Raw genomic sequence first — 72,089 nt, 5'->3', positions numbered from 1 at the left:
ACGAGCAAGGTAATAATAGCTATCTGTTTTCATCTCTATGTAGTCATTACCCTTCTGTCTAGGTTTTATCCTGGTCAGCATTGAATAGGGGGAAAATTATGAAAACACTGGAACAGATGATGCCCTTGTAATGTATTCCCAATGACCCTCAAGTAACAGTTCAGACTTTGGTCTAGAACAAAGCAATACCTCTCCCGAGTCTATGAGCTTCCCCAGAGAGCCTGAGTGTTTTAATAAGAAGAGGTCGTCCCAAATAGAGATGCTAAATGTATGATGACTGTTTAGGGTGTATCTGTTCTGTTCAGATATTTCCTCCATCCTGTCATCATCATCCAGGCTCTCCGGGCCAGACCTCCCTGTGCCTTGACCCCCTGGCTCTCTCCCACGGGTTTTAAATCTGGCTCAATCTTGCTCTCTGACTGGAGGGAGCAATGGGATTCTCCATTATGTATTCAAGACTCAACATCTGGCTTTTCTTCCATGTTTCTCTAATCAAGTTATTGAAAGCCAGCTTTTAGTGGCAAACTACTCTCAGAGAGAGTACTGATATTTCTCTATGTCTTTTTGTCATGCACTGAGCATTATCCTTTAAGAAAGAGGAGTTAAGATGAAAATCATTTCTCTTAAAAGATTCTGTACTTTTACATACAGATGTGAGCCTGAAGTATAGTGAAGCTTCATTTTCACCTCATGCCCTCTTCCAAGAACATGGTGTGTGTACACGTGTTCATTATGGACACAACTTCCTTTCTTCTTTGTACCAATAGACCCAAATTACTTTAATTTGGTCAACATCTGAATAACCCATTTTATTTAAAGCAGTAAATGTCGTGAACAAAATTGGCTATATCAGACAGAGAGGTGTAACAGGTAAAACAATAAACTAAAGGGTTTGTTTTATTTCTTTCTTTTTCTTACCTACTTCTTAAGATTGGTACTTGATCCAAATAGTCATGTGTGATTCTAGTGTGCACTTTAATGACACTATGAGCACAGCAGAGAAAGTACCCATGCTTCAGACATTGACAAAAGACACAGAGTTTCTGCCTTGGCCAGTTTTTCTGCCTATGTAGAGATTCAGTGAGTTTATAAAACAGGTTGATAAAATCAGTTGTCCTTGTGCCTTGTTAAAATTATTTTTGACTGCTTTTTATTCCTCTTATAGCCTCCATACAGCACCTAAAAAAACAGGTCCAAACAACTACAGTGGCCTTTAGTCTGACTCATGGGCCACACAGACAAGTACTAAAGAATTTATATCTCCAGAGTAACTGTAGTTTCCCAGGACGGAGGATTCCTACTCCTTAGGGAAGTATTATAGAATAACCGAAAGTGTTCAGAGAGACTTGGATTAAAAGTGTGCCTCCACCCCTTACTAGCCCTGTGATCTGCAGCAAGTTCTAGCCACTTCTCTGAGCCTCCATTTTCATCCTTGACGAATACTGATCAGAATATCTGCATCTTGACGTCCTAATGATTCAGCGAGACAAGGTGTATAAGGAGTTTGACCAACACATGTAGACCAAACTTCTCAGCATTGGAGGACTAATTTTGAATCCCTTTGCTTAGTACTTTATTCTCTTCCCATATGAAGCAGAGAGCTTGTGGAAGGTATAAAGTTTCTATTCTTGCAGAATTGGTTTGATCTGCCTAATTTCACCAGGTACCAAAGACTGTTTAGGGCAATGTTTGTAGGTCTTGTTTGCCTTGATAGTGAAAGAAACTAGCATCTTTGGGTTTCTACTTCCTTACAGAATTTGAAAACTTGCTCAAGAGACAGGAATGGGCAAAACAGTCACAAATGTTCAGTTCCATCTTGCAAATATATAACTGTACTCTCGATGGATAAAAAAAAATTACTTGATCTAAATATGTGCACTTCAAGGTATGATAGTAATAGAACTACCATACCTTGAAGTGCATATAACCAGACTGGTAGCTTGTCATAGTGTCTAAAATAGGGAAATGCAATTCCCGATATATTACACAGTCAATGAATTATTGTTTCCCCATAAAATCATTCCGATCCAAATCAAAAGGCTTTTGGGAACTTAAATCAGTCAGAATGCATTGAACCCAAAGCCACGTTTCTCCTTCCACTTCAATCAGCCCTATTTGAGTAAATGGAGAAGGGTAACAAAAACACTCATCCAATTCTACATTACATACCCAGAGACATTATTGATACCACATCTTCATTTTTCTTTGACCAGTATTATCAAAAAATGGGGCCAGAAATAGGAGATTTCAGGAAATAAGGTAAACAAAAAGATCATATGGTATTTATTTGCTAAAATCTCATAAAGCAAACTCAAAGCAAGAACATAGCATCAAACACACACCACCCTGCAAGAAAAAAAAAAAAAGGACAATTTTCAATCATAATCTTTGAAAAGTTATGAATGAGGAAAGAAAAGACAGATAACCAGTTTGGGAAATTTGGTGTACCTCCTAACTCTGATCCTCAGAATCAGTCCAGGGAAAAGAAGTGGAGACTCCAGGATAAAATTTCACAAATATCCCCCAACCGAGGGAGATTTAGACAAAAAGGAGTATGTGGGTCTTGGGCAGGAGGTGAAGAGGAACAAGGAAGACTCTGAAATCAGAAGCACCTCTTCAACAACTCGTAAACAACATGCTGGGCGAGACTTCTCCCTAGAGAATTAGAGTCACCTTGAGCTGTAATCTCCAAGGATAAAGAGGCTCTTAACTGGATGGAAGACAGAAGAGAAGAAACAAAAACTCTGGGAGTGAGTCCTGAGGGAGCAACTAGTCCCACGTAGGAAAGGCAAACAGAGCAGCTCAGTTAAAGAATTGTTTCTTCTACTTCTCAACTAGAAGCCGTGGCCCACGGCTATGGATTTTACTCATTTGCCCCTGATTTGCTGGGAGGAGAAGGGGACACTTGCTGGGAGCTGTGGGTGGAGCTGGGGAAGGTAACACTGGGAGCAGGTTATAGAACACTCTGGGGATCTGTTCTGAATAGGCATGGGGAGAAGAATTTCTATACCTGGAGGTACCCGAAATAGGATGGAGAGATGCCCTGGGCCAGGTGAGGTGAACGCAAGCACACTCTAGCACACACGCCTTACCCAGATTGTTGAAGGCAGCAATCAGGCCCCCTAAGCACATTGGTTTATTAAGGTAGAAATGTGCAGCCTCCCTTACTCCCCAACTCTTGGGGAAGAAAGAAAAGTACAAGAAAACACACACTATCCTGACTCCAAACTGAAGTTCTAAGGAGAAAGGCAAGTTGACAGCATCTAGGAGAATTTATCTGAACATGATCAGAATAAAGATCTAATATCCTTTATAAACTTGTTCAAAACAAATGTGATAAAAAGAAATAGCACGGTAACTAGTTACATGGTATCAATATTATGGTAACTAGGATTGTGCTGGTAAATATATAACAAGTTGGGGAGGGAGGCAACAATTTATTACATGTGCTAATTGCCAGAAGGGAAATACTCCCACCACAGCCAGTTTCAACCTATCAAAGTGACATCAGTGAATGTGAAGTCAGAAGAGATGTAAACATTTGGCACTCATGAGTCTGCTCCAGCACACCACTGGATGGCAACTATGCAAAAACTCCACTGCAGTAAGTATGCAAGGAAGGAAGAGCATGCATAAGACAGATAATGCTTACATTCTGTAAGATGATATAAACCAGGAAATGGAAGGAAATTCCTTGCAATATGTTTTTCTTTCTAGAACTTAAACTGATCAAAAAAGTTTAAATGAAAGACATCCAGAACAGCACATTAAAACAATAGAACACATTTGCAAAGCTAAGGAAACAATTAAGGATCCAAATAAAACAATTACAGAATTAAACTAAATAAATTAGAAATATCAAGAACTAAACTGACACCACTGAAAATTAGTAACCAAGAAAAGTCTTTATATCAATGAAAGAATACAGAAAAAATAAGATTAAAACAATTTTAGAAATCAATGAGTATATAAAGATGATTGATATATTTGAAACGAAGAGTCAACAAATGGTAGAAAAAATATACTCAATGGATCGATCTCATAACTATGAGTTCAAGGATCTTAAAAACAGTAGCAAATGAAATTCAGCAGCACCTTCAGAGAAATATACAATGTAATCTAATAGGTTTTTCTCAAGAATGTGAAGATGGTCCATTATTAATAAAGCATATAATTCATCATATAAATAGATTAAAAGGTAAAGGCATACTTACTTCAAATATACCAAAACATAATTTAATAAAATTCAACATCCATTATTCATTTATGTATTTTTTCTTCCATGGCTAATTAAAAAAAAAAAAGAAGCACTAACATAGACTTCAGTGGGATACTTCTTTTTTTTTTCTTAATTTTTTTTTTTAACGTTTATTTAGTTTTGAGACAGAGAGAGACAGAGCATGAACAGGGGAGGGGCAGAGAGAGAGGGAGACACAGAATCTGAAACAGGATCCAGGCTCTGAGCTGTCAGCACAGAGCCTGATGCGGGGCTCGAACCCACGGACTGTGAGATCATGACCTGAGCCGAAGTTGGACGCTTAACCGACCAAGCCACCCAGGCGCCCCTTCAGTGGGATACTTCTATGACATTTTGTGTTATGTATACATGTATGTGTATATGTATATGTGTAAATATATGCAATGAAAAGCCCTTACCATGTTAATGATGAAACACTAGAAGCATTCTCATTAAGGATCAAGAGAGAGATGCCCTCTGTAACTGCTATATTTATTCTTGCTCTGTAAAAACTAGACAATGCAATTAAGGAACACCTATAAAGCAGGTATAATTGTAACAGAGGCAAAAATTATCATTATTTGCATACTATATTATCAAATACCTAGACAACTCAAGAGAGTCAATTAAAATTATTAGAATGATGGCATTTAATAAGAAGCTACTTACAAAATTAAAATAAAAAAATCAATAGCTTTCCTATGTGCAAACACTATCCAATTAAAAAATAGATTGGAAGATCATGTTTCCTTAAAAATAGGAATTCTATATACTTTAATGTAAATTATGTATATATAAAGGGCTTCAAAGAAAACTTAAATGTTAAACTATATCATGTCTTAGATGGAGACACTAAATTTTGAAAAAAATCCATTCATTTATTCATTCACTCACTCCAAAAATATTGATTGAAGGCCTATTATATATCAAGCTCTGTTCTATGCTTTGGGAAGACATTAGTGAACAAAATAGACAAAAGTCCCTGATCATGAAGGGGATCTAGGGAGGGAGACAGACAATTTACCGTGTGATATAATGAGCTAAAAAGTTGGATAAATGTGTGCTCTTTCAAACAGCAAAGCTGGAGGGGGCGCCTGGGAGGCTCAGTTGGTTGAGCATCCAACTTTAGCTCAGGTCATGATCTTGCGGTTGATGAGTTCGAGCCCTACATTGGGCTCTGTGCTGACAGCTCAGAGCCTGGTGCCTGCTTTGTATTCTGTGTGTGTGTGTGTGTGTGTGTGTGTGTCTCTGCCCCTCCCTTGCTCAAGCTCTGTCTCTCTCTGTCTCAAAAATAAATAAAAAACAAACAGCAGAGCTGGAGAAGTGGTCAGAGAAGACTTCATTGTCAGGTGACATTTAGAGCTGTGTGACCTTAGGAAGTGTGGATGCAAGCCATGTGCAAAGTCCTCCAAGTGGGAGACGATTCAGGTATTTAAGAATAGCAGGCAGACCATGTGGTTGGTGTGAAGGAAGAGATATAGTAATAGGAGATGGGTGTAGAGAGAATGCCAGAACATTGGGTCCATTGGCCATTGTAGGACTTTTGATTGCATTATGAATGAATAAGATGGGAGCCCTTGAAGGTTTTGAGAAAGAGACATGCTCTGACTAGATATTTTGTTAATCAATAAGTTTGTTCATAAGTGTACAAATATGGGCATTACTGGAAACCCAAAGCAGCATCAGAAATAGAAAACATTGCAATCAAGGGGTAGTCGTATACAAAGGAAAAATAACAGAGCAGGCTATGAAATATTCATAGGACATAAACATAGCAAGTTTCTTATGCTATTCAATCACTGGAAAGACTTTTTTTCTGCTTTATTTTATAGGATTAACTTATAATAATGTTAATACTCAAACTATCCAATTTGATTTCTTTAAATGAGTCAACTGTTTGATGTGTGTTTTTTTTCCTAAGGAAAATTAAAAAAAAAAAATGATACTACATTTCATCTGGAAAAAACCGATGTGCAAGAGTGGTCACCAAAATTTTGCAGGAAAAGAGAAAAAAGGTAATTCAGTCAAAACACACATTAAGCATATCACGAAGCTTTCATAATTAATACATTTTGAAACTGGAGTAGATTATGTAAAAATGTGGGTTTCATAGTTTGATAATTCTGGAATTCTCAGTATTCAAAAGATAAAATGCTCAATAAATAATGTTGAGAACAGGATAGACATTTAAAATATTAACAAAATATTTGTGAAGAAGACTTGTGAGATCTTATGTAAAAGCAAATTTCAGTTCTTTAAAAATATGTATACATAAAAATAAATTCACAAAAGAGCTAGAAGATAGTATGAGAGAGATGTGCCTACATGTGTGTATGTGTGTATATTAGGATGCAAATAATCTTTGCAAGTAGGAATCTAAATCATGACCCTATCCAAGAAACAAAAAAACTATTATATAATAAAGATATAAAAAATAATTCAAAAGGTAAAATTTTAAAAATATTGGGGCACTTGTGTGGCTCAGTTGGTTGAACATCCGACTTCGGTTCAGGTCACGATCTCATGGTTCATGGGTTCAAGCCTGCGTTGGGCTCTGTGCTGACAGTTCAGAGCTTTGAGCCTGCTTTGGAAATTGTGTCTCCCTCTCTCTCTCTATCCCTCCCCTTTCATAATCTGTCTCTCTCTCTCAAAAATAAATAAACATTTAAAAAATATTAAAACACACATTATTGACTAGAAATTTACTTGAAATAGAACATTTTAAACTAAATACAAAAAATACTAACAATATGATAGAAATCAAGACACAAATGGTAAAGGAATATGTGAAAATTAGTTCAACTCTACTTTTGAATTAAAATATTAAAATAAAAAAGCCAAGATAATATTTTAAAACTAGTAGACTGACAAAAATAATTTAAAATAATCGATAATAACCAGCTGGGTGTGTGTGGGAAAATGAGAGTTACACATCAATCCATCACTTCCATAAGATACACTGGCATAATCTATAAAAATTATCACTATGTTTATCATTTGATTAAAATGGCATACAAGAATAACAATATAGATCATTGAAACAGAATAAAGATTTAAAAAGATCCAGAATATACTATATAACAAATAGGCTTTCAATTCAGTGAGGAAAGGAAGGTTTTATTTAATAAATAGAATTTGAAAACTGGTCATCAATCTGGAAGAAAACAAGATTGGATCCCTACCTCACAGCTTATCAAAAATGAATTCCAAATAGATGAAAATTTCAAATAACTAAAAATGAAAAGTGACTTAAAAATGTATTTATTCTTTGACCCAATGATCCTACTGCTAGAGATTTACACTGAGATGAGATACATTAACAAAAATTTTCCCAGCATTGTAATAAAAAAAAAAAAAACTGGAACCCCTCCCCAAATGCCAGTCAATAGAAGTCTACTTAAGTTTGTAAAAGTATAGTATGTATGTAAATAGTATGCTAAATAGTTTGTAAAGTATAGTATAGTATGTAAATAGTATGCTAATAATACATAATTATTAAAAAAAGAATTAGACCTGTGTTTACATGGAAGGATCTTATAGTTATTTCATTTGATGAAAAAATAAAGCAAAAGTTAAAAATACCATCTTTAGTATGTGTAGATTTCTTAAAAGGAGTTCCATATAAATGATAATTATTTTAATAATAATAATAAAACCTATCATTTATTTAATGATGACTCTGTTCCAGGTACTATTTTAAGCACTTTATACACTTAAACAACTGTGTAAGATAGAAATTATTAGGCCTCTGTGAGTCAGAAAGCCAAGGGGAATTGCCCGTGGTCCTATTAAATGGTGGAGCCAGGATTCAAAACCAGGCAGGGTGACTCCAAATCTTGCACTGTTAACTGTTAATCACTGTGCTGTGGAGACATACACACCATTAGTATTTACAGCCAAAGTATTAGTTGTAGTTACCAGGAATAGATAAATAAAAGTTGGTTGCTGGAATATGAGAAACCAACAATCATTTGGTAACCTTCTGTACCTGTTTGAGATTTAAAAAAAAAAAAAAAAAAATATATATATATATATATATATATACACACACACACACACATATATATACACACACATATGTACTGAAACACATATATATATACACATATATACACATATGTGTCTATATAGGTGTGTGTCTATATGTGTGTGTGTGTCTACATATGTGTGTGTATATATACGTGTGTCTATATATGTATATGTGTGTGTGTGTATTTTTTTTCTTTTTAATTTTTCCGGACTAAACTACTAAGAAAACTTAACAAAGGGGGGAAAAAAGAGGCAGGGATGCCGAGCATCCTCAGGAACTCTAGAGAAAAACGAGCCCAGCTGGCACAGAGCGGTGAAACTTGAAGTCACCGAACTTGAGAACAGCTGGCTTTGCTTTTGCGCGCCCTTTGCTGAGCTGCTGTATGGGCCTGACTTGCTGGAGCAGAACATGGGCGCCACTGTGTTGCATTCCCTATCAGCAAAGAGATCAGAGAAGGATGCTGCTCTATCATGTCTCTCCTATCAATTGATCGAATTCTCTCCTTTTCTGTGTGCCTGACACTGTGATACCCAGGAGCTCGGAGAGCGCTGCTTTGACCCCAAACAAACAACAATGCCAGGGGGTGCTCACTTATCATCCCATGGGAAGGGGGGCCTGAGAGCCAGCACCGGTTGGCTAAGTCCCTGGCACACGGGCTTGGTTTCTTTGGCAGGGAAGAAGTCACCATATGTCTCCAGGCACCAGCTAGTTGGCCATCTCCAAAAGAAGAGTTACTGTATCCATCACTGGAGGACTCGGGTGTCAAGTATGCTGGCAAGCTCCTGGCTGCTACCTGAAACCTCCAGAACGCTGCATTGTTCTTTTCCAGGTTCTGGGAGGGAGGGGATCAGAGGCAACTGGGCTATTATTGTTGGGCCACAGAGAAATAAAATCAGCCTTTCTGCAAGTCCACAGTTGGTGTGAACTGATAAAGTGTCTGGTGCAAATGGCAAACATAAAAGGACTTTGTGGTGCTCCAAATATCTCCTCCTCTGTGTGTTGCTCAGTTGAGGTTTCCCTGAATCTTGCCTTATTTTCTCCAGTGATACAAGGAGTGAATGCAAAACTAAGTGAGCAGAAAAGTTACAAGTAGAGAATACAAATTATGTCTATAAGGGTGTGCATGTGACCCTGGATATGAATAGAAGAAAATTTACCACACTTTCTTCTGATAGTAACAGAGTGAAGGTATATTGTTTACAAGCATGGGGTTTAGGAAGGAAAATGCAAAGGCAGTTTACAAGGGCTCACAAAGTATTGGCAGCAGGTAGGGGGGTTGCTGCAGAAGGACAGGAGGAGTTTTTCAGATATCGTTGTTCTGGCTGCTGCACAAACAGGATTTCTTTTAAAAAACAAAGCTAATTAGACTCATATCAGGTTTCCTTTACAAGAAATTATGTACATTGGTCTAGATCAGTGGTGCTCAAATTCTTTGGTCTCAGTACCACTTTGCACTCTTAAAAATTAGTAAAGACCCCAAAGAGCTTTTGTTTATGTGAATTGTATCTGTCTATATTTATCATATTAAAAATTAAAACTGAGAATTAAAAAACATGTTTAATAATTTATTAAAATAACAAGCATTATCACATGCTAACATACATAATATAAACTTATGAAAATAACTACACTTTCTAAAACAGCAATAAAATTATTGAGGAATGGCACTGTTTTACATTTTTCCAAATCTCTTTCATGTCTGCCTTAATAGAACATAGCTGGATTCTCATATGTGCTTCTACATTCAATCTATTGCTCCACTGGTGTTATTGTAGCTTCTAGAAAACTCCACTGTATACTATATGCTTAAGAAAACGATAATTTAAAAGGACAAATAATGCCTTATGATTATCATGAAAAATAGTTTTGACTGCAAAGACCTTCTAAAGAGTTGCAGAGACCCACAGGTATCTCCAGGCCAGACTCAGAGAACCACCAGTCAGATTAACAAGCAGGTAATTAAATAATAGAGGTGATGCATGGGAAAGTCACTGGGCTGGTTGGACTGTGTTGCTAGCACTATTATTTCCACTGCTAAAAAGCTATACACTGGACGATGAGCGCTCTGGGTTTGAAGAAGACCAATTATGATTTTGAAAATCAAGCCATGTGAGGTTGCATTTTGAGAAAAGCATATAGGAGAAACGCATATCTACTTACACAATAACAATAACAATCCAGCTACCCTCATGCCAAGGCCATGGTTTCACGACTGTGCAGTTTGACACTTTCAATGACTTCCATAATTGAGAGTTTGGGAACTGTTAGAAATTAGAAACCCAGTGGCTTTTTTTTTCTTAAAGTAAGTGTTGCATTTGAAGTTCTGTGCCAAGGTCATTTTGCATAAATGGCACCACAGCTGTAATTCAACCACAGGTTAAAATGCACAGGGCAGGTCTTTGTCTTTTGGTTGGAAGTTCCTATTTATCTCTCAGATTTGTGGGGGAGATGATGAGGAAATAGATGGAAAAACCTACCGAGAAGTTAGCACAATAAACTATAAGACTTATTTGTTTGTGTCTATGTTTGTTTGATTTTTGGAAGGGTCTACATGGGATAGCTGCCATGTTAATGTCTAAAATCTGGCCTTCAGGGAATATATGGACCACACAGAAATCTGACCATCAGGGAATATATGCACCACACAGATAGTTAAAAATGGGAACACACAGTAAGAAGTTTAATACATTCAAATTCAACAATAATTACTCACAAGGTCATGAATCCTGAAAAACACAAACTGGTTTATGGCAAATAGACCCAAATAAGCTTTCTGACATATTGGATTATTTGCAAAAGCAATTTCTTTCCTCAGTAACTAGAGAGATTAATATAGATGAGGGGACCTGTGGGTTTTCAGCACAGGGATCCAAAGAAGAAGAATGCACATGTGCACATCAGTACACATCCACATTAAAGGATCCTAGGTTTAGGTGTCCCTTTTTTGTGGGTTTGTGAAACTCCAACCTTGCTTCTAGATTCAGAATCCTGAGATAACATCATAGAGATTTCTGATCTTTGCTAATAGGCCAGCTGTAAAACCTTTGGCAAATTACTTAAACTATTAATAGATCCATTTTATCATAACATAGGTATAATAATATATTATTTATAGAATTGTAAGGATTCAATGAGATATAATATGCATAGAGCCCAGCTCATTGCCTGGTAGTTAGAAAATACTCAGAAAACTCACTCTATCCGGCTCCACCCCCGCGTAGTTCAAAAGGGCAATCCACAATTTTAAGGACCTCGGAAGTTGGTATTTTAGCCTGCTAAAAAAATAACTTGTTAGAACTATGAAGCTGTCATGTAGTTCAGGGGTGGGAAGAGTGCTGCGACTGTACACAGGCATTTGTAATTGGTGTGAAAATTTAAGGTTAACTGTGTGAAAGCAAATCAGACTAAATTTATTATTGTGTGTCCAGTTAAGCAAAAATCTGCTTTTCTGGGTCTTAATAACCTGCAAAGAGGAGTAAGCTTGGAAAACACAAACACACAAATGAATCAGGTGAATAGAGTCTTTGTCCACAGATGAGAGACCAGATCCAGTCGCCCTGCCCACAGTAGGATGGAATCCTAGGGCTGAGCAGGCCCTGTTTGAGGGGTAGGCCAGGCAGCATGGAGTCTGACAGGGGACTTGAACCTAATGACTGCGAGATCATGACCTGAGCTGAAGTCGGATGCTTAACTGACTGTGCCACCCAGGCTCTCCCTGCCTTGTCTTTCTCACTGTCTAGTTTTTCTTTTTCTCTAGTGTTTTTCTTTTCCTATTAATATATAGGTCTTTTCTCCATATTTTCATCTTTTTGTGTTTTTCCTTTGTTCTCCTCCTTTCCCCTTATCTTCTTTATTTTTTGTATAAACTCATCATAGCATGAACAGGTATTTGAAGTAGTTCCATCATAATGTCTCAAATCTGGCATTCTCCCTCAGTTTACTTTTATATCAGTATGTTTGAATACACCCCTGTATAGCCTGCGTACTTCCCAGATTGCATAGGTTTCTCTTCTTCGAACATTCAGTGCCTCTTCACATATTTGAATATTTTGCTAGAAATTTCCTTTTTGACATCTCTGACTACTGACATATTACCAATATTTCAAGCCTCAGTTCACTGTCATTTTCTACATGAAGCCTTTTACAATCCTCTTACATACTCTTTTTTAGATGGTCTTCATATTTTCTCATTTGGTGATCTAATCCAATCTCATAACTCCATTTACTCCTTTTGATGTGAACAGCACTCTAATCTACCATTTTAGATCTAACTTTAATCCTGATAAGTCTATCAACTAAATATTAAATTTCTCCTTGTGGGTGACCAGTTTATCCTAGAGGACAATACGTTTCTAATAATGTATCAGTAGTTTCTAAATTCACATTCATGCATGCATATGTACATACATACATGTGCATGTGTGTGCGCGCATGCACACACACACAGACACACACACACACACAGACACACACACACACAGACACACACACACACACACACACACACACCAGGATGTTCATGGACACATTTTCCCATCCCATCTTCCAAAGCAGTTTGGGTGATCTAGTGTGTCAATTATTTCAAAAAAAATTCTGTTTTTTTTTTTTCAAAAAAAACTGCTGTTTTCTGAGCTTTTCCTCATTCATTGCTTTACCCTCTTACTAAGACACATTGGATTCTTGGTGTTATTGTGTGACTAATCTCTGAGGTCCCTGCCTGTTCCAGGCTCTAAGGAACCTCTCGTGGATGTTCATGAGAGCCCAGAGCCTTACATCTGTTGAAGGATATAGGCTTTGGTAAGGGAGCATGAAGTATGGGATGCTCTGGGATTCTTCTGACACTCTAATATTGTCTGGAATGTTTAAAAACATTCTTTATAAGCCAAACTTATAAGTATTACAGCCACAACACAGATGGGTATGTGCTCTAAGCCCAACTATGTAGGAGGCTACAGGAAGAGGTCAGATTGACACATATTGCTAGCACCTTCCAGATACAGCAGAGAAAATGGGGTCTGTTTGCTGGAAATTTCCACGGTCATTTCCACAAAGAGGGTTTGTGCCTTCATATATTGTCTATCAACATGGGTACTTATGTTTTAAGAGTAGGACTTGCAAGCCAAAGGAAGCTAAAACAGTCTATTATGTCATTTCTTGTCAAAAAGATTAAACTATAAATGGATTACTTATTGACTCTTTAAAAAAGGCATTACTTATGTAATTAAACCTGAAGCATTAATAGACAATTTAAATTTTCTCTATTGTGTCTATGCCCTGTAAATTTAAAGTTAACTATGTGGATGTATTTCCTTCAGTTATGTTAAAATCAAACAAACACACACATCCTGGGTGCACAGATTAAAAAAAAAAAGCAAAAAAAAGCAATTATTTATAGATTTTGCAATTTGACCAGTGGGTCTCAACCTTGTAACACAACAACTTTGGAAGGGAGATATTAAAAAAAATAGCCCGTGATAGATTTGTATTATTAAAATATGTGGGGGAAACAACATCAGGAAAGTTCAGGATGAGAAGTTTGTTTCATCAATGCACATCACATCTCCTCAAGCTACTTCTTGTATTTCTGAAAGATTCATCTCTTTCTTTCACAAACTCCCCCCATATACTGGACCCTGACTGAGACACACTAGGTATAACAGATTATTCATCCAAATGAAAAGCTTAAAGTCTTTGGTTTATGTAAAAATTTATAGTTGCATAAGAAAATAATGATTTTGTTCTCAGTTTCTTTTCTGCTATAGAGTAGGGAAGCCAATTTTATGAATAACTCCTAGTAATGCCCAAGTTAAAATCTTTTGGTGTGTTGGAAGCTAAAACCACTGATGAATCATCATATTGATGAATGGCCACACAAATTCAGACCACACAAGATTTCAAACCAGGCCTAGAGTAAGTCAAAAAATTGTCAAGCATTTCAATTTCCTTTTGAAAAACCTGATTGTTGAATTAATATTATAAATTTATAACCTGGAAGAATTGACATGACTTAAATGTCACTTCATGGTCTTTTTCTGCTCTTTGACTCAATTAATAGTTGGATTCAGTTAATTGACAGATAATAATTACTACAGAGATTTTTTAAAAGTAAATTGTTATTTAAATTAATTCAACTTTTTCCTTTCCTCAAAGTTTGTTTAAAAATGTTGTTTGAGGGGCACCTGGGTGGTTCAGTCAGTTAAGCATCTGACTTCAGCTCAGGTCACGATCTCATAGTTCGTGGGTTCGAGCCCCGTGTCAGGCTCTGTGCTGACAGCTCAGAACCTGGAGCCTGCTTCGGATTCTGTGTCTCCCTCCCTCTCTTCCCCTCCCCTGCTCACACACACACACTCCCTTTCTCAAAAATAAATAAGCATAAAAAGATTAAAAAAATACAAATGTTGTTTGACTTTTATATTTCTTATATTTCATTTTTCACTAAAATGATTTACAGACTTTTAAAATCCCAAAAGCAAGCTATACACTAAAAGTATACATAATATTGTAACATATAAGAAGGATTTTAAAAATGAGTGACCAAGCTACTGAGACCCAAATTGTCATTTCTGGAGTTATGGAAGGGCTATTATTATTACTCTACCAACTGTAGTTTGGATCATACTATTTGTAAACTGGAAAACAATTTTTAAACTGTATTCTAAAATGTTTGACTATAATTTTTGTTTTAGTGATGTGTTCATGAGTCAGATTATTGATTCCAATAAGTCGCAGTTAGACCTCCTTTGTCATTTATAGTTAGTTGTACACAGCCCGATCACTATTTGTTAACTGCTGTCGGTTATTGCTTTTATCCCATGGCACCTTTCTCTAGTAAGCTTGATCCTAAAATTCACCATAGGGCAAGTGAGCACTTCCTAGGCTTCAAGGAACGGGTTGGGGTGGGGGGCACTGAATCTTGTTTCTCCTGACAATGTAAATCACATATAACTTTTCAAACAGATTTTAATTTTTAGAGAAATTTTAGTTTCCAGCAAAACTGAACAGAAGTTAACAGATTTCCCATATACTTCCTGCCCTGACATATGCACCGCTTTCCCCACTAACAATACCCCACACCAGATGATACACTGTAGGGTGTATGGGTACATCTAGACCAGAGTGGTACATCTGTACAACTGATGAGCCTATGTTGATACATCATCATTACTCAAAGTCCATAATTTACATCAGGATTCCCACATAGTGGCATACATACTGTGGGTTTCAACGAATGTATAAGGACATCGATACATCATTACAGTGTCCTACAGAATAGTTTTACCACACTAGATAGCCTTATGCTCTATTTATTCCTCCCTCCTCCCTAACCCCTGAAAACCACTGATCCTTTTACTGTTCCCATAGTTTTGCCTTTTACAGAATGTTATATGGCTGTCATACAGAAATGTCATATCAGAATCATGTGGTATGTAGTTTTTCATATTAGCTTCTTCACCAAGCAATATACATTTAAAGTTCTTCCAGGTCTTTTCATGGCTTGATAGCTAATTTCTTTTTAGTGCTGAATAATAAATATTCCATTATCTGGATGTACCTTACTAACGCATTGACATGTGAAAGGACATCTCGGTTGCTTCCAAGTTTTGGCAATTATGAATAAAGCTGCTATAAACATTCATGTGCAGGGTTTTGTGTGGATATAAGTTTTCACCTTGTTTGCATAAATACCAACGAGCATGATTGCTAAATCATATGGTAAGAGTATGTTTACTTTTGTAAGAAAGTGCCAAACTATCTTCAGAAGTGGCTGTGCCATTTTGAATTCCTAATAGCAGTGAATTAGAGTTCCTGTTCCTCTATATCCTTGCCAGCCTTTGGCATTTCTAGGGTTTAAAATTGTGCCATTCTAACAAGTGTGTAGTAGGATCTCACTGTTTTAATTTGTAATACCCTAATGAGATGAATTTTAATATGTTACCATACATTTATATTCCATCTGTATGTTCTTCAATGAAGTGTCTATTCTTATCTTTTGCCCATTTTAATTTGGTTGCTCATTTTCTTTTCTTTTCTTTTTGTTTATTTATTTATTTTTGAGAGAGACGGAGACAGTGTGAGCAGGGGAGGGGCAGAAAGAGAGGGAGAGAGAGAGAATCCCAAGCAAATTCTGCACTGTCAGCACAGAGCCTGATGCAAGGCTCAAACTCACGAAACCATGAGATTATGGCCTGAGCCAAAATCAAGAGTCAGATGCTTTACTGACTGAGCTACCCAGGTGCCCCTTTGTTCATTTTCTTATGTTGAATTATAAGAGGTTTTTAAAATTTTTGGATATTAGCCCTTTATCAGATATGTCTTTTGCATATATTTCTCCCAGTCTGTGGCATGTCTTCTTATTCTTTTCACAGTATATTTCACAAAGCATGTTTTTAATTTAAATGAATTACACCTCATCAGTTATTTCTTGTATGGATTGTGACTTTGATGTTGTATTTAAAAGTTATCACCATACTCATGGTTATCTAAATTTTCTCCTAGTTTATCTTCTAGGAGTTTTATAATTTTGTGTTTTACATTTAGGTCTATGATTCACTTTGAGTAAATTTTGGGGAGGGGTATAATATCTATGTCTAGGTTAACTGTGTGTGGGGGGGTTCTGTTTTTTTTCTCCCCACATGTGGATGTCCAGTTGTTCCAGCATGATTTGCTGAAAAGACTCTTTTCTCTATTGTATTGCCTTTGATTCTTTGTCAAAAGTAAGTTAACTATATTTATTTGTGTATATTTATGAACTATTTACTCTGTTCTATTAATCTACTTGTCTATTCTTTTGTGAATACCACACTGTCTTTTTTTTTTCAACGTTTTTTTTTTTTTTTATTTATTTTTGGGACAGAGAGAGACAGAGCATGAACGGGGGAGGGGCAGAGAGAGAGGGAGACACAGAATCGGAAACAGGCTCCAGGCTCCGAGCCATCAGCCCAGAGCCTGACGCGGGGCTCGAGCTCACAGACCGCGAGATCGTGACCTGGCTGAAGTCGGATGCTTAACCGACTGCGCCACCCAGGCGCCCCAATACCACACTATCTTAATGATAGTAGTTTTACAATAAATCTTAGTCAGGAGTACAGTCCTCCAATTTTATTCTTTTTCTTTCATATTGTGTTGGCTATTCTGGGTCTTCTGCTTCTTATAAACTTTATAATCAGTTTGTCAAGGTCAATGCTGGGATTTTGACTGGGATTTAATCAAAATTTGTAGATTTAAGATTCTTAATTTATAGGTTAAGAAGAACTGGCATCTTGAAAATGTTGAGTTTTCCTATCTATGAATATAAAATATCTCTCCATTTATTTAGTTCTTTGATTTCTTTCATCAGAGTTTTGTCGTTTTCTTCATATAGATCTTATACTTATTTCATTAGATTTATACCTAAGTATTTCATTCTGGGGGATGTTAATATAAATGGCATTGCATTTTAATTCCAAATTCTACCTGTTTGTTACTGACATACTGGAAAGCAACTGAATTTTATATATTAACTTTGTATTCTATAACCTTAATATAATGTCTTACTAGTTCTAGAAGTTTTCTTCAATTCTTTCAGATTTTCTATACAGAGGATCACGTCATCTGTGAACAGAGCTTTATTTCTTTTTTTCCCAATTTCTATACTTTTTATTTCTTTTTCTTATTGCATTAGCTAGATCTTCTGGTACCATGTTGAAAAGGAGCATGAGAGAGGAAATCCTTGCTTTGTTCTTTAACTTAATGGGAAAGTTTCCAGTTTCTCAACCATTAAGTATGATATTAGTCCTAAGTTTTTTTGTAGATTTTTTATCAAGTTGAAGAAGTCCTCCACTATTCCTAGTTTACTGAGAGTTTTTTCAAGGAATGGGTGTTGGGTTTTCTCAAATGCTTTTTCTGCATCTATTATCATGTTGTTTTTCTTGTGTAGCCTGTTTTGATATGTTGGGTTATAGCAACTGATTTTTGAATGTTGAACCAGGGATAAGTATCATTTGGTTTTGTTGTATAATTATATTTATACATTGTTGGATTTGATTCACTAATATTCTGTTGAGGATTTTTGCATCTATGTTCACGAGAGATATCAGCCTCTAAATTTCTTGTAATTTCTTTGTCTGATTTTGGTATTAGGGTAATGGTGTCCTCATTGAGTTATGAATCATTCCTCTGTTTCTATCTTCTGGAAGAGATTGTAGAGAATCGGTATAATATCTTCCTTAATTGTTTGGTAGAATTCACCAGTAAACCTACCTGGGCCTGGTACTTTCTGTTTTTGAAGGTAATTAAATTCAATTATTATTTCAATTTCTTTAATAGATATAGACCTATTCAAATTTTCTATTTCTTTTTGTGTGAGTTTTAGCAGTTTGTATCTTTCATGGAATTTGTGCATTTCATCTAAATTATCATATTTGTGGGCAACGATTTGTTCATACTATTCATTTATTATTTTAGTGTGTAAGGGATCTGTAGTGATGTCTCTTTTTTTTATTTCTGATGTTAGCAATTTAAGTCTTCCCTCTCACCCCGTCCCTGCCCCAGTTAGCCTGGCTAGATGCTTATCAATTATTGATCTTCTCAAAGAACCAGATTTTGGTTTTGTTGATTTTCTCTACTAATTTCCTATTTCCAATATCATTGATGTTTGTTCTATTTTTATTTATTTTCTTCTGTTTACTTTGGATTTAATTTGCTCTTCTTTTTCTATTTCCCTAAGGTAGATGCTTAGATTATTGATTTTAAATTTTTCTTCTTCTGAAATATATGTATTCAGCTTTTTAAACTTCTCTCTAAACACTTTTGCTGCATCCCACAATATTTGATAGGTTATATTTTCATATATTTCAAAATATTTTAAAATTACTCTCGGGGTGCCTGGGTGGCTCAGTCAGTTAAGCTGCCGACCTTGGCTCAGGTCATGATCTTGTGATTCATGAGTTTGAGCCCCATGTCAGGCTCTGTGCTGATAGTTCAGAGCCTGGAGCCTGCTTTGGATTCTGTGTCTCCCTGTCTCTCTGCCCCTCCCCCTTCCACCCACTCATGCTCTCTCTCTCTTTCTCTCAAAAATAAAAAAAAAACACATTAAAAAATAGTAAAATTACTCTTGAGATTTATTTTTGGCTCATGTGTTATTTAGAAGTACATTGTTTAATCTCCATGTATTTGCGGGTTTCCCAGTTATCTTTCTGTTACTGATTTCTAGTTTAATTCTACTATGATACGAGAGCAGACATTATATTATTTCTATTCTTTTAAATTTATTAAGGTGTATTTTAGGGGCAGAATGCTGTCTATCTTAGTGAATGTTCCATGTGAGCTGGAAAAGAGTATCTATCCTGCTGTTGTTGAATGAAGTAGTTAACAGACACCAATTATAGTCAGTTGATTGATGTTACTGTTGAATTAAACTATGTCCTTACTGATTTTCTGCCTTCTGTATCTATTTCTGATAGAAAGGTCTTGAGGCTTCCAGTCATAACAGTGGATTTATCTACTTCTCCTTGCAGTTCTATCAGTTTTTGCCTTATGTATTTTGATCTTCTGTTGCTAGGTGTGTTCATATTAAGGATTATAATATCGTCCTGGAGAATTATCGTTATGTGAAACCAACATTTATCCCTGATAACCTTCCCTCCTCTAAAGTCTGCTCTTTCTGAAATTAATATAACTATGCCACCATTCTTTTCTTTTGATTAGTTTAGCATGGTCTATCTTTCTCTATTTACTTTTTATCTATGGGTACCTTTATATTTAAAGTGGTTTTCTTGTAGACAACCTATAGTTGGGTCTTGTTTTTTGATCTACACTCTAACCATCTCTGTCTTTTAATCAGTATGTTTATACCACTAAGTTTAAAATGATTGTTGATATAGTTGGATTCATAGCTACCATATTTGGTACTGTTTTCTATTTGTTGCCCTTGTTCTTTGTTCCTAATTTTATCTTTGACTTCTTTTCTGCCTTTTGTTGTTTTAATTAAGCATTTATTTTTTTACTTTATTAAGTTTTGAATTTTAACTCCAGTATAGTTAACATACAGTGTTATATTAGTTTCAGGTGTACAATATAGTAATTTAACTATATACATGCATGATGCATAGATTTAATAATATAACTAATTCCTCCTAAATCAAATCAATAATCTGTGCCTCTCATGTGCCTCTAGAGATTTAACTTGTATTAAATAGCTCTGCTTTGGTTTGCCCAAGTATCTCATGTTCAAAATATCATAAATTGTATCATAAGCAATATCACACTTCCTTTTCCCAAACTTCTCCTGTGTTCTCTTTGATTAGTTTTACTACCTTGTCATCTAAGTTAGAAAAATGTTTTCTTTCATTCCTCTAGCCTCCTAATGCCATCTACCTAATTAGTAAACAAGTCCTGTTAATTTTACCTTGTAAGTGTCTCTCGATTCCTGATATCCATATCTGTTCTCACTGCCACAGCCATAATCCAAGCTCTCAACATCATTTTCTTTGAGTATCTCAATAGCTATTTTGAGACCTCATTCTCTCTATTCTGCTTCTAGATTATGTGTCTGCGTTAAATTCTTAATAGGTCTCTGTAGCCTATTCGAATGTTTTTCCAAGTGCTACATTAGTGAATCTTAAAGTCCATTTAGTGGGTGCATGCACAAACACATTCATAAATACTGAAAGAAAATTTTGTGAAATAACACTAGCCATACTATATGCACTGCACTCTGAATATTACATAATTTTGCATTCTATTTCATTTTTTGAGTGGTAGTAATGACCCACTGATAGGTAATCTAAAATGTGGGATCTGGACAAAATGTCTGAATAATACTATACTATAACAACAGCAACAACACACATCACATTCCATCCTCTGTCCATATTGCATATATCCAGCTTCATTGCACTTCTGATCCTTTTATTTATGATTTTCATTTTTCTGTGATGTTTTGCCTAATGCTCCCTATTTCCTTTATCTTCTCTCTGAAAATCTCTCAATTCATTTTTTAAGATCCCATGCAAATGTTTCTTTCTCTAGATACTCTTAAAGTAAAACTAATCATTCCTTATTTTGTGTCTTTTTATGACTTAAAAAAAGTAACTTCATGTAATGTGTATATCTGTACATCTATATTCCTCAACATGAAATTTCTTGAGACCAAGACTTCAATTTACTTTTATATCCTCAGTATTTAGCACACTGCCAGACAATTAGTAAGTGATTAATAAATTATTGTTAGCTGATTATTGATTGAATAACTGAAATGGTATTCAATAACCCACAGCAGCAAGGATTTTGAAGGAATGGTTGCAGCACTTACTACCCAGAGGAAGGCTTGTGCCTGGCAAAAACCACCTCAAGGAATTAACTTTCCAAATTATTAGTCTAATTCTTTCGTGCTCATTAACACCAATAGGTAGGTGTAGGTTTAACTTTTTAAGAAATTACTGAATGTTTTTTCTAAAGTGTTTGTACCATTTTATACTCCCACCAGCAATGTATTGTTGTTCTAATTGCTTCACATCCTCAGAAGAACTTGGTAAGATCAGGCTTTTTAATTTTAACCATTCCAGTAGGTGTATAGTAGAATTTCATTGTGGTTTCAATTTACATTTCTATAATGACTAATGATGTTAAGCATCTTTTCATGTGTTTATTTGCCATCTATATATATTCTCTAGAGAAGTGTCTGTTTAAATCTTTTGCCCATATTTTACTGGGTTATCTTTTTATTATTGAGTTGTTAGAGTTCTTTACATATTCTAGACACAAACCTTTGTGGGATGTATGTTTTGAAAATATTTTCTCCTACTCTGTGGCTTATCTTTTCATTTTTTGTGTCTTTTGAAGAAAAGTTTTTAATTCTGATGAAGTTTTATATATTAATTTTTAAAAAATAATTTGTACTTCTTGTGTTATATTCAATAAATCTTTGCCAAAACCAAGGTCAATAAGGCTTCTGCTGTCATTCTTCCAGAAATTTCATAGTTTTAGGACTTACATTTAGGCATACAATCTATCTTGAATTAATTTTATTTTTATTTTTTTTAAATGTTTTTATTTATTTTTGAGACAGAGAGAGACAGAGCATGAGCAAGGGAGGGGCAGAGAGAGAGGGAGACATAGAATCCGAAGCAGGCTCCAGGCTCTGAGCTGTCAGCGCAGAGCCTGATGCGGGGCTCAAACTCATGGACTGTAAGATCATGACCTGAGCTGAAGTCAGGCGCTTAACTGACTGAGCCACCCAGGCGCCCCTATCTTGAGTTAATTTTTATACATGATAAGGCATATAAGTTAATTTTTTTTTTTTTTGGCAAATATCAGTCAATTGTTACAGTATCATTTATTCTTTCATGGTTAAATTGCCTTGTACTTTTACTGAAAGGCAACTGAAAATATATGATTGGGTCTACTTCTGATCTCTGTATTTTGTTTTATTAATCTATTTGTCTATCTTTATGCCTATACCCTGCTATCTTGATTCCTGTAGCTTTCAGTGAGACTTTAAATCAGGAGTGTACTCTTCTAACTTTGTTCTTTTTTGCCAATTTTGTTTTACCTCTTTTTGGTCCTTAGCTTATCCATATGAACTTTAAATTGGTTTGTCAATTTGTACAAACGCCTGCTTGGATTTTGATTGGGACTGTGTTGTATTCATGGATCATTTTGTTAGGAACTGACACCTTGATAATTTTGGAGTCTCCTATTCTGTGATATATACTTATTTCTCCATTTGATGATTTTTTTTTTAATCAAAAAGTTTCTCTCATGAGTGTTTTAAATTTAGTGTCTATATCTTTTAGGCAGAAAATAGTTGGGCCTTGCTTTGTTTTTAGTCCAATCTGATCATCTTTTTTAGTAGAATGTAAGATGATTAATGAGGTGGTTTAGTTTAAATAGACAATCCTGCAGTTCCTATTTTTATATTTGTCATATTTCTTTTTTTTGTGCTTTCTCTTGTACTCATTGAGGAATTTTCTGATTCTATTTTATCCTCTCTATTAGTTATAATTAATAAACTAATTACTAAAAGTAATTAGTGGTTACTTTAGTGGTTATAATATATATCTTTAACTTAGCACAGTATACAAGTAATTTTATGGCACTTTACGAATAACATAAGAAACTTACTTAATAATATACTTCCATTTCTTCACTTCTGGCCTTTGTGCTATTGTTGTTATATATTTTATTTCTACACATGTCATAAACATCATAATTCATTGTTATTACTTTTGTTTTAAATAATTACCTTCTAAATAGATTTTTACAATAGAAAAAAAAGCTTTTATATTACATCAAAAGGAATACATTATCTAGGGATAATTTAATGAAAAATGGTAAAAAATCTGTACACTCAAGCTTACAAGACACTGATTGAAGAAATTGAAGAAGATACAAATAAACTGAGAGATATCCCATGCTCATGAATCAGAAGAATTAATACTGTTAAAATGTCCATACTACCCAAAGCAATATTTAGATTCCATGAAATCTTTATCAAAATTCCAATGGTATTTATCACAGAAAAATGAAACAGAAAAAACAATCCTACAATTTGTGTAGAACCTTAAAAGACCTCAAATAATCAAAGCAATTTTGAGAAAGAATAACAAAGGTAGAGGCATCACACTTCATGATTTCAAACTATGTTACAAAGTAATAGTAATCAAAACAGTATGTTATTGGCATAGAAACAGACACACAGATCAATGGAACAACATAGTAAGCTCAGAAATAAACCCATGCGTATACAGTGGACTAATTTATGACAAAGGCTCCAACAACATGGGGAAAGGAAAGTCTCTTCAATAAATGGCGTTGGGAAAACTGGACAGGCACATACAAAAGAAAGAAACTGGACCACGATCTTCCACCACACATAAAAATCAAGTCAAAGTAGATTAAACATTCAAATGAAACCATAGAACTCCTAGAAGAAAACATGGAGGATTAGCTCCTTGATATTGCTTAGCAGTATCATCTTAGCAATGACTTTTTTTTTTTCCTTTGAAACCAAAAGCAAAGGCAACAAAAGCAAAAAAATAAAAAATAAAAAAATAAACGAGTGGGACTATATGAAACCAAAAAGCTTCTGCACAGCAAAGGAAACCATCAACAAAATGAAAAGACAATGTATGAAATGGGAAAGAATATTTGTGACTTACATTATCTAATGAGGGATTGATATCTAAAATATATAAGGAATTCACACAATTCAATAGCAACAAACAAAAAACAAGCAAGCAAACAAACAAAAAACTAACAATCTGATTTTAAAATGGGCAGAGGACCTGAACAGACATTTTTTTTTTTTCAAAGAAGACACACAAATGGCCAACAGGTACATGAAAGGTGCTTGATATCACCAACACCAGGGAAATAGAAATCAAAACCAATTTGGTCATTTTAAGACTGGATTTTAAGATTTAGAGGTGGGACTAGTGCAGTCTAGTGCTATTTTTTTCCTTGGGCTAAGGAATCACATTATAATTATCTAGTGTCATTTCAGTTTTCCCATATGAGTTTTCTACTCTAGATGTATGATTTCCAGGGATAGTTTTCTCTGCTTCTTTCATTCGCTTCTTCCCTTGGCCTTGTTAATTTTTTTCACATGTGTGCTCTGAGCAGTACTCAATTGAAAAGTTGAGAGGGGAACTTGGCAGATCTCTGGAGCTTTCTCTCTATGAGCTCTCTCCTTTTTGGTATGGTGCTCTATAAATTCTAGCTGCCTTAGTTTCCTCTGACTCCAGGTTCAGAGATGACAAGTCTCTTCCTGGGTGTCCTCTTCCCAAGCTGTTGCCTAAAAATTCTCCAGGTGACAAGCTGTGACAATCACACAACTTGTTTGGATCCCTTCTCTCAGGCACCACTGTCCTGTGCATCCAGATACCTAACATATGAAAACCACTATTCATATAGTTGTCTGTTTTGTTTTAGCTGTTTCAGGTGAGAAATAACCGTTACTGTATCCTGGACACGAGTAGAATTGTTTTACTTTTTAAAGAAACTTATGGGGCACATGGGTGGCTCAGTTAAGCATCCAACTTCAGGTCAGGTCATGATCTTGCAGTTTGTGAGCTCGAGCCCTGTGTCAAGCTCTGTGCTGACAGCTCACAGCCTGATGCCTGCTTTGTATTCTGTGGCTCCCTCTTTCTCTGCTCCTACCCCACTCTTGCTCTGTCAGTCTCTCTCTCTCAAAAATGAATACACATTAAAAAATTTAAAAAAATAAAGAAACATATTATGACCTCAAATAATAGCTTATGATTATGTAAGAAAAAGTTATTTCATAATTATTTTAAAATGTTATATGTAAAAATTTGCAAAACTACTATTTAGTTCCGCTAAAAATAAGAAAGATCATTGTATAATGTATTTCAAAATTAAGGAGTGAAACAGAGCTATACTTAGTGATTAATGGATTGACTGATTGATTTGTTCATTCATTTATTCTTCCAATAAGTACTTACTGAGTTCCAGGCACTGGAGACACAGGGAAAACAAGTTGGACAGGGTGTTTAGATTCTAATTGGTGAGACAGACACTAAAATAAATAAACAAATTCAAGATTATAATAAGTGCTAAGAGGAAGAATAGAAGAATAGGACATCACTGAACATCCTCTGAGAAGATATGAGTTAAGACCCAAAATACGAAAATAACCCATTCATAGGAAGAACTATGGGAAACAGTATTCTTAGGCAGGGGGGATTACAGTTCTAAAGACCCTAAGGTATAATAAGCTTCTTCTTGTGCTTCAGGAATGGGAAGAAAACCAATAGGTTGAAATGAATGTTAAGGATGGTGGTAGAAAACCAAACTAGAAAGTCAAATCCAGGTTAGCCTTATGGGTCATGATAAGAATTTGGATTTATTTGGATTTGGATTTATTTGGATTTATTCTGAGCATACTGAAAAGTTACCGGCATGGTCACAGGGGGATGATACGATCTGATTAAAATTTAATAAAGAAAAAAAATCAGGATTACCCAGTATCTATGTGGAGAATGGACATAGGTAAGAATGAAAGGCAAGAATAGAAGTAGAAGGGAAAATTAAGATGTTGTTGCAGGAGGCCAGGTGAGAAATTACAGGGGTTTGAACAGGGGTGGCAGTAGAAGTATAGAAAACTGGGTATTTTTGAAACAGATTTTAAAAGCAGAATTTATAAGATGTTCTGATGTATAGAAGTATAGAAGAATCATGCAAGACTCTTCAAGTTTGGGCTAGACCAACTGGGCATTTCATAGTACTTTTACTGAAAGGTGGAAAAGACTGAATAGAGGAAAATGGATAATGGATAGATGAGAAACAAAAAAGTCCATTTAAGTTTAAAATGCTTCTTAGATGTATAAGCTAAGAAGACAAATATTTAAATATGCAAGTCTAAAACTCAGATATTAATTCAGATATTCAGATATTAATTCAGATATTAATTCAGATATTAATTTGATAGACATCAAATTCAGATATTAATTTGAGAAATTCAGATATTAATTTGATAGACGTCAGCACATAGATGTAGGCTATGACTTAAGATGAAAACAGTAAAGGAGAAAATGTGTATTAGAAAATATGGTCCAAAGCCCTAAGACCTAAGGACTCCATTATTAAAATCAAATAGAGAAGAAGGAACCAGCAAGAGGTTAAGAAGGAATGGTCAGAAGGGTGCAGGACAAATAAGGGAGTGTGGTGTGAAAGAACCTAAGGCCAGTGGTCAACTATGTTGAATGATGCTAAGAGGTTAGAGAAGATACCAAAGCTTTACTAAATGAGAAAAAGGACAGAAAGTATCAGAGCCTTATTGAATCAAAAAGAGATAATACTGATGCAAATTAGGGTCACCTCTGAAGCATGAACCAATTACTGAAAAATGGTCATAATAAAATATTCAAGAAAGGAGACATATGGATTTTGATGAACCTTCTAAAAATGGTATCCCACATAGATACTCCTTTAAATTTTGCAGTCTGGAAGAATGATGCCTGGGGATATCAGGTACATTTCAGGAGAGATCTTAACATTTGCACATGAATATATAGGGCATGCTGTTTCCTTTGGAGAAGGTTAATTTTCTGTTGACTTGTTCTAAGTAACAGAGAAAGATGGAAGGCAATTGCTAGGAGGAATAAGGGCATGCTTAAATGTGTTATCTCAGATACTTTTGTCAAACAAAAGTTATTTGTAATAAGGTGATGAAATTAAAGAATTAGGTCCCTACAGAGGAGAAGACCAGTGATAAAATTCAGAGTGATGTGAAAAGACTAATGGAAATATACTCTGGTAACTGGCTGATGAAATTCCATGTGAAGAAATGTCAAATAATGAAGACAGGGTCAAAGTTCCAGAAAAGGAACTATATAAAGCCCAGCAGCATTAGGAGGGAGAGAGTTCTGAGGGACTGGAAAAATAAATTCCCAAGTCTCCAACACAGACTGAGAATAAAAAGTATAAAGAGAACACTGGAAACCAGAAGGAGAGAGTCTGAATGAGTGTAAATGGAAGGAAATTACTTCAGTCCCCTATAAGGGATTAATGAGGCTACATATAAATTATGGTTAGCATTTCTTGTCACTCTATGATTAACAGTGTGTGGAGATGGCGAGGGATGAAAAGGGGGCCTGAGGACTGTGAAGTATTCAGTTAGGTCAGAGAAAGTACAGCATCCTCCTGACAGGGCTGGATCACATTCCAGCCCTTGAGTTCCTTGTCTGGAGTAGCCTGTAAATGCAGTGAGTAATGCCAAATGATGACATCGTCCATTGTGGAGCATTTCCATGGTCTTTTGGAAATTTATAGCAGGGGAGGGGAGCAGAGGACCATATCATTATAAAGCCTGAGGTGGACAACAGAGGTGATTGGTTTGGATAATAATTGCCTGACCCTTTTAAAACTTTTGTGGTACTTTCTTTCCTGTCTTCTTTGTCCCCCTACCCCACCTGGGATTTTAGTATAGAATATTCTTCTCCGTTCCTGCGTTCACCCAGGCTGTGTTTACCCAACTCTATTGTTAAGTTCCTTGAGGATCGGAGAGTTTGTATGAGTCATGTTAATGTCCACACAGTTAAAGCTCAGGATTTTAAATGTACAAGAAAATCAGCAAAATTTGTAGGCACATCCTTCACCAAAATATGAGTGGTTTTTCACTGACAAGGGTTTCAACAGCCTGAAAGAAGTCATTTGAGGTTTTGGATGTGCTGAATCTACATTTTTTAGACACTAAAAAAGCACAAGGTCAGTCTATTTTAGGCACTACTCAAGATGTAGTCATTATTATGAGACATGTGTTTAAAAAGATATTTTCTGACATTTCTTTCTGAAGATCTATTTCAGAGGTGTGTGTCATTGTGGCTAACCAGTATTAGTATGACTTACTATTACTGTTCTTCTGTGTACGTGTGTCCTTATATGACTGTGGACAAGAGTCCGCAGACTACCTAATTAATGTATTTGAAAAGTAATTTCTCCAAAGACAAGAAAGAGCTTGTTCAAAATTACAAAGAAATAACCTAATATGAATACCAGCATTCCATACTTAATGGAATGACTCTTTAGAGTGCATATAAAGGACAACGTGCTAGAGAGCAACCATTTATTACACTATTTCCAAGTGGTCTTTGCTGGTCTTTCCACTATTCCATTCAATCCTCAAAATTAAGCTCAATTTTGAGCTTGGTCAACAGATGAGGAAACTGAGGCTCAAAGATGTCAAGTTCCATAGGATAGCACTGTGGGTTACATGAAGATCTGGCACGCAAAGTCAGATTTTTTCATCCCAAACTACATCTGCTTTTTACTTAACAATACCAATTCTTCTTGTAGTAAGGATTTTATAAATACTCAATGAATTGAATTCAACAATCCAAGAATAAATCAGTATGTGAAAAGTCATGACCAAGTGCAGCCCAAAATGTAACCATATGCGAATTTGCTTTGTCTCCCTTTGTTCCTTTAAAAGTATATGGGGGTGCAGAGTTGTTTTTCCCACCTCCAAGACTATTCCAGTCAACCTTAGGTCACAGGCAGATATAAAACACTTTAAATTACAAAACAGTCAACTGAGAAATCAGCGTGTCCAGGTTAATATAACAATTATAATTTCAATTTTCATTCTAACATTAGAGACCCCCATCCCTTTCTCCTGTTAAGCCTATATTAGACAGCTACCACCGTCTGGGAAGGGGTATGTTTCGATTTTTCTCTTGTACTCCTCAAATTTTTCTTGGGCTACTGACTGGTACTACAGTTGGTCTGCCTCTCCTCACTCAGATGCTGGTCCTTTCCATGCCCATTCTCCTCTGATAAATCTCTTTCCTTCCCAGTAGGCTCTCAGGTAGGACTTAAATAGCTCTGTGATTTCCCTTTTGTATGTGGTCCAGGAGAAAAACACACATTCTTTGCCTTGTCATGCATGTGAGATGAATTACTTCCCCAATTCAGCCCTCTATTCTCTCTCTGTGCTGCCACAGACCACTTTAAACCTTCTCAGGCATGAATAAGGCTGCAGTTCAAGATGGACCTGTATTCCAGAAACTTGCCTCAAACTCTCCATATGGTTCTATACCTGAGGCACAGTAGGTAGCAATAACTCAGTCCCAGACCTACTCCCCAAGAAATCCTCTGACAACTGGAAGTGGCTCATGCACATAGCAATTCCCTTGAAAGATAACACCTCACAACAACTTCCCTGCATACCCTGATAATGCTTTTCTGGCTTTAGTTTGATGAAAGTTTTGTGGGGTTGGTTCTCCACTCTTCCTTTGTTAATTCTGCATTTGGTACAGCCTCATTCATTTCTAGACTGAAAATTGCATTTGACACTTCTACTAATTTTGGTTTTAACATCCTGTTCTGCAAAGGATGTTTATATTTTATTCTGGAATCAAATACATTAATAGGAAAGGGCTGTCAACCTGTTGACATTGAAGTAGAATTTAACTTAAAAGAAGTTACTAATTATTTTTATGGGATAATTAGCTGTAAGTATTGAGGGAGAAATCAGTCAGACAACTGATATGAAAGGAGCTTTGAATGCACACTTCATTTGGTCACACAAGTCTACACAATAACTCGTTGACTCATGTCCAGAATCTGCAGATACGAATGGGTAATTTGGTTGAATTGAAAAATTATACCACTGTGCTTTTGGAAGTTATGGCAATCTTCTAAAGAGAAGAGTCCTATACTTTTGTATTTTCTGAATACATGCCATTTACTGGCATGGCAAGGTAGGCTTGAAAGAGGGAAAGAAATACAATTTCTGAAAAAAGGTACAGAATTTTCTTTCCTACTTACAAAGTAAATTTCAAGGGCATTTCTAAAGGTCTAAAATTGGGAAATAAGTTCACTATCCTCCTTTTGCCTGCTCAATTCTAAGGAATTGAAGGTTTGGGCCTTTTTTTTTTTTGGTGAAAAGTATTCTGTGGTAAAAACAAGATAGTTTATTTTTTAATGTGGAATAAAGCAAACCTCAATTTCTACTAATAGAAATTTCTACTAATTTCTACTAATAGAATGTCTGTTGTCATAGGGGGGAAAAAAAGAAGCCTGTCTGATTGTTATCTGTACATGGGGCTAATCTGAAAGAACTTGGAAGTATTCTTATTCCTCACATAGAACCAGATATCAGATGTCTGCCTAGGTGAAGGAAGACGCATCAACTTTGATTTGGGGGTTTTGAATGGTGCCATAGGCCCTCAACCCAATAAACTCAAGCTCATTAAATTCAAACAATCATGAATCTGTTATTAATACATTTTGGAGAAAGGGTACAAAGTTAATTTTGGTAAGAATTGTATATATAATATTTCCTCTATAAGAAATGTGGACATAGAGTATCTCTATTATAACTTCTTTCAAATTATAATTTCTCAGAATGCCAGAATTCTCTAAAGATCATAGTGGAACTTACCTGGAGAATTCTAGCCAGTTTTAAGCAAAAATGATTCTAATCTTCCTTGTTTTATATTTTGATGTCAAGTAACATTAAAAAAAAGGCCTCCACTACTGAAAAAAGAAAGGCCCTATGAAAAACCACTTTTCTATGTTAGGCATGCAAAGTTTTTCTGTATGTCTACTTGGAATCCAACTCATAGATCCTGAAATCTCAATACAAGTATTATATATTGTCTCCAACTAGAAAGACCAAGTGGGCTAACATGGATACCAAGTTCACAGATAAGAGACCACAGAAGTGCTGTGACTCCCTTCCAACTTGATATGCTATAGAGTTTCAAGAGCCAAGTTGTTTCATTAGAGGGAATGATCCACCTGACTCCTCCCATATGACCCTCTGACTCTTTCTGCTTCAGGTACTATAAAAAGAGGGGAAAAATAATAGTATACTTTTGGTTTGAGATTTTGGTTTAGGTATCCTTTTGGTTTGATTACCTCTGATGGAGCTGATGCAGTTGAAAATTTCCCACTTAGAAAGGTCTCCAAGTACCTCTGGAACTCTTTTAAGAGGTAGGAAACATTCTGTGCCATCAATATTTCTCCTGCTCTGGGATACAATGTAAAGAAGATGTGAAAAGGATATCCCTGACTTTCATATATGGGTACTACTACTATTGCATGGGAAATGCTGGAAGTCCCCTGATGTCCCTTTCAAGTTTCTACTCAGGCAAACAAGATCTGGCATGCATCAGGATGGCAAGTAGGGGCATAGTTCTACAGAACTACAGTTTGTTTGTTTGGTAATACAGTACAGGGAACATTGGCAGAGTTATAGGGCAAAGCAAAGATCAGTGATATGCCCAGCACTGACTGGTATGAATATCAAAATTAAATTGAGTATAGAGGTCAAGTTCAGAAACTGCAAAAGGTCAGAGGAGCAGGAAGACCTTGCTAAATTTGAAGAAACAGTAACTTAGTGGCATCTGACTACCTGAAAGGACAAAATGCTTGACTTCCTAGAAGTGTTAGGGTTTATATTAAAAATACCACTCAGTGGCCAACAAAATTAGGAATTATCAAAGTTATGAGACAAAGAAGAGAGACATTGTGAATTTAAAATTGGCAATACTTAGCAATTGACTGCTTTGGGAATGGCGAGGGGGGAAGAATGAATGAAAATGGACGGTAACCTGAATGTTGGTAGAGTGATTAATTTGAGTGAGGAATTGCAGGATCTTGGCTATTCGAGGAGGGATTACAGTTTGGGATATGAAAAATGACAGGAAATATACAGATTGAAATTAAATCCTGGAAATCAGAAGAAAGGGTAAATTTGAGAGTCCCAGTGTAAAGGTGAGACCTGAAGCCATTGATTTGGGTCACTGATAGAGTATAAACAAAAGAAACCACAGGAAAGGACCTTGGAATTGGATGGATGAAGCAAAGCAAGAGAAGGAAATTGAGAAGAAGCCAAGAGGGAGGCAAATCCCTTACTTTTTATAGCATGACAAAATACAACATAGTACCTATGTGTCATTATGAACTATAAAATACAATTAAATATGAAGCAAACATAAAACACAATTAAACTTTTACATAACCAAATAATGACATAATTTTTGGAAAATTTTGATTGAGTTTATAACTCAAAGAGGCTGGTTTTCTGGGCAGATAGGTTGACAGATTTTTATTGTTTCTATATGTATAGAAGGATATAATTCAGTTGTTGACTCAGTTTTGTGTGTTATGTTTACATTTTTTTTTCCATTAAAAGTTCTTGTTATAGGGTGACTAACAATCATTGCACCCAGAACTGTCCTGGTGTTAGCAATGAAATATCCACATTCTGAGAAATCCCTTAGTTCTGGGCAAACCAAGATGGTTGGTAAGGTTAGTTTGGGAAACTAATAGTACCTACTAGAAATCTGGAAGCAAAGGGAAACAGACTAGTATTAGCACTTAGTTCTTAGATATAAACTTTTCTTATTCGTAAAGCATGTTTATTGTAGGAAAATTGCTAAATAAATGATGAAACATACATAAAAGCATAGAGTCACCCACATTCCCACTATTTAGACATAACTTTCTTAACTCTTTGGTAACTTCTCACTCTATGCATATTTTCTGACTATATTTTATATTGTTTTCTTTATTTTTATTATAACATAAGCATTTGTTTTTGATGTTAACATTTCTTTATAAACATAATAATTGATGATTACATGATATTCCACTGGAATTTTTTTTGGGGGGGTGTTCTTAATTAATTGACCATTGAAAATATAGCCTAGTGACAGTTTTTCAAAATGACTAGATGAGCGAACATGTTCATTGCTTAAATTTTATGTGTCCTTTTTATTCTTTCTGAAGATCTATTTTCAAAACAGAAATTATTAAATGAAAAGGCTTATGACTGTGCATAAAACTGAAAGATTATTCTCTTTGAAATAACTATTCTCTGAGTAATCTGGCTAACCAAAATATAACTATAGGGATATTGATAACTTTGTTAGGTATTCCCAACAAAGTGAAGCTCAAAGTCAACATGATCCTGCACACATTCTGAAAATATAACCAGCGTATTAGTTTTCTACCTTTCTCATGAGAAAAATCCCAAATACTATCAAACAACTGAAGACAGAACAAAATGCAACTTGGAAGAAACAGAGACTATGCAGGGAGAAGGAAAATAAGTTTATATTAATATACACACACACACATGCACACTCACATGCGCACACACACACACACACACACACATATATATACATATATATATATTTTTTGCATACTGTAAATTCTCATTATTCATGGTAGTTATATTCTATAAAGTCACTACAAGACTGAGTTAGAGAATACTGAACCATTGATCCTAGGGGAAAATGTAAGGTTAGGTTCCTGTGACCTTCTGGTAACACTTTCATCAACTATTTAATACATAATGAAGAAAAACATGGAAAATGTAGCACTAAATATACTGTAATAAGGTCACTTGCTTACAGTGTAAAAGCTGAAACAGAAAGGCAGAGCATCACCTTGCATGACATTTTTTTCACAGTTCTACATGTCTATGAATGATCATGAAAGTGCCACTACAAAATCTGTGAATGTGTGTTTTTCAAAATTGAATGACATGGATTTTCAGATTGAAAAGCCTACAGAGTTTCCAACACAATAAATGAAAATTCCAAGAAGCATCATGTGAGATTTCAGAATGCTAGAGGCAAAGAAACAATTTTAGAAGGCTCCAAGAGAAAAAAAGAACATAAATAAAGGATCAAGAATCAAAATGGAATCTGACTTCTGTAGATCAGACTGAAAGCAGGAAAGTGATGGAGTCATTCCTTTAAAGTTTTGAAGGAAAGGAGCATTTGTGTGGCTCAGTATGTTAAGCATTCAACTCTTGGTTTTGGCTCAGGTCATGATCTCAGGGTTTGTGAGTTTGAGCTCCTCACTGGGCTCTGTGCTGTCAGTGTGGAATCTGCTTGGGATTTTCTCTCTAAACAAACAAACACAAAAGCACACAAACAAAATAAGCTTTAACATTTTTTGAAGGAAAAAAAAATTCCTGCTAGGATTCAATACCTAGCCAAACTATCAATCAACTGTAAGGATAAAAATGAAGACATTTTCAAACATGCATGGTTTCAAATATTTTGTCTCCCTTGTACCTCTTTTCATGAAGCTAATGGCAGATGTTCTCCACCAGAGGAGGTAGTAATCTGGAAAGAAGACACAGGATTCAGAAAACAGGACAGTCAACACAGAAGAGAAGCAATGGATGAAGAAGGGAAATTCCAGAATGACAATAATGTCTCAGGGGTTGAGGGAAATTGGTACAAAATGGAACATTGTGACTCAAAAGACAAATATGTCAAAGGCTGTTATCATGATTTCTGCTCTAACACTATATTTTTAATTTGACAGAATGGCTAAAGGAATTGCTCCTTCAAAAAAAGAAATATGTCATTACAAAGGGAGTCAAGAGACACATAGAATAGAGAACTCAAATAAGGATAAAGGCAAGGGGAATTCTAAGAATGATAGACAAAATGAAGTCCCAGGATGACAGTTATGAAACAGGCCTAGAAATGTCTCAAAACAAAACAAAACAAAACAAAACAAAACAAAAGCAAGGAATTAAAGGATTACTGATGTGATTTATGTTGTGAAAAACTGACAAGTTTTTATAAGTTGTTTAAACAATTAACAATACATACAAAGAAAATTAAATAAAAAATAATGCATGTATTAACTCCAGGAAAAACAAAAGTAAGGAAGGATGCAGAATCACAATATATCATAATGCTCAGTTGTAAATAATATTTTTATAGGCATAATAATGCTAATTCTAAGTAGTGATTCAACCTCAAAATAAAGTACTATATAAGTGTGGGAGAGTGGACACAGGGAGAATGTTGATATTAGAGAGTTAAAGCCAAATTTATGAATACAGAAAATCAATACATAAAGTCTAAAACTGATGAATCAAAAGAGAATAGTATAATATTCTTTAAGAAATTTGCAAATGTGTCAATATAAGAAGGAATAAGCGAAAGAGTCAAAAGTGGTTGCTTTGGGGCAAAAGGACTATAGCAAATGAAAAGGAGTAGGGGAAGGAACTTCAATGTTTTTCAACAAGTCTCTCAGTAGGATTTAACTATAAAATTCATATATTTATTATTAGTTTGATTAATAATTCAATTGAAAATATTTTACCAATTCATATGTCTTCCAGAAGAGAAATCACCTTAAAATTAACTGCTGATACCAGTAATCATGGAGGTCTGGATTGGTAGGGTCATCTGGTCCAGCAATTTTGACTAAACTTATTGTTTCCTCTCCAGGTACTGCCGTTGTGCCTGTACCAAGAGTGTAACAAAGGAAACTTTCTGGATCTGGATCCCAGCTACCCAGACCTCCCAGTATTTTGGCTAAGAAGGCCTTGCACTTAACAAAGAATTATGACCAGAATTGGACTGCAATAAGCTAAACTTTCATTTAATTTAATTTCTAATATTAGATTGGTACTAAAATCTATTTATGGGTTTTTCCCTTTTCTACTTTCTTCCAGGAACATTATCTGGCATTCTAAATTTGAGGAAAGTCTGTATAAGGAACCTCTAAATCTTGGCAGAAAATATAAGTTGTTAGAGGTCTCATGAGTAAAACCAAGCTGTGGGATGTTTCAGAACTGACCTTCAAGATCATCTTTTCCAAACCCCTCATGGTACATGTTACAATAAACTACAGCCAAAAAGAGCAAAGTGGATTTATCCAAGGCCATACAGCTATTAATGGCACAGAAAGAATGATAACTCAGGTTTCTTGACTTCTAGCTACACTATACTAAACTACACCACACAACAAAACACTGCTTTATACTACACTGTGCTACTCTACCCTACTCTACATTATACCACATGACTCTGTGTTATACCACAATATACCACACTACAACAAACTACACCACACACTACTATACTATACTACATCATACTGCACACTACTATGCTACTGTGTACTATTTTGCACTATAATATACCACAGTAAAGTACACTACACTAAACTACACAACAGTATATTATTTTTTAATATGAAATTTATTGTCAAATTGGTTTCCATACAACACCCAGTGCTCATCCCAACAGGTGCCCTCCTCAATGCCCATTGCCCACCCTCCCCTCCCTCCCACCCCCCATCAATCATCAGTTTATTCTCAGTTTTTAACAGTCTCTTATGGTTTGCCTCCTTCCCTCTCTGTAACTTTTTTTTTCCCCTTCCCCTCCCCCATGGTCTTCTGTTAAGTTTCTCAGGATCCACATAAGAGTGAAAACATATGGTATCTGTCTTTCTCGGTATGACTTATTTCACTTAGCATAACACTCTCCAGTTCCATCCACATTGCTACAAAAGGCCATATTTCATTCTTTATCATTGCCAAGTAGTATTCCATTGTATATATAAACCACAACTTCTTTATCCATTTGTCAGTTGATGGACATTTAGGCTCTTTCCATAATTTGGCTATCGTTGAAAGTGCTGCTATACACATTGGGGTACAAATGCCCCTATGCATCAGCACTCCTGTATCCCTTGGGTAAATTCCCAGCACTGCTATTGCTGGGTCATAGGGTAGATCTATTTTAAATTTTTTGAGGAACATCCACACTGTTTTCCAGAGCGGCTGTACCAGTTTGCATTCCCACCAACAGTGCAAGAGGGTTCCCGTTTCTCCACATCCTTGCCAGCATCTATAGTCTCCTGATTTGTTCATTTTAGCCACTCTGACGGGCATGAGGTGATATCTCAGTGTGTTAAAGAAGTACCTGAATGAATTTTAACCTCTGGTCTTATAGATTTAATCCACAAGAATCCCCTGAGATTTCCAACCTGCAAGTTCAGTCCAGCTCCAATTCTTGAGCTGATACTGACTCTATCCTTGTCACTCCCGCGGTGAGCTATGGGATTCAATTACATTTTATGTAGCAGATTTCCCTGCTGTTTCCTCACTTCCTGGATTGTGCTGGATGATAATCCAGGGTTACTGCCTCAGGGCTGATCCCTGGTGTCTCCTCTTGTTATCTGCCCACCTGCATTGTGCCCCACTTTGAAGACTAGGTTCTGTAAGTTACAAAAATAATGGAAATAAAAAGTACAGCATAGGGAATATAATCAAAAGAACAGCATAGGGAATATAGTCAATAGTACTGTAATAATTTTGTATGGTGACAAATGGTAACTACATTCATCGAGGTGAGCATTTCTTAATGCATGTAATTGCTGAATCACTATGTTGTACACCTGAAACTAATATAATAGTGTATGTCAACAATACTATAATTAAAAAGAATTTTAATTAATAAATTTTAGAAATGACTTCCTTTGCTCAAGTCCCTTCTGTGTGCTGTATATAAGGTGTGGCTTAATTTTTAGTGCCCTTTCTAACAACTGAGTCGGTCTCCAGCACACTTTCTGGACTAAGAAGACCACACCCTTGCTATCATCTTTCCCTCTCTCCTGCCCCAAGGATTGGAGTTATGCGCTAGGAACTTGGGCCTAGAGCATCATCCTAATCCTCTGTAGCAGTAGCAGCGGTGGTGGGAAGGTGGTATCATCATCAGGGAAGACCTAGGCTTTTGAGAGAGAATTTAGATTTGGCTAAAATCATGGTCCTTGAGTCAGGGTCCTGACTCAGGTGACCTGAGTATTAGTTTCCTCATATATGAAATGGGAGAAAGTAATGACATTGATCCCATAGACTTATCTGGAGAATTAAATATAATTATGCATAGTAGGCTCTTTGCACAGTACCTACCATATAGTTAGTGCCAAATAGATTTTAGATATTATTTTTTCATTTCATCCTTAAAAAATAAAAGCTCTGATAACATTATCTGAAACTGAATTTCAGAAATAACTGAGTAACTTGTCTATGATCGTACAGTTACAAGTGGGGGGAATAAGACCAGGAGCCTGTGTTCTAACTCCTTCCACATCCTGCCCTTTTGATAATCAAGCCCCCGGCCAGTCTGAATTTCTGAGCAATGCTCTGCCCACCTGTTGGGTGGCTCCAGCTTGGATCCCCCCTGGTGCCAGGCGTCTGCCGGAATCGTGACGGGAACATGTTGATCCCTGTTGGACCTGTGCCTAGCCCACCCAGCAGTAACTTCCCCGCCAGCCTCTGCAGCAAGGACAGCTCTCTCAGCTCCCGTTCCAACCTACAGAGCAGGGTTGGTGCCAACTCTGCTCCTGCCCCAGGCCTGTCTGGCTGCAGGTAGGCTGTTCTGAGTCACTGGAGAATCCTGGGTTCTGACTAATCCTTTGTCTAATGTCTTTTGCAGGGTCAACATGAGAGCCAGAAATGGAAGGAAAGCAGGGAAGAAAGGAAAGAGGAAAAAGGAAGAAAGTTTGTGTTCCCTATCCACCCCACGAAGTAAACAGGAAATGGCTCAGTGTGGATCAACCATCTTACTGTCCTGAGTAAAAGGGAAGGATGATCTCTTCCTGAGTGACTGAAGAGTTAATCACAACCTGGGGCAAGAGTTTATCACCCAGAGTTCCATGTTTGAATTTTGGAGAGTTCCCTTTGTTTCATCTCAGCACATTCACTTCAGTGCCTGTGTCTATTTTAATAGCCTGGAATGCAATTCTCTGCGCCCATTATTCTCTTTCACTATGGGTTTTTCCGACCCTCAGGGTAGATTTATGCTTCTAGCTGAATGATTACTCAGTGAATCTTCACGAAGGGATGTTCTGTTCCAAGAATGACACATCTCTTCGGGGATGACTCTCTACCTAACAGGGGTGGGTGGGAGGTCAGGGGAAGCCCCTACCCAAGAGAAAATAGTTTCTTTGTGTGCTTGAAGAAAAACAGTCAGATGATGAACAGCCTGATTTGGGGGCTGTGAGTGGGTGAGCCACTCCAGTGAAGTCGTCCTCAAAGCTCCCTCATGAGAAGAGATTATGAATTTAATGAGAAGAATTCTGACAAGCCTTAAAGCCAAAGGCAATTAGCAAAGGCTGAATTACTTGAATTCCTTGCAGTTATGAAATCACCCCATCCTAATGAAATTATATGTGTATACATCTTCATGATATATTTTATCTATAGATCTATATCACACATAAGACTACACTGCATTCTTTCATTAGCTTTTATGAGTATTTCCTACTGTTTTCAGTGGCCCACTAGTCCTAGGAAATGCTACATGAAAGATAAGTGCCATGGTCAAATCAGATTGGAAATGCCACATGCTAGAACCACCCCCCCACCCCCAATGCTATGCGCTAAGGACATTAACGTTTTACAGGTTCTGAGAAATCCCGCAGTGAGAATTTCATTTAATTTTCTTGACTCCTGCATTCCAAATATGTTCTTCATCCTAACACCTACTACCTTCTCATGGAATCACTGCTCCATGCAATAATACACTTCAAGAAATGCCGATATACTGTGATATGACCATTAAGTCATGGAGCAGGCCAAAATGCTCACCTTTTTGATGATGTCAATGCTTAAAACATTTTTGACACTCATATTTTACTTTACTCCTGTTACTTTCAGATACTATGTGATACTCTTTAGAGCATTCTAAGTGATGGTGAAACTTTATTTTTTGAAGTGTTTTGTTTTTTGTTTTTGTTTTTTTACTCAAATCCATGTGTATTGAATGAGGTGATTAATTCAGCCAAGCTATTGTAAGTCAACAACAAAGTATCCTCATGTGACCGAAAAAAATTTACCTTTTGAGATATTTGTCATTTCACAACTGAATTATTAGACTATCTTCTGGCTTGCATCCTCCAACTCTGCCCTTTCTCTGCTTCAGTCTACATCCTCACCAGACCAACTTTTCTAAATTCAATGATAAGTGGCCCCTCTCCATGATCAACACCTCGGGTGGCTCCCCAATTAAGAGTTTCCTGCACTGCCTGGTTTTAAAGATCTCTCAGAATCCCCATTCATCCAACTTATCTTCCTCCACTCCCCCAATCCCTGACATTGCCAACCAGTGTTCTTACCATCTCACAATTTCCTAGGTGCTTCCTGGACTGTTTTGATGGCCTGAAATATTTAACTTTTCCCCTTGAGCTGATCCCTAAATCTTTAAGACCCAATTTTTTCTTACCTGTTTTGAAGTATTTTTTGAATATGCCTATATTCATTGATGTAATTGTTCTTCAGATGCCTTCAACATTTCTGAGATATATCATTGGTGAAAGTATTTTCTTTTTTTATTAAATTTAGTTATTTTGAGAGAGAGAGAGTGCATATATGAGAGCATGCTCATGGGGGGAGGGGCAAAGAGAGAGGGGGAGAGAGAGACTCTCAAGTAGGCTCCATGCTCTCAGAGCAGGGCCCAGTGTGGGGCTTAAACCCATGAACCATAAGATCATGACCTGAGCCCAAATCAAGAGTATGACACTTAACCAACTGAGCCCCCAGGCAACCCTGTATTTTCTAATCCCAAAATTGAAATGTTCAGTGGGATGAAATGGGACCTAGGAAAGAATGACATAAAATATTAGGAATCATTCTAATTCTGGAATGTATGAGATAATCTGAGATATCTGAGATAGTCCCAGATATGTGTGACATGTTCTCATGTGACACAATTTAGGAAAGAATAATTTATTCCCATATAAATTCATATTCCTGATTTTCAACAGCATTGCAAGTTATTAGATACCTAAAATTCAGTTTTTAGTCCTTCTCCTTCCTCTTGCACTTAACGCATGTGCAAGCTTCTCAAATATTTTCTGGTATAAAGAAGCATACAAAATTAATTAAATTGTAAATACTTTCTAAAAATGTATTGATCATTTTGTATTTCATAGTTGCAGTGGGAACGACAGAGGGTAGACAGTTTTCTACTTAGGTTAATGTTTTGTCAGTTTCCCCATTTCCATACCCTATTGTACAAACAAACCCTTTCATCATTCATAGATCCCATGCATAAGGGAGAGGCGCAAGTGTCTTGTGCAATTCAGGAATCCACTTAAATGGTACTTTCCCCCAAAATGATAAATCAGGGTGATGTAAAGAAATAAGAATGCATAAGCTCAATCCCTGTCTGTTTCCATACCTGGTTATATCCTTCTATACATTCACCATATTGCTACAAGGGTGTGAGCCGTGACTCCTCTCTGGAAAACTCAGCATTATGTAATGCATGATTGAGCCCCTGGCAAACACTCTTAGACACAGGGTAGTATTTTATGTGGGGAAGTTGAAGTATCAGTAGTTTATCATTAATTGTTACACTCTGGATCGGGACGTGACTTTTTTTTTTTTTTTTTTTTTAGTCCACATTCTGTTGATATTTCCATTGTTACCTTTTTAGTAAATTAACTCAATTATTATTACAAAATTCTAGTGAACTGTCACACCATGATGGCAGATCCTAGGCTTTGCCCAATTGCCTTACACATTTAGAAACATTTCAAAATTGGAACAGACTTGTCTAATCATTCCTCTCCATGAATCCCACATTTCCCATTGAAGACCAGAAGTTATAGAATTGGAGTAAACTTTTCCAGGACAAAAACCTACATTAAAAATGAACAAAGCACACTCTAGTCCTACTGCATACAGTCTAACACTGAAGAACACTTTGTTATTGCTGTTGTTGGAATGTCCATATATTCCTACAATGTCACAGTGACCTATAAGACCTTTATTCTGGAAAATGTGTTCTTCCACTGATCTCTCAGGTTTCAGAGGCATGCACACTGAGCTGGAAGTGAGGGAAGGAGAGGAAAGACACTGGACTAGTCACAGCAACCATCTGTAAGATGACAATAGGCAGAATATTACAGGACAAAGCCAGATTGATCTCTTACCCTGGATAGCCAGTCTTCCAACTTTGCGGAAACTTGGAAAAGTCATTATGATTTAAAGTGTCATCTATTTTTATCCATCTATCACTAAATCACTAGTATAGAAATGTAACAAGAAAAAAATGAACATTTTTTTCCTGAACAGAAAATCTTCATATGTTGGGTTACTATACAATTTATCTTCCAAATCAGGCCAATTTTAAAGGGGAAAGGGACTATTGTTAATACTTATTTTGAGTTAACATCCATACGTTGGGATATGATACTACATCGGGATTTAGAATGTACCCTGAAAGGTTACAATTCAGATAGTACTTAAAGGAAAGCATGGGATATAATAAAAGATGCAAAATGAAATAACAAATAGATTACCCCGAGCATAGTGGTCTCGGATATTATACTAAATCGGGATTTAGAATGTACCCTGAAAGGTTACAATTCAGATAGTACTTAAAGCATGGAATATAATAAAAGATGCAAAATGAAATAACAAATAGATTACCCCGAGCATATTGGTCTCAGGTATTAAAAAATTACCCCCTTTCGTTGAACTCAAGATAGTCAATTTTTCAAAATGCTTCTTGTTCAAAAGCAATCTTGAGCAGGATGGCCCCATGGTAAGTGTTAGGTGTGTACAGATCATAAGCTATGGTGTTTCTCTCAAATGGGGTAGAGCAAGACCCTAGCCTCAACTCCGCCAGGACCTTCTTTTCCTCTTCATTGGCGATTAGTCATGCCGTGGCGTTTAAAACTGAAACGTTCATTTTAAATACTACAAAAATGTGGCACAGAGCGCAGGCAAGGCATCTGTTCCAGCAAAATGTTATGTTTTGATCATTTTCAAAAATGATTTTTCTGTTTTTAAAGAAAGTGTGTGGACATGAAGATGAGTCAGTCAATCTGAGGGGTACTGTATGCCGGGTTATTTTGAAAGCTGTAAAATTTAAAAATACATGGAAAGAAAATAATTTTCCTTAAATATTATTTCAATTTTATTCTTTGACTTAGTATTTTTTTCTTTTTTAATCTTTCCATAGCATCAGAATCGTTGCCAGAGGAAAAAAATGTCATCTTGAAGGCAGCTATAGATTCACCATCATGTGGAAACCTAGATGCAGGCCTACAAAAATGGTTACACTCATTGGCAGGCCTCGGTTTATTTGAAAAGAATGGCATATATGATGCAAAGGTTATTTGCTTATGTATGTGATTATATTTATATTTAAAACCGTTCCTGGTTATGGAAATAGCACCAAAAATCAACCTATTCCCCGACTAGGGCTTTTGCCACTTGGATATTAGATCTACTCCTCAAGCATAATTATACAGAAACTGTATCATAACCTCAATGTTTCTATCCCTGTCTACATACCCCTTGATTTTCTAAATGAAATGCATTTAGTGTATTAACATTGACTGATAGCCTGAAAAAACAGGCTATTCTCCAGGATTGGAATAACTGGAAACGTTAATGTAGTACATGGTAAAACAGGATTTCAATAAGATTTCTCTTACTTTTGTCTTTTCTTTTTCAGTCTTGCAGTGTTTGTATTCCATAGAGCCTCAAAAGTCAATTGTAGTTTGCTATCTGTGACTACTTATGTGTAGTTTGGTCTCATTTTGAAGGTTTGAAGCTTTGCTGAGAAAGTAACCCACAAGATCTAGCAGAGAATGAACACTGACTTGCTGTGTTTTTCCCGAAGCAAATCGCGACTTTCAACGCCATTTCTTTATCTGAAGAACTGGAGAGACATAACAATTACCTACCTCCTGAATAGATGACAGAATTCTGAGATGCCAGATATTATTTGCATTTGTAAAGCACTTATCAGTTAGAGTTCACAATACCACCATATCGGTTGGAACATATCAGAACAGCTACCTAGCCAACTATTTTTATCTTGATCTGTTCATTTGGGCCATGGAAAGCAGCACAATCAATTGGACCAACCATTCTGAGATACAAATTGGCTGTTAAGAAAGCCAAAACACCAGATTGGCTGCTTTTTTTAATTGGTGTTTTTCACGTTATGAAAATATTGGGTGAAAATGGAAAAACTGAGTCAAAGATCCAGATGTTTGATGCTCCCGTTGCCAAATAGCCACACATTTTGTAGCATTCAGATTTGCAACTGAATTTCTCAGCTTTCACCAGAAAGCCTGTCATCATATAGATATAGCCTTGGAGGAGCTGTAAACATGAAAGTGATATGGTCCCAAGAAAAGCATCTCTTTTACCCGAGATAACAGTTGCTTGTGCATCTGCTGTTTTCTCCTCACTAGGCAGCTTCCTGGACAGGAAGGGCACAGGATCCATTGTTCAAAATCCTATAGTGTTCTCTTCTTTATTTAGGCCTGAGGCTGCGTAAAAAGGAGAATACCTGCATAAGCCAAATAATGGGCTTGACAAGAGCTTCTTTCCCGAACTGGTCCACTTAGTGATTTCGATTTAGATGCAAAAGGTACCATTGCAACATTGAGAGAGATTTGACCCAGACCCACGTTTCCTGGCTTGGTTTGTCTTATTATATACTGACTAGGGCATCAAAGTGGTGTTCATCAAGCTCTTCTACATATCCTAAATCCAGTGTGCTAACAACACTTACAGGCCTCAAGTGAGCTTAGCAAAAGTAGATAATATTAGCCTTAAGTTTGTATGTCAAGGGCGGTGGAGTGGAGAATGTTGCAAGTTAAATGTATTGTCATTTTGCCTATTTTTGATGGCTGACATTTGTTTGCATTGCTTCTTCTGCACCCGGGCACATATTAATTCAAAGCCACAACCACAGTATGTATTATCTGTAATTTTTCTTTTTTCCTCCTTGGATTCACTCCTCTTGAAATATCACATTTTAATTATGTGCATAGCAATGACTTCATTGCTTCTTAACTCAGCAGCAGCCAACTCATTTTCCCCTGATGGTATGATGACCTGTCCTTGTGGGAGAAACCCATCTGTTTATATTCTTTAAGCTGTATCTACACAAGGAACAGGTTTTGTATGTTTTGAAACCATCTTTCCTCATTTCACTACTCATTCCTTGCCTAGAAAGGAGAAACCAAGGAACTAAAGAGGAAAGCAGTGCTTTCAATAAGCATTTCTAACAAAACCGATAAACAATGAGCACACTTGTTACAAAGAACATGGCCTGAAATTTTTCAAAGGCTATGAATTTCAACCCATTTAAGCATTTGCTCTCCATGTCAAATATGATCATGAACCATTCAGCACAGGGGTTGGCATACAGAATAATAAACAGTAGTTATACTTTTCATTGGGATGATATATGAAGGGACAAGGAGATAAAATATTTGTCTCTTGGTAATGGAAAACTGTTTTTGCAACCTGGTTATCTACCTGACGCTAATAACAGGTTTGTAAAGGAAAGTCATTCTATTTGTCTGGCATAAATTTCTGGCTTGACAGTAAACATTGTTTGAGATGCATTTAATAGAGTGCCTTCAAAATAAATTGCATACTACCAACTTACTTCTCCAAGTAATTGGGGGAAGATCGTTATCACCTTATGAGAAATCTTTCCATGAAAAGGGTTTGTTCCAGGAAGAATGCACTGTTAATCAGCAGAGAATTTTGCCCCTCCATATACTTTCTGGATTCAACTATGAGTATAATGGTCTTGGCTATTGATGGCCCATAGTTAACTGTGGGAATTCTATGTAATGAAATAATATCCCAGATTTGTATCTAGAGCAAAATTTAGGTTCAATCTTGGGACAGAGCAGGTGTAAGATTGGAAAAGTCTCCTTTTCAATCCAGAGGGAGGGCAGATCTTCAGAGGGAAGAATAGGTGTAATTCCTGTACATTCTAGCTTATCAAGAACCTAGGTAAGGAAAGACCTATGAGGATACAAATCATTGCTTAATTTAAGCAATGTCAAATTTAGCCCGACTCCAGAAGCCCATACGGATACTCAAGCACAGCCTTAAACATGCCCAGTCCTGGAATCAAAGCAAACTGAGATGGCAGGATAGCCTTAGGTCCTTCTGCACGGGCAGGTAGGGACTGGAGATAGTTTATTAGTGTCTTCTCCCTGAGGTTCAAGAGTGTGGAGGTGAATACAGTACTTGGTCGTAGTGGGAGCACACTGTTTTCATTTCACTTCCCAGTCCCACGATGGGATGCAAACTTCGTGGCTAGCACGTCAGCTCAGGCTACAAGTTTCCCCCACCAATTCCTTTGTATTTCCTTCCAATTTCTTCTCCAGTTGAGAGAGATTTGAGCGTTGGTATGGACCCCAGCCACATTACAAGGCATATCACCATTATTTGGAAAAGAAGAACAAACATAGTAAATGGACTAGGGCAGAAAAATCGCTTTAGGCTGGAAATTTTCCCAGAGGGAAAAGAATATGTGTTGGGTTTTGAAGGTGGACAACAGCTGAAAAAGACATTCTATGAAGGCAAATGATGAAAGAGAAAGGAAAATCTGAATTGCAGGGAACAGACTGGAAATGACTAATTACAGCTAGAACTTGGGAAATTGATTTGAGGCCATCTAATACAGCAGCACATTGACCCTAATGGAGACAAATGACTAGCGCTTCCCCGGGGGAGGAGCAAGACGTAGGCACCTCTACCGTTGCCTGTAGCAGTCCCGTGAGGCCCAATTTTCACTGCTGGAAGGGAAACAATTGTTAACTGAACAACTACTCCTTTTCAGGGAACATTCTTAGACTTATGCCAGTTATATTCCCCAAGGCCTCCTGGAGCATATTTCTTTATCTTTTACAGATTGTGCCAGTCATTAAACCGCTGTCCCCCAGCTTCCAGCCCACCTCTGCCATCAGCTTTGTGCTCTGGGCCTGAGACGCGGAGAGCACGCTTCTGCCGGTCAGAGGCCTCCTTGTTATGCTCGGCCGGCCGACCGACAGACAGTGCCAGAGGGAGATGGCGGGGACTTGTTCTTCCCTGTCTGTGCCCAACACCGGAGCAACGCTTCTTCATCCCAGCCGTGACGGTGCCTTCCTGCAGCAGCAGCTGAATCTGTCTAGCTGGCTGATTTTCCTACTTTGACGGAGTCGATCTCATGAAACCGCCTCAGAGGTACGGGCTTTCGTGGAGTGCGCCTTCTCCCGGGCCTGGCACCCCCCACCGCTGGCTCAGAGGCTCCGCCAAGCCTGCAAATTCATAATCGCAACCTCTTCCCTTACCTCCCCCAGCCCCGTGGGTAGTCGTTTCCAGCAATTGTTACTTCCATGATAGAATTCTGTTTTGCTCTTTCAGTTTTTCTGTCCATAAGTAACAATTCTTTTGCTGGATTTTCCTTGTTAAATTAACTGGGGTGGTTTCCACCTGCTGACAGAATCTAAAACTTAAATAGATTCACTCATCAGTTAACTTTTAAGTTCCCACAACTACCTTGTAATGTCTAGATAAACTATAGTTTATCTGACTAAATAAATATTTTACTCTTTCAGCCCTCACTCTAATAACCTCCAGTTAGATACCTGCAGAGGCCACTGTTTTTTTCTTTTTTCAGCTGATTACAACTGGCTTGAGTCACCCAAGACTTTCACAATTTTAGGTGATAGAAAACCAAGTAGAACTAGGCCAAAGAGAACTCCTTGACTTGTACCTGTATGTGGACAAAGGCCTGCTGAATAGCCAGGCCCTAGAACTGTGTCTGGAATGAGGGGATCTCTCTTTCACCGCCTTTGGCCCTCAGCATGATATACACACGTGTCCACACTCTGCTTCCTACTTCATTTTCTCAGATTATAGGAAACCCACCTGCTGGCTTGTATGTACCAATTCTACCACCAGAGAGAGTTCATACATGTTTTTTCTCTCTCTGATCCCAACCTCAAAATCCCAGGGAAGGGCTTTAGTGGTCTAATATGGATCAGGAGGCCATATCTGCATGGAATAGCTGGAGGGTGACAAGAACAATGTGCCAGCTGGAGTTATATGCCTTTCCTTGGAACAATAAGCAGTGGTCAGCCAGAAAGGACTCCTCAACCAACCAAAGAAGCTCCCATTTAAGCCCCAATGTTAAAGTGGAAGAAAGATGCCCCAGTAGAAGTGTGTACATTAGTCCAGGAAAGCAAAACAATAGCTCTCCACAGCTCTACTCTTACAGCAAACTTTACATTCATATTCTGCATTTCTACAGTACATGATAGCTTACTTTCCTATGCTTTGTAGACATATACAGTCAATCATTACTAATAAAATTTTCTGACTGTTCTGGTAAATGGGTAATCTACAAATACTAAATGTGGAAATGTTCCCCCTTTTTATAACATAGGTATAAAGTCATTTTGTTGAAATCTTAACAGTGAAATTTATAGTCATAAACCTCAAACTTTAAAGATCTTTCCGTCAATATTTCTGGGGCTAAGTATGGCATTTTTTTAGGATGGAAAGACTTTATTTTAAGATAAATTGACAAATATTAAGCACCATGTCCCGGGCATTGGCTTAGGCATTTTATAAACATTTTATTTAACCCCCACGATGACCCTGTGAAATGATCACTATTATTCCTTTTTCACAGGAGGAAAGTAAGATTTGGTAAGATTAAACAGCTTATCCAAATTTATGGAATCATTGAATGGTAGATTCAACATTATACCATAGCTCTAAATGAATTAAAACCCCATCTTCTTTTCACCACATTGGCGGTTTCTCAGTTGAGCTCTGTAAGTGCACGTTTGGCAGGGCCCACTTGGGGCAACCTACTGCCATAGCTGGCCTGCCTCAGGCGTCTAACTCTACCTTGCTCCCTCCTCTGAATCAGAGAGCTCCGTCTCTCTACGACGTTCACTCCCGGCCTCTCAAAACTCTTCTTAAAATAAATTGAGCCATGGCAACTTACTGTTAGAGGCAAGCTTGCCCTCGACTCGCTAGATGCCAGAAGCATTCCCTTCCCCAGTTATAACAATCAAAAATGTCTCCGGACATTGCCAAATGTCTCCTGGATGGCAAAATTGCTCCCGGTTGAGAATTATTGCTTGACACCTACCTGTCCTTCACCTAATACAAAGGCCAAGGATGCTGTCGATGGGTTCTAATAATGGCTTTTTTAAATTTGGTTTTAAAAAATGGAACCATGGTCTCATAACGTGCCATGTCACATAAATGTACAAGATGAGGCTAAATAAACACTGTTGTTTTTACTGCCAACTTTTATCTGGGTCATTACATTTTAAAAGCTTTAAAATGCTACAGACATACACTAAGAAATTATCTCAGGTGTTAAGACATTTGCTTTCAGTTTATGTCATTTGATGTAGTCCTTCATTAATATCCAGGCTTGTTTAGAGGATCAGAACTTCTTGGTAGTGGAAGGAACCGGGAGAGAAGATGGGTGGTACCATGCTGCCCAAAATTTAAATCTGAGCCATTCATGGTTCATAGGTCAGTGCCAAAGGGCAGACAATTATGGGCAAGTGGTTTCACTAATTACTGCTAGAAAGAAAAGTTATAGATTATCTCTACTTAAAAAAAAAGTTTTTTAATGTTTAACATATTAGCAATCCTATTCAGCAAGCCATATCATATATTTACCTTGGTGTAATTCTTGAGAGTGCCCCAAATTAGCCCCTGGTCAAAGCTAAACAGTCTTTTTTGCTGCTTTTAAGCTTTTTAAGACAAATTATTTTGATCATACAAAATGAAGAGGAGACTTGGGACCTCAGTGGTTAATATTTATAAATGTTACTGAGGATTCAAAAATTATAAGGATGGTTTTTATCCTGCCAATAAATTCTTTTTGTGTCCCTTCTTGGTTAAGGTAGAATGGCCTTTTTGTTAGGTATGTGTCTTTGATCAGTGACTTGGTGTTTCATCAGATGACATCATTATCACTCGTAACTGGACTGCTAAATGGGTAGTGTGACACATGCTTCTGTTTTTCACTGGGACCACAATACCTACATTCTAATACATAAGAAAAACACATATATGAAGGGTTTCCTAAGGATAGTTAGCCCATTCCCCTATAGATTCTTCAACTGTGAGGTCCTTGTGTTTTAAAAGGTTTATGAGTGCCAATAAAAGGAAAATGTTAAATTTGGAGAGGTTGGGAAGCTGGAGAGTTTCTCAGGTGTGTTAGTTTAAAAATAATGCCTCTAGACATCAAATCAGAGGAAATGAGAATGATATAATCTGGACCAGTCTCCCCTATAGAATTGGACTTTGCTGATAGGCCATCAATCCTTTAGGCACAGTCTACATACTAAGAGCGATTTCTCCTGTGGAGATGCTTATTGAAGATATTTTCCGTTGCAGTTTACTCTCCATAGGTGAATCCTCTGGAAAAATTCTCTTCTGGTTTGAGTGTGAGGAATAGTTCTACAATCCATTAACCAGTTGTCTGGTATTTATTTTATGGGCAGAAGACATTATGCAACCAACCAATTTCTCTCCTCATCTTGACTACTAGAAGGCTTAAAGCTAAATTTGTGGACTCATCATTAGGGTATACATTTAGGCCTACCCAATGGTATAGGGCCCTATAAAATGCATGTTTGGATCAGTATCATTACTAGTTTCATTTCTAGTCCCTACAGCTGAGTTTTGTTTTGTTTTTGTTTTTTTCTCTCTCTCTCTTTTTGGCAAAATCTCATGTTTACATTATTATTGTGTATATTATTATTATGTTATAAAACTGTTTATAAGCTCTTGTAATAGTTAACAACAAAATGAAAAACAGTTTCTTCCCCAACCATGGGAAGAAACTGATGGTAGAATGAACTTTGCCATATGAATAGGAATTCATCTGATAGAGGAGGGAGAAGGTGTAGCAGTGGGAATGGCAGTAGCAATGGCATTAGACGAGCTTAATGAGTTAAGAGAGTATGGTCATATCTGCATGGTTAGGGAATGGAGACAGTAGGATTGGCATGAATGTTTGAAAGCTAAGTTAGAGTTAGGGTTGTTAAATGGAAAATGATCAAGTGATTTAGGCCACAAAAGCGGCACGATCAGAATGTGTGTGAGGAGGATAACCCCAGTGTCCCTGAAGAGGAGAGAATGGAACTAAAGGAGAGAGAATGAAGGCGTGAAGACCCGTATCAGTGGTGGCCAGCTCTAGCCCCAGTTTAGCATCTGTAATCAGGCTTTTCACCAACTCAGAGCCTGGTTGAATTTAAAAACAAACAAAACAAACAAACAAGCAAAAAACAAAAAAAACCTATACCAGGTAATACACTACAAGTTTCCTTGCCTCCTGAAAGATCTGAAAATATCCTGCTGTCCTGATCCTGGAGTCTTGTGCCTACGGGAGCCTGGATGTATGATCTTCCTGTCTACCTTCCTCTCACATGACCCATCTGTTCCTGATATCTCTGCTTCGGTTCTAGGTGTCCATTCATTCATTTCTTTCTACTTGTTAGTACTCATTTCATTGCTCCAACCCATCAGCCAAGAACAGTAACTCCATTTACTCCTGTCAGTTTCCTTTTACCCAGGGATAGACCATGCAGCCAGTATTCTTGTATCTTTAGTTTGAATGTCCTTTCCTGGCTTGCAAAATCATCACAAATTATTGAGAGTAGCTGCCACCTGGAAATCTGGATAACACCCCACATTTTCTTTACCCTCATTATCCACTGATTATTGATCTTGGTAAGGGTTAGACCTAAATTTGATATGCCTCTTTGGACATGGTTTAGGACTGTTGGTTTAATGGGGCTGGAAGATTACCCCTGCTATTCTGGGTTTTTTTGTTTGTTTGTTTTTTTCTTCAGTCCTTACCTGTGGTCTTGGCCTATTTAATTCCCCTGAGGGGAACTCTTAAAAATGTGATGAGCCTGAGGCCAGTCTATTTACTGATGGTAAGGAATTTAATAAAATACTAGTGTTAAAATAGGAGCTGGGACTGTGACAGTGGAAAGAGTAAGTGGAACTGAGAGGCCTTTCTAACAATTGAAATTGAATTGAATTGAGATTCAGGGTTTTATGATTGGCTAGTAGCTCAAGAATCAAAGAAAGTTCTTTGTTTCGGAGTGTGGCTAATTGTGTACTGATGATGACATTGATTTGGCTCAGCCTCAGCCCTCCCTTCTTGCTCAGTCACTGCCAAATTTCCTGGCTATGCATGCTGAGGTGTCCCCTTTATGCTCTCACATTCAATCTTCACTACCTCCAGTCTGTATCTCCCTTCTGCCTGTATTCTTCCTCTACCTTTTCATTGAAACTGTTCTTACTAAGATAAATGGAGACCTCCATGGTGTCAAATCCCATCTCAGGAGATGTCTCAACAGCCCTGGATGCCATTGATCACTCTCTTCTTTGTCGAACACTCTTCTCTTGGCTTTTGTAACACAATCCTCTCCTGGTTTTCTTTCTCCTTCTATGATCAAACTTTTTATTCACTGTTATTTTAAAAATATTGAGTGAGTTTATACTCGGCATCAGGCACAGTTCCAAGAGGTGGGATACAGCAGTAGTAAATAACACTGACAAAAACTCCAACCTCACAGAGCTTGCATTCCAGTGTGGGGAGACAAATAATAAAATAAACACATAAAATATATAGTGTATTAGATAATGATAAATGTTAAGCAGAAAGTAAAACTATCAAGAGGTAAGAAGGATTCAATTTTGAGAGGAGAGATTAGGGAAGAGGAAGACCTCACTGAAATGATATTTGAGCAAAAAGGATTGAGGGGCCATTTGAGTAAATGGTGAGAGATCTGTTCAAGCATAGGGAATAGCCAGAGGAGATGCTCAGCGTCAGGAGCATTCTTGGCTTGAGGATGAGTAAGAAGGAGGCTGAGAAGGCAACATCAAGGGATGAGGTCTGGGTACTGGGAAGGAAAACAGGGAGTTTGGCAGGTGTTTTAGGGCTTTGGCTTTGTATTCTAAGTGAGATAGCAATGTGCAAAATTTTGGGCATGCCAGTGACAAGATCCAGCATGTTTCATAGAATCACACTGGCTTTTGAATTGAGAACAGTACTTGGGGGCAGGACAGAAGCAAGGAGGTGGCTGCAGTTATCTAATCGCTGGACTAGGGTGGTTATGGTAAATGTGGCAAGAAGCATCTGTATTCTGGAAATACCTAGAGGTACAGATGCTGGTATTTCTTGATGAGTTGGATGTAAGTGTGAAAATACAAGTGGGAAGTCAAGGATCATGTCAAGGTTTTTGGCCTGAACAAAAACAGGATAGAGTTGCATTAAGTGGGAAAAGATTACAAAACAGGTAGGGGAGGATGATCAAAGTTTTGGTTGTAGAAATGGGCTTACTTGTGTAGTTGCATTTTCAAACTAGAGAGATACATTTGAGAGAAGCTAATATATGGATGGATTTGGAATTGATGATATTGAGTGACATCACCAAGAAAATGGAGTTTGACAGAGAAGAAAAGAAGTCTGAGCCCCAGGGCACTCCAAAGTGAGGTGGTCTGATTGATAAGAGGAATATCACGGGAGACTGAGAACAATTGTCAGTGAGACGGGAAGAAAACTAGGAGATGTGATGCACTGAAAGACAAATAAGACAAGTGCATCAAGGAGACAGTGAAAACCCTTGCCTACTTCTGCTAATAGATAGGGAGACTGCATGTCTTGGTTTTCCTGAGACAGTCTTCTATTACACCTGTTCTCAGCATAGTTATAGCACTAGCTCTCAATCTCATAAGCGAGTGATCAACCAACTATAGGTCATGTAAGATCAACTGAGAGTTGATAATTAATATTTAGGAATATTAAAATTATTAATGACTTTGTCATAATCAATTGTGATGGAGGGTATGTGGTGAACCTGCCTTGGGTAGAGGGCACTCAGAATAGCATGTGAGTAGAGGAATTAGTAATAGTAAAGACAACTGATTCAAGAAGTTCTGCTTAAAAAGGAACAGAAAAGTAGGTTGTGACTAGAGGGCATTTTGCTGTCAATCAAGACTGGTAGGTTTTGTTTACTGTTTTGCTAAGATGGGCTTCCTCATCTTCTTTTTGATTCCTCCTGCTTTGTACTCTAAATGTTGAGCTTCGTAGGGGTAAGTCCTAGCCATCTTCCTTGGTGACTTCATCAAATTTTCATGGCTGTAGATACAACCTAAATGTTGACAACTTCCAAACTAAGAGCTCGAACTTCTGTTTTGAGCTTAAGATCTGTACATTCATCTTCCTGATTTAATGGCTTCTTAAATATACATCTAATGGGCATCTTACACTTTATCACTCCCAGACTGAATTTTTTATGCTTTTCCTCACCAAATCTACTTCTGTCCCATGTTCTCATCATTCCGATATGGTACCAGTTGCTCAAGCCAAAAACCTAGTGATAATTCTTGACATTTCTTTCCTGCTCATCTCCCTACATCTTACTTATCACCAAGTCATGTCAATTCTACCTTAAAATACATATCATATTACACCAGTCCTGTACACCAATTTGCACTGAGATTCATTCTTTGCCTTTTATCTTCTCTGTTCTATGATATAGGAAACTTAGCCCTGAAATGTGTGTTTCCAGGCTACCATACCAGATGGCTTCTGGCTGTGATCCACAAATGGAGGGCACCGATAGGATAACAGAGAACAGGAGGAAAGCATAGTTAAGGGTATTTTTTCCTCCACTCCACTTTACGTGGTATCTTTGCAATGGCTCCAGTTTCCAACTGAGTGGCTCTAGCCCAGGAGCTCCCGTGGTGCCACCTTCCTTCTGGTCTCCCCAGCAGAGAAGGAAGAAAGTGTCCTGTTTAAAGTCAAGCTCGTCTCATCCTCCCCTATTAGCTTAGCTCTTCCATCACCTGACTAGCAACTCCATAAATTAAATTTCCTCTAGTTTCCTCTACTTTAAATATAGTGCTTTCTAGTTGCTTTCCATTCTGGATCCTCGGAAACACTCCTATTCATCTGCTTTTCTACTTTTCATGAATCCCAAGCTACCATGATCTCTTCCCTAGCCCACTACCCTCTAGCTGGGGTTCTCCATCCCTTATCCATTCACACAGTCTCCAGAGTGATCTTTAAAAACCTCAAAGCATCTTCTTTAATTGCTTTCAACTCTATGCCGATTAAAAGACTAACCTCTTAAGCTGTCTGTAAGGCCATGCACACTCTGGCCTCTCAATATTTCTCCAACATCATCCCACACATTCTATCTCATACTCTTATGCCTCCACCTCCTACAACCTTACCCTTTTTATGAATCTCCCACTCACCTGCCATAAAAAATTGGTCCCATCCCTCTACCTTGTTATTATCACTTTTGTTTTTCTGGACTTTTCTTTCATTTGATGTATCATGATTTATAATTATATATTTATTGACATGCTTACTGTTTTTGCATTTTTAGTCAAGGCCTCAAGAGGTCAGAAAACACGACTGACTAATTTAACCAATGCCAGGCACAGTGTCTGACTTGTAGAACATGTTCCTAGAGATAGAGTTTGAATAAATGAATAGTAATTATTCACACTAGCATTGTTAGGTTGCAGCAGTCCTTCTCAGATGCATAACAAATAACCAAATTGGCTATGAGTTATATTTGGAGTCACTAAATGGATCAGGTCCCACTCTACTAGATAGTTACTGGCTTTAGGCTTGAAGGGAAACTAAGGAAGGCCTGGTTCAGGGAACTAGGATATATTTATTTATTTAAATATTTATCTATCTATCTATCTATCTATCTATCTATCTATCTATTTATTTATTTATTTAAAGAACACGAGCGGGGTAGGGAGAGGGAGGGAGAGAATGCCAAGTAGGCTCTACGCTGTCAGCAAAGAACCTGACAGGGGGCTCGTGTGAGATCATGACCTCAGCTGAAATCCAGAGTCAGATGATTAACCAACTGGGCCAGCCTGGAGCCCCAGGACGTTGAATTTAAAGAGTCACTAAGCCTTTCCCTACTTACCTTCTCTTCCCCTCTACCAATCTCATTTCTTTCTCTCTCTAACTTTTTCAAATACACTCTATTTTCTGAAGGAAAATCCCAAGTTCTTAGCATGACACGGAAGGCTGGTGCCGGTCTCTTTCCATTTTCTTGGATGACCACTTCCTGCCCCAGCAGCCTGATCTGTCAGTACCGCTGTCTCGGAAGTACCACTGCGACACACACAAGTGGGCTGTTCTACCTCTTCATCCATGCCATTGCCCTGTTGCCTCCATCCCTGAGGATGCCTCTCCCCCTAGTCATCTGAAAACCACTGATCAAGCTCATGATCCAACAAAAGTGACTCCTCCTCTATGGAGCTTCCCCTAACCCTCACCCCCTTGGGTCCGGCTTCCCTCTGTGTCCCTATAGCACCCAGCGTTTCTCCTTAGGAAGTGTATCACATCACATTTTAGTTCCTTTTTAAAGACTTCACCCATGTACCACACGATGCACAGGGACCATATCTTGTTCCCATTTGCATTCCAACACATAGTGCAGGGTCTGAAAGGTGCTTAATAAGCTTGTGTTAAGTGGATGACTGGGTGAATTATAATTTGGCTTTTGTATACTTTCATCACTCAAGAAATAATTTTGCCACAGAAACGTCTATTTGTTTCCTTTTAGTTTCCAAATTGCACTTCTTGGTGGGCTGTTCCCCCTTCCTAAAACTCTTCATTGTGTAGCTTTGAGCTCAGCCACCACCTACCCATCTGCTCCCCCTGCCACCTGGCCTATTGACTCTGCCTCCTGTTCTCACTCTGCCTCCCTCCCTGCTCGGTGGCAAATCCAGCCCCAGTGCCTCTACTTCCCAGCACCGGGACAGGAAGAAGCTGTGTTGGGGCATGACCCCGCTTCTGGGGGTGGGAAGGCACAGACTGGCCCTGACACCTACTGCCCACCCACCCCCTACCTCATCTTCCTCATCCCTAGGAGCAGTCCTGGGGCTTCATGAGTGAAGCCATCCCACCTCAGCCAAGAGAGTACAGTGGGAAGAGACATTCTGCAAATCAAAGAAATTATAAAAAAAAACAAACCAAAAAACCCTCATTTGCATGCACTATTGATTTCGGTTCCAGAACATGTTAATATCGGCAAAGAGTGAGACTTTCATACCTTTTTATACTGAAAAGCAACCCTTCTACCTTTTCAATTCCAGCAGTATTACTAGAGATGACTCTGGCATTTAATTAGTGAGAATTTGCAAGGCCGAATTCCTTTCTGTGGAGTAATCTTGATGAACTCTAACCTTTTCTAATGAGACAGCCCCTTAGCTTCTTCAAAATCATTTCTTACAAGGTGGACATACAGCAACAGTACTTTTTCTATGTGCATTGCTCTATTTCTATGACTGGTACCAGAAATTATCTGGTTTCTTTCCCCAGTGTTCTTCCTCGGATGAAAGGACTAAGAGAAAGCCCTGCAACCCCACGAGTCCGCCCGTTTGTTGAAATCAGTTCAAGATCATCCAGGTCTGCAAAACTCGGCTGAAGCAGCTTGTTGCATAATTTACCAGAGAAAAGAGGGCCATCTGGAGAGCCAATCTGGAGAACTAAGCAAAGGCAGAGTCTTTTTTTTTTTCTTTTCTTTTTTTTTTTTTTTCTTTCCTCCCCTCTTAAGTTCTCCTGATTGACTCCCTGCCTATATTAGGCCTCAGCAAACCCTGGTCTGCAGCCTGAAAGATGGTGGTCCAGGTCAAAGGTCTTGGCCTTCTGGCTTTGAAGCCTGGCAAAGTATTACCTGGCCCACAGCTGCTGGCAGCCCCACCCACTATCACTGTTCAAGATTCTCAGTCAACTCCCGCCAGTCTTACCCTATGACATCGTGGGGGCCTGTGTCATTCCAAAGGACAGCTGGTTTATGCATATGCAGAGGAGGCAGCTACCCACAAAGAGATGTAGGAAAGCTCTACCAAATTAAAAAATAATCATAATAAAAAATAAAAGGGAAGAAAGAAAGCTGCTTTAACCTCTAGTTAAGGAGTAAGTCATTTCTTCCAGAGATTAAAACCTTTGAATTAAAGCAATGTATTTCTTTTGAATCCAGAGCCTACATATGATTCCAGGGGATGGTAACACAATAAACTGTGCTCTCAATTATTTAGGTGACTTTTTAAGGGATGTAAGAATTTCCTGGAGAATTGCCCCTCCAGAGGGCCCAGGGAAGAGGCTAGAGACCAGGAAGCTCCATCAACCAGCCCCTACCTGTCTCCTCTAGAGTTCCACCCTGCCATCTGATCCTGGCGCTAAGTGTCATCACCTATGTGCTAACTCTAGGTGGTCTCTAGTAACTTCCTTGAATGTTTCCTTGGGTAGGTTTCTGTGTCAGAAAGGAAAATAAAACAAAACAAAACAAACCCCAGTCATCAATTTATGAGGCCTGTCATAGGTATTGGGTTGAGAGGACGCTTCAGGAATTTCTTTTAACCATGTTTTCATCACTTTTCTTAGTCTGCATGTTTTAATATGATCTTATACAAACACAGTCAATGTCCATCCTAGAATTCAGCCAATAAAATGAATATTTTTGGTTTTGACATTGGACAAGTTATGTAACGTTTTAAGTTTACTTTTTCATCTATATAGTAGAAATAACAATAATATTTATTTCATTAGATCTTTAAAAATCTAATATATACATAAGTCCTGCCATACAATGATACGGTTGATTAAAAAGTGCTTGTTTTCCTTTCTTTTTTTATGTGGTTTCAAATGTATAGATTTAAACAAGCCGATTTTCCTGGTCCAGCAGTATGGAATTTCTTCCATGTGCCCCTCAAGGGTACTAAAGTTCAGGCTCCAGGGCTCTGTTTCTTGAATGGCAGTGCACCTTCAGCTTCCTTTCCTGCCAAAACCTTGAACTTGGGCGTGTGGGGCAGGGGGAGGATTTGTGCAGTCTTGCGTGAACTTCTACAGTGCCTCAGCTGAACAATGTTTTAATTATGGCCTTTCAGTCTCAACTGCACCTGCCCATTTCACTATCAGAAGGAAAAATCTCTCTTTTCTTCCTTGCTTCACTGTTATACTTTAAAACCATGATTGTTTTGCCGAAATAGATATTGACTAGAGAAGAACAAACCTCAAAGGGTTTGGATTAAGTTCTTTCTGATAAACATGATGGAGTTTGAATGCTCCAGGGAATCCCATTCAAACTATCTTAACTTTTGGAGCCCATGAAAACTGGAAGAAAAATTTCTTTCTTGCCACTTTCTTTGGTTTGCTACCATCAGATCAAACTGCACACGTCACTCGAAAGCTTTAGCAATTGTTTTATAATGTGTTCTGAGATCCTAGAAAGACAATGTTTTGTGCATGTAAAATATGAATAAGAAACTATTCCTTGTGGCCTATCAGAGGTCCTTAAGCTTTTTTTTTTTTTTTTTTTTTTTTTTTTTTTTACCCCTTTGGACTGTCAACGTGACAGTCTGGTGAGGTCTCTGGAGCCCTTTTCTAAGTAATATTTTTCAATGCATAAATGAAAACATGGGATTTAAAGAATACCAATTGTATTAAAATACAGTTTCCCTGTGAGCAAATTAGTTTCTCTTGGGATACATAAAAATCTTTAAAAGTAACATTTGCCGACTTTTTTATTATAAAAAATACGTGCTTTTTATCCACTAAAGGTATAAAATTTGGAAATTATAATAAAAGTATAAAGGAAACTTTCAAAATCACCTACAGCTTCATTTCAAAAAGAATCTTTGAACATTGATTCATCTCTGATAGGTGGGGAGATTACAAAAGAGAATTGTTTGCTTGCTTTAAATGCTCAAAACATAGTAAAGGCACAAATGAATCCTGAGCACAACCTTTGAGAAGTTTTCAATCGACACCTAGTCCTAGAGTTTTCAAGCCGAATGGGACAAAGGAGCTCATCTATTCCTGGAGTACTGATCCTGGCAGGAGTATCAGATTCATCTGGGAAGATTTTTTAAAATTTAGATTTTCAGGCTTTATCCTAGGCCTCTCAACAGAGAATCTCTAGAGACAGGGCCAAGGAATCTGTATGTTTAAAGACTGCTTAGGAGCATCTGGTTATCACCATGTCCTGGGAACCACTGATAATCTAACCCCCCACTCAGTGCAGGATGCTCTCCAACATGGTCTCCGAACACTTCTTCCAAAGCACATTCAGGTTTGGAGACTCAGCTCACATGCCCCAGCATGTGACTGTCCGAAACCAGGAACAGCCTGTGCCAGTAACAGAAAAACAGGTAACACTTCAGGTTCTAAAACTGTGATTTCTGCTGAGCCGTGTTCTCCTCATATAGCTCCCTCCTATTTCCCATGCTGGAGTGCACAGAGGAGGGGGCGGGCTGGCCGGCCCCAGCATGTGCTGGACAGAGTGAAGCTACACTTGAGCGGGGACCGGCGTGGGGGACTGATACTTGGAGTGACTCTAGATCTGGATCGTAGGCTTTTTCATCCTCGTGAAGTCTCCGTGCTGCGTTTTATTCATTAGCACCTACAAGGGACTAATTGCCATCAGGCATGTAGGTGGAATTCCTGGCAGGGAGCAAGAAATGGAATAGGTTTGATGACAACCAATGATCTGCCAAAGCCCTGTCAGAAGGAGAACAGAGTCTTGCTGTCACTCATCCACCCCTTTAAATTCAAATGAAGATGCTTCTGGGGGGAGAGGGGGAGGGGGTTGGCACCCATCCAACTTTGCATTGAAGATACTGTACATTTTTACTGTATATGTGAAAGTCCCTGCTCCTGGTGGTGCTGTTTCTAAAATGAGAGAAAGAAAAGAAAGAAAGAAAGAAAGAAAGAAAGAAAGAAAGAAAGAAAGAAAGAAAGAAAAAGAAAATGTGAGGTCTTCAGTCTGACCAGCTACACCTGCTATTTTCCATAATGTCAGTGGTGGAAGGTGACTCAGGCAATCATGGATGGGCATCAAGGGGTCCACGTAGTTTCCTGTGTACTATGTCCATAGTGTCCCTTATTTTCTCAAGCATGTTATGTTCCGAAACAACTAAGAATCTTTGTCACAGAGAATCAAGTCTGTCATGGGACACTTGGAGGTCACAGTCACATAAACTGAACCAAGTTCCCCTGGCAGGAAGAATTTCAAGCTATCAGTAAAGTCCCACTGATCCAAATTGCAGTTTTGCATGTAGCAGTAATTTCACAAAATTATACACAAGAGGCACGAGCTGCCTGGGTGTGGAACCACATCCCCCAATGACAGTGGGTAGTAGTAACAGTGGGTGGCAGTGCTCATATATTTAAATCAGATCAAGTTATCCCTGATAAATGCCAAGCATGTTCTTAACTCTTCCAAGTTATAAACTTCAGCAACTCAAGTGAAAACTCAGCCTTTTCCACAGGGGGTAGCCGGACCTCTCCTTTTCCTTGGTGTAGCCTGTTGTCCTCCTCCGTACTATTTTCTGCAGCAAGGAGGGAGCAGACCAGTTCCAACCTCTGCAGTGCAGACCCACTGCTGCGACTCAGTAATCCCAAAGGAATGACTCAGCTCCCTCACACTGTTTTACTGAAGGAAGCTGCAAAATCTCTGGTCTCAAATATGTTTAGCAGAATGATAGAAAACTATCTATCTTGGGTACTTCTCGGTTGAAGAGAAGGAGTTTAATTTGAGGAACCCCTAAAAGTCTTTTCAAGTTAATAGGTCAGTGGTTGTTTAAAATTGTATCAAGTTATCACTAAATTTTATGTAACATTACGGGATTTTTCAGCAAATGTGTTTTCAAGAAATGTATCTTACTGAATTATTTTGCTATTTGACTCAGAGGTACTTATGTTGTTTCCGCATCCTTGGGACGACTACGTTTTCTTGAAATGACCACAAGTATTATACCAGTGACTTTGTAAGTGGAATCAACCAGCATTAATTAGTTTTATTGAAGAGTTTCCTGACTTTATCCTGCGTGTCAGTAACAGACACAGTATATTTTCTTTAGGTGTCAGGAAGGGGGTAACTAGTCGTTCACAGTTCAACATATTATCTTAGACCATCTTTGCCACAAACCAGTTGCAGAGATCCCAGAGAAAAGTTCACTAAAGGAATTAGTTAATGAGCAAATTTATCCTTATTCTGTTGAATAATGTTCTTATCCAGTTCCAAAATGGTGTCTATGAGCATAATATTCATCAGTTGAAGTTTATACATTTTCAAGAAGGGGTATTTAAATATTAGACTTTAGTGAATCTTCTATTAAAATCATCACGGTTAGCGGAGTTGGGTAAAGGATAAAAGGGGTGTGAAGTTAGGAAAGGAAAAAGTTAGACAAGGGAAGTTCTTTCTCTCCATACAATTTTGTGCCTTGATATCTGGAAAAGAACACAGCTTCATCTTGCTGTATTATCTATAGGTCAGTGTCAGAAGCAGGAAGAAGACAGAAAAAAAGAGAATGCAAAGGAAAGAGTAAAGCGAGAAGTGTCCATATAGGATTACAACAAATTGGCTACAATTTGGGTTTATCTGTGGGACCGGAGAGAGGTAGGACAGGAATGTGTAGGAATGATCCTTCGAAAACTCTCTTCGAACTGTCTTTTAATCCATTCACACTTGGTGGATGAACTGCTCCTCTGATTTTCAACTACATTAATAGTGGATTGGGGTCCAAGCAATGCCTCTCAATCTCACAAGTTTTATGAACTAAAAGGGCCTTGGAAAATGTGACTTTTCCAGTATCTGTTCAGCTGCCTAATCCTATATTCCTTTTCTTTCAATCCCTCCTGGTACTAACTACCTCAGAATTTACCTTTTCCCACCCACCACTTGATTAATATCCCAATCATTTGTAATTGCTCCCCAACTTCCTTTTCTAAGTTTTTTCTTCAAGTAAGCTTCACGCCCAGTGTGGAGTCCAACACGGGGCTTGAACTCACAACCTTGACAAGGCCTGAGCTGAGATCCAGAGTTAGATGCATAACCAACTAAGCCACCCAGACACTCCTCCCCAACTTCCTTTTCTTTGAAAATCTACCTGTTCTCTTTCTTATTCCGGTAAGTTCCTGCTTTCTACTTGCTTCAAAGTAGTCAGTGTTGTCATCTCTTTAAATTTGATACAATTGTAATCAAATTCCAAGGTGTTCTTAAACCAGATTTTACTAATTCAGTGGGGGGAGGGGGGATGCCATCCCTAAAAATTACCCAAGGAGGAAATATGAAGGGCAGAGATTTAAAGTTTTGGTCATATATTTTTGGGTAAGTCTCTACATATCTCAAAAGCTTTAGCAGACCCCCTCCCCCTTCTCATGAAGTCAGTGAAAGGTGCTCCAAGGAAAGTTGACTCCTCTTCCCATACGGATGCACCAAAGGGAATATGAAGATCTGCTCCATCAGCCGATCGATTCTATTTTGTTTAAGATCTTTAGTCAGGATCTTTAGTTTAGGATTTGCTCTTATTTTTTGCCTCTCGTTGTAGACATGATGTTTCATTTACTTCATCTCTCTTTCTGAGTTGTTGATTCTTTGACCTAACTAGCCGACTCCCTCTCTTGACTCCTCTGGAGATTCAAGAGAGCCCACTCCCTCTCTTGAGATTCAAACTCATTGGGAAGGGGTGATTATACAACTAGGAGTTTATTCAACACTCCTCAAATTAGATCATACAGGGAAGGATTGATAGGGATGCAGAAGGAAACAATATTTAGTACCTACTAGGTACCAGATATTTTGCATGGATAATTTCAGAATTCGTACAACCATACTGTTAGGTAGTTGTCATGATCCCCATTTTGAACACTTAGTGAGGACACTAAGGCTTAGATAAATTAAGTAATTTCCCAAATTTATACAAATAGGAACTAGTGGATCTGGGATTCAAACTTAGATCTGATTTCAAAATATTTGCTATCTCTAATACAATAACCATAGTCTCACAAAAGGCACCAGGCTACCTTCTTACCTCCATCCATGTGTGGGGAACCTATATATATTATATATGTTACTAGATTTGGCAAATTCATTACTCATTCAAGAAACACCTGACATATACTATAGGCATAGATGTTACACAAATATGAAGAACAAAAATGTAACAGTCCCTTATCTTAAAGTTAAGTAGTGATAATGTGGTATAATATAATAGTTATCCATTATATTAGAATATATTTGTTGGAAGTTGGGATGGGATGTGTTCAAGGAAAGGTAAAAAAAAAAAAGAAAAGAAAAGAAAAGAAAAGAAAAGAAAAGAAAAGATGAACCAAGGGTTCCAAATGGAGGGAATTCATGAGCAAACGTACAGAGGCAAGTATCTGGAATGTTCTGAAACCTGTTAATAATCTGGCATAGCTAATGAAATACTTCTCGGATATCTGTTCCTAAATATCCCTAAGGAGTAGAGTGAAGGTTTTTATGCAAGATTGGGGTGAAGATGGAAATAATCTTTACCAAATTAGAATTTCAAGTTTTGTCTTCTTTTAAAAAAATTAATATCTGGAATTTGACCCAAAGCATACCTGTATTTGTTGACAGATAATGTTTTCAAATAGTTTACCATGTGAATTCATGTTTTCCTGAGGAATATGTGCAACCCCAGGAAGATATATCAAGGGCATCTTGTGGCTTTGTGTGTGTCCCGGTTACCTCATGAACTCTGTGTATGCCCTAGCTATGTCATAGACCCCAGAGTCATGCCTTTCTGCCTCATTTGAGAAGCATACTCAAGGGAATATGTATGGCTAAACTGTATCTCGAGATGAGGCTGAAAATGGAAACTGTGCTTAGTTTATGAAGAATTCAGATCAATGAAGTAATGGGATCAGATCTAGACTTTTATAAATTTGTCAGAATAATCCTTTCACGTCATATGTGTTTTGAAATACAATGTAGTTATAGAAGGCAATTGATTATATCTAGACAAAATAGGTTAGTTGATCAACAGTTTCCTAATGCTGATGTCATCTTTTTCTCCTTGGGCCATTAATTTTTTCCTCACTAATGTGTCTATTGCTTGCACACAGGCAGCCACAGCTGACTCAGAGATGTAAAAGCACTCCTTGACCCATGCCCTTAGTGCAGGTGCTTAGTCTAGTCATGGGCTTGTAGAAAGGATGATCAGTGTCACTTTGAAAACACAGAAATGCTGGGTGGTTTGTGATATAGTTTTCCTGGATGAAATTAATGTCTGTAACAGGAAAGACATAAATCAGAATGTGACTTCCAGCCTGCCAATTTCATTCAGCCTGCAATGAATTCTAGAAAAAAAAAATTCAATTCTGCCAAACTCATCCGTATTTGATAAGTTTGGTTCAGATGTTTTTCTTTTTCATTTTTTTTCCCCTTGGACTCCTTTAGCTCCTGTCATCAAGGCTGACCTTACCCCTAGGTCACTGGGAAGGCCCTCTGCCCCCTCTCCCACCTTCAGTGATGCCTGAAATACTTTAAGTAGGAGACCAATCAATCAATCAATTTTGCCTCCACAATATGAGTAACACCTAGACCTAAATTCATACAAAGAGATGAAAACTAAAATCAGACATTTCCTAAGGCAGCAAGTATGGGTCGATAGAAGGAAAGAGAGCACACAGGGGTGCTCGAGGCCAGAAGGAATACCAGCTGTAGCAAGTTTCAGAGAAAGCAAAAAAAAAAAAAAAAAAAGAGATGAGGTTATGAATAGCAAAGCCAAATGTTACCTGTTTTACATTTTTAAATGCCAGTTTTACCCAAGGCTTGTGCTAATGAAACTCTACAATCTACTCCATGACCCCATGATGTAAAACATGCTTCTTATGTTGGCGGCTTGTGCTGTTAAAGGTTAAAGATGTTAAGATTATAATCAAATATACACTTCATAAAAATTCTAATAAGAAATTTTCATTCAGACTCCCTGCACTCAAATTTAAACCATCATCAACAAGTCAGTTGTAAATGCCGAAAAACATCCTTAAGTTTGGCTCAAAACAATAAAAAGCCCCATAAACAAGAGACATGAACAAAGTAAGAACTCAAATCAAAATCATCTTTCAGAATGCAAGTGAATAAGACTACATGCCACAGGTCTTACAATTCAAATCATCTTTTGTGTTTTCTCCAAGTGCATTAAAAATGACAATGGAGAAAGGATGTGTGATTCCCATGCTCACAGAGTGTATATAAAGGGTTGGTTTGATGACTCCCGTAAAGGAGTAAGTAATTTGGATGGGGGATGAGATTAATAACTATAAATAAAATCAGGAGGAATCAAGTGCTTTGTACAAGATATTTTCATATCTTGAGGTAAGGACAATTTTAAGTTTTACAAAGCAAAATGAGTTTATTCTGTCTACTGATGTTCATTTGTATTCTAAAGGCCATAAGTGACTCTAGGGGGAAAAGTACTACCTACGTGTAATATGGACACTTACGAGGGGTGAAGAACAATGCATACCTGAATGCATCACTAGTTTACATTGTCTTGCCCTTGAAGATTTTGGAGTACTATTTGCTACAATGCATACCACTGGAGGAAATATATACCACTTGTATTAGTCTGTGATAGGCTAGAAACTGAATTTCTGGAGTTTTCCTCAGCTATAAATTAGGTATCCCAGCACCTATTTATATCACTGAGGCATATCATCTTTGAAATTTGGCTTCAATTGGCAAAAGTCTCACACTGTCATCACTTCTTTCACATTTTTCTTTCTGGTACATCCCAGGAAGGATGGAAGTTGGCTTCCTTTTCAGTTCCCATGCTTCTAGCTGTCTCTCACTTAAGCTGTGCCTTTTCAAATTTTTCTGTTCTGTCAAACAAGGGTGGACTTAGAGAAAGAATACAGCACTACGAAGCCTTTCAACTGTGTGTTAGTTGCAAAATTAAGAAGGTGATAGAGGAAGAGAAGGAGAATCCTCTTCCATCTCCTTGCTGTCTTTTGTGACACTGAAAATAGATGAAATTCTAGATAAGTGGAATCTTTCCAAAATAACTTTAAGAACTCTTAGACTAGAATACAGCTTGTTTTGTCAAAATATTCAATATGGTAGAGATATTTTCCTCAAATTTGCTGACCTAAAAATGGGGATTAATATCAGGAGATACTGGATAAATGTATTTTATGGTGTTTTTAGGTTAGAATGACAGATACAAGAAAGCCACAGAGAATGAGCATTTTAAAACATGTTTTAATGTTTATTTATTTTTGAGAGAGAGACAGACAGACAGAGTGTGAGCGGGGGAGGGGCAGAGAGAGAGAGGGAGACACAGAATCCAGAGTAGGCTCCAGGCTCTGAGCTGTCAGCACAGAGCCTGACGTGGGGCTCGAACTCACGAACCACGAGATCATGACCTGAGCTGAAGTCAGAAGCTTAACCAACTGAGCCACCCAGGAGCCCTGAGAATGAGCTTTTGAATAGAAGTGGGTTTTTCACCTACAGAAGTTCACCACTTTAAGTCACCCTTTCCCCAAATATTTTTTATTGAAAACTTCCTAAAATGTGTTAAAATTATTCTAAGCATAACTTAACCTATTTTTAATGACTGAAAAAAGATATTTATTATGTATTTGATATTTTTAGGTGTTATTGAAGTATAAATGGCTACTTGCCCTTAAACTCAATGACCTCATGCTTTTGTTGTGTGAGATGCTGTGTCTGTTTTTTATGGTTGTCCTGCATTTTTAAGCTACTCAGGTGATGAGCTGACTGTACTTCTATTTTCTGGCCTTACCATCCTAAAGTACATAAACTCTAATCTACACAGGCTGAGAAACCAGGCCCTCAAACTTGTTGGCACTGAATTTAAAGTAAGACTAGATAGATTTCTAAGTGGGGACCTGAAAAAAGCATACAGACTTTGTGGTAGTTATTAACCACCTCTGTGTTTAATTTCAGAGTTTTGTTCATATTCCAAAGATATGAACTGTTAAATAAGTGACCAGTAGACAAGTGAGATAATAGAAGTTTTTGCTGTAATTTAAATAAAGCATTCATATTTTACAAAAATAACATGCCATTTATGTTTCAAGTGTGGAAGGTACTGTTTATTTTATAACAATGCTATGCTGAGAATAATTACCAAATGCAGCAGTCTCCTGAGTTTCAAAGTCTCTGGTTTTCCTACAAAGGCTAACCTTGTCTAGGAATATAATAGTTCTTTTAGTCTTTCAGATGCCTGAAGCAATTAAAGGAACTACTGTGTTTGAATTTGCTAATGCTGTTTATGTCCTTGGTGTTGCCATTTCATCATGGTTACTGGGAGGGGTCAACAATGCATTTTTTTAATGAAAAATAATTTTTAATTTTAGTGAAAGGGGATGATCAAATGTCTGATAGACTCTTTGAGGTTAACAAAATGGGGCAATGCCCAGCTTCAGGCCACAAAACAAGACAGAGAAATGAATGTGATACGTCACTTCTAATGGGGTAGGTCTCCGAAACAGTCCACTTTTCTATTTTGGTGTTTATTACAAACAGGAATTGCAACTTGCCAGACTTACACGCATCTGACTGCTTGTACACACAAGCCCAAAGACACAGCCTTATGTTAGGGTACCCAAACATCTGCATTTACATTTGTATAATTGGTTTAAAAGCCATTACTGGGGAAAACTGTTTCAATTGTAAGAGGATATTCAGCTATGGGTTTTTAAATAAAACATCAGAACTATTATGTATTCTAATTTTTTAAATATTCATGCATACACAAGGAAACAAAATTAAAATGAAACTGTATTTTAGGAAAACAGTGTATTATTTTTTAGGTAACTAAAGTGTTAGATATTTTAATCCCTATAAAACAAACTGGTTCCTAAAGAGAGGACAGTTTGAGTGCTGCCATACTTACAGTTGCTATGCCATTGGCTTTCTGAGATTACATTTTATATAACAAACACATTTATATGTTATAAGTACACATAGCACTTACTATGTATATAAGAGATCATTCTAAGCACTTTACAAATATTAACTTATTAATCCCCATAACAATCCTAGGAAATATGTAATATTAGTATCTTTGTAGTATAGGTAGATCAACTGATGCATGGACAAGTAACTTGCCCAAAATGGGTTTTGAATTCAGCAATCTGGCTATAGACTCCTTGTGCTTAATCACTAATGTGTGTTACCTCATTAATTTATATTCCCATAGTACCTGGGGCTAAGCCACTGTTGTGAAACACGCCCACTATCCTACCCCAGCTGGAACACAGGAGAACTCAGGATTCAATCACATGCTGCATTCAGACCAACCTCTTTACACAACAGACAAGCTAGGCTCTGGCTTTCAGTTCAGTCTTCAGTCCACACTTCCATCCTAAGACCTCATTCTGTCATTGTTTTAGGTTGGGGAGTGGTGAGACACATGGGAAAGCATTCATTTCCTATCAGTGAATTTTATTTGCATACATTGAAATCATTCAGCAAATATCTAATAATATAGAAACCCGTAACAGAAGGAGTTGTTGTTTCAATCCATTTGTTTCCTGAAGGTCCTTTGGTCCCTATGCAAATTCATATTCACCACTCCCCAGCAACCAGCACTGCATAAAAAGAGTATTGAGAAAGATATCATTTGTCAAGCCACAACATGATCTATGTATTAAAGAAATGCATAACAACTTGCCTGTCATTTTCTTAATTTAGAAAGGCCACTCATGATGCTTCCAACTTAGACCCAGCCTTAACTGGCATATATATGTCAGTTTCATCAATCAATCAATCATAAAAATTTAAAATCTGCTTAACCAAGTCACTTTTCTCACCCAAAATATGCACGATAGAACAAGAAATATTCTAGTTAATAATGTCAGAATTTCCTTCAATTCCCACAGCCATTCATGCCTAGGCCACCAGAAAGCAGACTCTATGTGTTGTTAGGTTACACCTTTCTTTTTACAACATGGATATCATTTCCTAATCCTTAGAGGATTGTTTTAGGAGGATAAAAAAACTAAAATAATTAATTTGACTTGGGACATTTTCATTTTGAAGTGTTTGTAAGAGACATCCATGAGGAATAGCTCTAAGGCATTTGGAAATGTTGGTCTTGAACTCACAAAATGAAGTAACTTAGAGATATACTTGAAGAATTTCAAATCATTTTCACATATTTAAGTTGAAATGTTCATTGGAAAAAGTTAATCTGTGGCCAGATTGTGAGGGTCTTAGATAGTAGTAATGGCAAGAAACTTGTTATTTTATAAGCAAGGAATATGAGACATCTCCTCTCCCTGCAAAACCTCTGTGACTGTATCTACATTTTCGAGACAGCTAGTGGTATTAAAAGGATGTGAAGAAGGGGCTATAGGAGTCTGAAAAGATGATGAAGTCTAGAAACAGAACCATGGAAATGGAAATTGATGTTTACAAGTAAGAACAAAGAGAGGAATGTAATGCTATTTATAAGAAAAAGGAAACAATCTTCTGGTTTTTAAAAGGGACAGTTTTGCTGGTTTATTTAGTTCATTCAAGATAGAGAGATGGAGAAAGAAATGTAGGCAACATATCAGGATGTCAAACTGAATTTGAAAAACTAAGCATTTTTTATGAGCATGGAGATGTCTAATATTTACTTTTAAGTTGTTTGTGTTGCTGGAATATTAATGTGGTAGATTTAGGTCTGTCGTTGTTTATTTTGTTTGCTTCTCTGTGAAAATAAAGGAAATAGGCTGAGTTTGACAAAGGAAGCACATACAAGGTATAGCAATGATATCCTTAAATCAAATGAATCCACCAAATCCAAGCTTTGGCTGTATGTGGTTTAGGCTTTGAGTCAGTTTCTTCCTAGTATCTCAAAAGACAAGGCTTCCTTGGAATACCTAGGCTACTTGAGTTTTGGGGCAGCAGAACTATATATGCTCTTGGCTTGAGCAAGAAGAGGGAGAAATACATACTATCCCACAGCCTAATGGAACTCTCCAGCTAAGCTTGCCAAACTGAGTACATAAACACCAGCTAGAGAGAATGTAAACCTGACACTAGACCTTAACCCTCTGACAAAACATAAATTTAAATGTCCAAACACTGGCTGCTGTCAATCCCATGACAAACCATTGTTTCCTTATAAAAAGAGAAAGAGTGTTTCCAATCTTCAGGCTGTAGGTATAACACTGCTAAGGTACCAAGTGACCTCTAGTCAGACACAGCATTCAGGAAGAGAGATACACAGGTGAATAACACATAGTCCCTACCCCTGTGAAGTACATGGTCTAGTGAGAGGAGAGGCTATTTCACCATAGAATTAAAAAGCAGGACAATGGTGAAGATATGAGCGGAATGATGCAGAACATACTGGAGGACTAACTGACTCTTTGTGGGGTCGCTGTTTATTGTTTACCCTCCCAAGACGTCCCTTTCCATGTAGGGCATTCAAGAGATGAAGTTTCGACTCCTAAAGGGTCAGACATCAGACCTCTTTGGAAGATATTTTTACAGGAGATTCACGTATGTTAAGGCCAGCATTGCCCCAGAGGGAAAATGAGTTGCAGCATTCTGATAGCTGCGTTAGATATGTTATTTTATGTAATTCTCCCAACAACTGTAAGACACTGGTATTATTATTGTCATCTAATAAATGAGGAAAAAGGAGCACAGAGGTCTATACTAGTCAGAATTCAAACCATTATCTATCTGCCTGATTGCAAAACTTCTCAACTTTCCCACTATATCAAACTCAATCCCCCAGAGTGAGATTACTAAACATGTCTTCATTGTATAAGACAGTACATGCTTTGCAACACTCACCCTAAATATATATATACATATATACATATATTTACATATACATATCATCATATATACTTATATATATATATATATATCATCATTATACATAGATGCACATACACACATATAAAGCATTGTTAG

Source organism: Panthera leo, chromosome A2 (assembly GCF_018350215.1).
Source record: "Panthera leo isolate Ple1 chromosome A2, P.leo_Ple1_pat1.1, whole genome shotgun sequence".
NCBI classification, from domain to species: domain Eukaryota; kingdom Metazoa; phylum Chordata; class Mammalia; order Carnivora; family Felidae; genus Panthera; species Panthera leo.
Note: the sequence above shows the minus strand (reverse complement) of the source record.